Source organism: Pinus tabuliformis, chromosome 1_2 (genome assembly GCF_031772625.1).
Source record: "Pinus tabuliformis cultivar Carrire ecotype Pingquan chromosome 1_2, CPIR1, whole genome shotgun sequence".
Taxonomy (NCBI): domain Eukaryota; kingdom Viridiplantae; phylum Streptophyta; class Pinopsida; order Pinales; family Pinaceae; genus Pinus; species Pinus tabuliformis.
In genome coordinates this window covers 1,249,460,178-1,249,532,266 of record NC_142298.1, presented here as the reverse complement: position 1 = coordinate 1,249,532,266, position 72,089 = coordinate 1,249,460,178, and the positions used below count along the sequence as shown (strand labels likewise).

At 37.1% G+C, this 72,089-nt stretch overlaps 1 pseudogene; it reads left to right on the top strand.

The window, feature by feature from the left end:
• Positions 1-47,377: 47,377 nt before the first annotated feature.
• Positions 47,378-48,302, top strand: LOC149210776 (putative sugar phosphate/phosphate translocator At1g12500 pseudogene; annotated as a pseudogene).
• The last annotated feature ends 23,787 nt before the right edge of the window (positions 48,303-72,089 follow it).

The following is a 72,089-nucleotide window of genomic DNA, read 5'->3' as shown; positions in this document are numbered from 1 at the left end:
CGCCTCCTCGTGGGCTTGCTCCTTGCCCTTCGGGATTAATTGCTGGACCTGGATACATAGTCAGTTAAGCTGATTGGTTAGGGTTTGCATGGATTCTTCAGGTTTGTCCATCCTTTCATTGGCCATCGCTTGGGCTCTAGTTTCTACCATACACCAACCTGATGAACAATTGTGACCGCCGAAAAAATTTTCACTAATAATTGAATGGTACCCCTGTGCTCAGCTCATCGTCCTGATTCTGATGGGCTAGATCACTAATAAGTCGCCAAATCCTCAAAATTTCAATGCGGCCAAAAGTCCTGCGAAAATTATACCCCGGTATAGGAACTCTTCATAATAACTCCAATCTGGTGGATCTGAGAGATCTGAATGGCGGATCAGATAGCTCTGGGTTGCGGAACAGACTGCTGCTGCGGATCGGCTGGATCGAATAGATCGGAATGACTGATCTACGAACTCGAGACTGCGGGACTGATGTCTGCTGCTGCTACTGCACTCCTTTGCACAAGCGGATCTGATATAGATGATGTGCGATCCCCCGATAGAAAAGGGAACTATGGTCTTGAGGAGTGTCAGGTGCTACAGATCGTAATATACATAAGGGTCTGGCAGTAGTACTCGGCCCAATGTTTCAGGGCTCTAACTAAGGAGGATCTACCGTACCCTTAGCGATACAACCCGACTACCCTATCGTACGGGCGAGTAATCTCTCCGAGTGCTGTTCTCGGTGTACTGTAGCCACAAGACGGCCGACGGTTTATCGATGGCGAGGTTTCAAGGGAGCCTAGGGGGATTCCGATATACCCAGAGGGTACGTGGAAGACAGTCCATGCGCGGTTCTGTCTAATGCGCTACTACTCGAAGGGGTACCCACAGGGGTTACAAGGGAGTCCAACAGACGTGACCACCTATTGTATTTCCTGCGTGCATGCCTCCCCAAATCCGCAGGTTTATGCGCTCAACGACAGATCCCGTGGTTTAAAGACGTCGGAACACGTCTCTAGCCGAAATTTTTTTTGCTAAGAATTAGAGATCCCACTGGCCTTGGAAAGTGCTCTGATCCACTTGTTATGCTCTTAACCTGCAAAATGATACCCAAATATAGAATATGCGAAGAAAAGATACCCAGAACACAGAATAGCAATGATTTTATTATTCAGAGAGTAATGTTCACTTGCCTCTTCGAGGGGGCAACTTCCAATAGAGCAGAGCTCGACTACTAAAATAAGACACGATGCTCCTTGCAGGGAGTCTCTATCCTTTATATATGACTCATACATGCAATACCACGGGCCAATACCATGGGTTTTATTAATACCATCTATCTAATACTACGGCCCATTTGCAATTAACTGTGATCCCGTCATTAATAGCGGGTTAACCATTTACAAATATTAATATGGGCTTTATTAACTCTTGACTATGACGTGATCCCATGACATAAATAAGGGGGTTAGGGTGGGACCCTAACACCAAAGCCCGTCAACAATATTGAATGCTACAATGAGATTGTGATTGGAAGCGAGAGTAGCCCAGTGAAATTTTCCTTTACAGTAAATACCCTTTCCACAAGGCCAAATATGGTCGGGGACCATCATGGAAACATGAGTCTAGGCATTGGATCCTAAATCATAAATACACATGACTTTTAGAAATTCCCACCTATAGATCACCTGATAATGCGATATACTAAAGAAAAACACCTGAACTACTTCTACAAAAAAATTAGTGGAAGCTTAATGGAACATGAGCAACATCAATAAGAACACATATAACTGATAAGAAGGAATCAATCACACATAACATAGAAGATATAACCCGGGGAAAGCCTGAGCCTAAAACCCCAACTCTGTATTATCATACAAGTTGAAATATAACCAGTATTACAAAAAGAATCAACTCAAAAGATATCCTGCTCTCTCTGCAATACCTTTGCTTCTCATAGACAGTCAAAGGCCTCTATCTAACCTTTGGTCTGCCCTCCAAGCCTCCTATTTCTTTGCGCAATTCTGATTGGCGTCCAGTGCAGCCACTTGTGTGAATTAGCCTCTTCATAAACTCACTAACCTCCAATCGAACTACGCAGTCCTCAAGGAGATAAATCCTCATCATGGGTGAGCTTCCTTTATAGGAAAATATTCATCCAACTAATAGTACACTGTTGCTTCTCTGATCTCAACTGGGTCTCTGTCTGAACTGACATGCATGATTTATTAATGAGAATCTTCAATTATCTGAAGTGTAGCAGTTATATGCAAGCATACGTTAACTAACTGAACTTACCTAATTTAAACAAACTGTTTAAATCAATTATAACTGGGCTTGACTCAATTAACTGAGCCAACTAATTACTAGTCAAATTAGAACTCGTCCTTATCTCTGTAATTGATGGATAAATTCCTTAATTAATAGATAAACCGTTGCATGTCCTCACATAGACTTCATGTTTGATTTTTCACAACTAATTTTACTTCCTATTTTAGTCTAGGGACTCACTGAAAATAGGAATCCATCGTGAACCACTAAAAGTAGAATGTTTTTTTTAGCACCTCCATTTCTCATTCCCTGTTGCTCAATCCAAAATTGATACCCAAACTTCTATTTATAGCAGTGCTATTTTTAGCACTTCTATTTTTAGCATTTCTTGTCGCCATTTTCAACATCAAATTTGTTCTATTCCCATTGGAATATGAATATCCGAGTAGGAAAATGCAACGCCGTGTGGAGGCATTGAAATTCATTCCAATGAAAGTGAACGAGCTAGTAGGTATCGCAGGAGGACAAGGCAGCCGTCTCCAATTCTTGGTACCAGGAATATCCATCAAAGGATCCGACTGATCCTCTTTTATGTGACAGCAAAATATTCCCTTGCAAGTATCCACAATGATGTGGTTGAGCACAGGAACTTTGTAGATTGTCGAACCACCTCCTTCCACAGTCTAATATTTGATGTCACCTTGCAGATCATAGTGGATCTGAATCAGAAACCCCGAGATGGAAAGCAGCAACCAATTTGGAAGCTCTACTTGGAGGGCATCACGGGAAGACAACAGATCATTCCACTGTTTGCAGACCGACCTCATTTTGCCCAGAACCTTAATGGGCAGCCTCGCTAAAACACTATGCAGCACGTCTTCTGGGAGCCTTTCCCAAACTTTTGTTTCCATTGCTAAAATATCCGTAAATATCTTTCGGAGTTACTCCACACCCTTCTGCGCGGTCCGATCTGTTCTGACTCTCACCTTCACAAATTATATCATAAGAAATGAACATTAAAATATAAACCATTATAGATTTACTTTTAAATACGGATGGAATAAAATAGGAATTCAATTTTTTAACTGTAAATTTAGCCGACATTATTTAAAATATTTGAATAATTATTTAAGGTTTTTATTTTTTATAAATTTTTGTTTTATTTTTATTTTTAATAACTCATGATTTATATTATGGCCGTAGAATCAGTCTCTAGCCTCAATAATTAATTTTTTTCATCTTTATTTTTTATTTTTATAAATATTTGTTTTATTTTTATTCGCATAATTTATATTATGGGTGTAGAATCATCATTTAGCTCAATAATGAACCCTTTAACAAAATAAAGTACAATTTATATTATTTTAAAATGAATTTGGTGAGAGGCACCAATTTTTGTTGTCGAAGGTCTTCTTAGGTAAGGGTTTGTAGAAGGTCTTCTTAGGTAACGGTTTGGGGAAGTGGGTAGCCAAAATAGTCCAGGAGTACAAATGCAAGGAGAGAGGAAAGAGGGAATCAATGGTTTGAATTATCAAGGAGCAGGGGTAGTTTTGCAGAGGATTAAGGTCTGGTTAGCAGAGGAATGTGCTGAAATTGCTGAACAATATCTAACAGATCGTGAAGGATGGATGGAAGCCTCAGTCCAAGAGGTTTCAAATGGAGATCTTTTGGAGCAATATTGCAGTGATCTCACGTTTCGATCAGGAGATCATATCCTGGATAACCAAATGCATGTAATTCCAATGCGCTAGTCTAGAAGATTCTCTAGACGGGTGGAATTGGAGCAGAGAAACAAGATGAAGGAAGGGCCAGCAAGGGAACATGACAAGTTGGTGGTAGTCATTATAGAGTATATCTTGGCACTTTTTGTTCATAAAAGTGAGCTTCCTTTTGCTCATGGTAACTTGTATGTGGATCCCTATGTTGCATTTGTACACCCTCAGGCTCGAGAGTATATCTTGGCACTTTTTGTTCATAAAAGTGAGCTTCCTTTTGCTCATGGTAACTTGTATGTGGATCCCTATGTTGTGTTTGTACACCCTCAGGCTCGCAGATTTTTGTGGCCTTGTTTGTGTGTATTCAAGGTGGTTTTGTGCTCAGAGAAACCTAGAGAAGTGCATGATTTGGTCGTGCAACACGTTTTGAGAGGCACCACAATTTTTGGGGGCTGCATAATTTCTTATTCAATTGAGGACTGTGTCATGATGAGAATCATTGGAGAAGGCGATGAATTCCATGAATGTTATAAGGATTTGACTACAAATATCATGTGAAAACTTCTCACTGACAATTGGAGACCTATCCCTTGCCTTATCTGGAATGTTTGGAATCGGTGCGCAGCATTCCTGAATTTGTAAAGAAGTTCCCATTTCTCCCGCAGAAGGGGCACACTCAAAAATGGTCTCCATTTGAAGAAGGTAGGGCTACTGCTTCTTTTTCATCTCCTTTTCCACCATGTCGCCATGGAATTGTGAAGAATTGGAAAATGTTTCCGAGTATTATAACAGAAACTTCAAATTCTCAGTTGGAATTTTTTAATACTCAATGCTCTGGGATTGGTTATACTGGCAAACAACTTCCATAACACGAACTAGCATCTCATTTTCACACTCAGTTCCAGCTACTACTAGCTTAGGAAGTCTTGAAATTTATCACAGAAACTCTTCAAGAGTGTTCTTGGGTTTCAATGATGATAAAACCTTTTCATTTGAATTTTGCTTCTACGAATCCACAGAGAGGAGAGATATGGAAGGGTTAAAACCATAAGTACTCCCTCAACAACCCACAAGGTGGATGGAAACAAATAATCCAAACATGCTCTAAGCGCTGGAGAAGTCTAGGTTGAAGCCTTACGTTGTAAACGTCGAATTCATCACGCAAGTCCTTGGTCAAGTTCGGAACATAGCTGAGGATTTTTGGCTAAATTTCGAAATTAGATCAAGCTTTTCTACAGTGTTTGGTTACAGAATATCAGTGGAGCAAGAAGACATTTTTCAGAACAATAGGCTTGCTTAACAAAGGCCAAAAGTTGGGTTACTGGTTCGCAAGTAGATTGAAAGAATTGTGTGGAGTTGATGACACAAGGTTCATGCACGAGCTCCCTATCGATATGATCAATGATGGCACTACAAGGTACGTGGCTTCTCTGGTTATGGAGCATCTCTCAGGAATTTCTGATGTTTCTCGTTGCAACTATGGATTTCTTGATGCCATTGAAGAAGGCATGAATGGAAACGTCATAATTGGTCTGCCCATATTACTAAAAAGTTGGTAAGCGTCAAGAATTTCAACCGAAAGGGCCTCATTTCAGGAACAAAGGAAACCCAATATGGATCTTCCTATAGGGTTGTCATTGCATTGCTTGTTAGAGAGCAAACACTTGATTTGTGGCATCAGGTTGTAGGAAATGGGGGGTTGGATTTTGAATTGTTGAAGAAGAGAATATTGATTGAAATCACTGGGTTGTAGGATATGGAGTTGTTGAAGAAGAGGAGAGTGAATGAAATCAGTGGGATGGAGGATAATGAATTGTTAAATATGGGGAACACGAAAGGGGAGGGGAAGATTGAAGACGGAGAAGGAGATCAATGTGGGGAGAAATGGTAGAATTTATTGCCACGGGTGGATTTGGAAGGGGGGAGTGTCGATAGTGAAGGAGTACAAATGCAAAAGGGAGTGGAGAGAAAGGATGGGGGAATGAATAGTTTGGATTCTCCAGTTGAAGGGGTAGTTTTGCGGAGAATAAAGGTCAAGTTAGTTGACGAATGTGCTGAAACTATGGAACAATATCTTGCGGACTTCTAACTTTGGCAGTTTGAAATGTATCATGGAATCTCATCAAGAGTATTATGAGTGAATCAAATAATTAGGACGGAGGATAATGAATTGTTAAAGATGGGGAACATGAAAGGGGAGGGGAAGATTGAAGAGAGAGAAGGAGATCAATGTGGGGATAAATGGCAGAAGTTGTTGCCAATAGTGGATTAGGAAGGGAGGAGTGCTGATAATGAAGGAGTATGAATGCGAAAGGGAGTGGAGAGGAAGGATGGCAGAATGAATAGTTTGGATTCTTGAGTTTCAGGGACAGTTTTGTGGAGAAACAAGGTCAGGTTAGCTGACGAATGTGCTGAAACTATGGAACAATATCTTGTAGCCTACTAAAACTTTGGCAGTTTTGAAATGTATCATGGAATCTCATCAAGAGTAGTCTTTGGTTTTAGTGATCAGATCGAGAGTTACAACAATAGTAGTTATACGAGGGAATTGATTAATCACGGTGTTGACAATATGAAGTATATGAGGGAACAAAACTAGGGGAAGGTTGGTTTACATAACATGACTTGTGAAAAGGAAAAAATTGGAAAAGAAACTACAAGAAAAGGAGCGTTATCTACAGAAAGTGGTAGAAGTCTTAATATAGTAAATGAAGAAAAGAAAAATGCAGAGGAGAACAAATCTGACTTATCAAAAGCATTTCTAGAAAGGGGTAGGGCTTTGAAACAGGTGAAATTAGAGAAGAACTTGAAAATAAAACAAAGAGCAAACATTATTTGTTCTTTGCATGGAACTATCCAAGTTCTGCAAGAAAATTTAGGAAGTTTTGAGAAGAACCAGGAATTTGAAATGTTTGTCGAGAGGGAAGTTGAGAAAGTCAAAGAAACAACTCAAATTTGTTCCACTTTGACAACATTTCCTGGACTGAAACAAGAAGAGCATCTTGTGATTGGAACACAAAAGATGATTAAAGAGTTGAGGCAGCAATGGAAAGTAAAATATCAATCAAAACCTCATCAGTTTATGTTGATAATTATTTCAGATGTTCAACAGTTGACAGTGGAACGTTACCAGCAAATTAGTAAGAAGGGCACAAGTTCTTATATAGCTGGAGATGAGAGCACAATTGATAGAAGTCATATTATTCTGAGAAGTGATACTTAGGCTCTAAATTGTTCTATTTTCATGGAGTAGTGGACAACTACAGGGGATCACCGTATATGGTATGTGAAATAATGCCACTAATTTTTTGTTGTGTCAAAACTACTTTTTTTTTTGTCAAAACTATTAGAAAAGTTCAACAATGTCTTCTCTATCATTCCAAAGTATTTAACACTACTTTCTATCAGTAAATTAATGTATACAACATAAAATATTGATAATGGGGGAAATCTGGATTTGTGATGCTTTTCGGAAAGAAAATTACTGAAACTCTAATATAAGCTGGTTATGTGTAGAAGCCAAAACTTGTCTCTAGAAACATATAGAGGGCCACAGAAGTTAGAAAATTTTATCTTGTAAGGAATTTACATCTACGTTCTTTAAAATTTGATGCATATCTATAAGCATCTAAAAACATAGAGAGGTTCACAGGAGGTAGAAACTTTCAACTTGTAAGAAATTTACATCTATGTCCTTTACAATTTGATGCATATCTATAAGGAAATAAAAACAGAGATATCCACCTCTTTTTCATATCTAATTTAATAACCATTACCATTCAAAAACACCATAATCTCTATTAGAGAAAGCTAAATAATCTTTTGTTTTTTTGTTTTGCAATTGAAAATAGCTTTCTGTAATAAAAAAAACCATTATGTTACAACTCTTTTTTACATTAAAAAGAAGAGCCGCTGCAAAGACACAAAGGATTTAATTTTGTGCTAGTAAGGGGTAGGGTGTGTGAATTAGTTTGCAGTAGTCGCAGGAGGCAATACTAAGACAAGATAGGCATATCCCATGTTATTGTAACTAGTTTGAAGTGATCTAACTTGTGCCATGTTGATGAGTAAGTGCAGCGAAGGAGGCATGTTTGTGGACTGTTGTTCCAGAATACAGAAGTCAATGAGAATGATGACGAGAACGTGGGTAGGTGCCTAATAAGCATGCGTTATGTTCTACCCCTAATCATCATCAGCTCAAAATAAAAAACAAACACAACCATATAGTGGAAGGCCAATATGGTTGCAACACCATGAGCCTTTATGATAATGGGAGGTTCCTTTGCCAATTTGATATTATGTGTCCCTCAAAGGCATCCTACAATTGATCATAAGCCTTGGAAAACTTCTCTCGTGCAAACTTGTACAAAATTGTGATCAAATCCAGAGTTACAACAATAGTAGTTATACGAGGGAGTTAATTAATCAGGTTGTTCACAATATGAAGTATATGAGGGAACAAAATTAGGGGAAGGTTGATTTACATAACATGACTTGTGGAAAGGAAAAAATTGGAAAAGAAACTACAAGAAAAGGAGCGCTATCTACAAAAAGTGGTAGAAGTCTTAATATAGTAAATGAGGAAAAGAAATGCAGAGGAGAAAAACTCTAACTTATCAAAAGCATTTCTAGAAAGGGGTACAGCTTTGAAACATGTGAAATTAGAGAAGAGCTTGAAATAAAATAGAGAGCAAACATTATTTGTTCTTTGCGAGGAACTATCCAAGTTCTGCAAGAAAAGTTAGGAAGTTTCGAGAAGAACTAAGAATTTGAAATGTTTGTCGAGAGGGAAGTTGAGAAAGTCAAAGAAACAACTCAAATTCGTTCCACTTTGACAACATTTCTTGGACTGAAACAAGAATAGCATCTTGTGATTGGAACACAAAAGATGATTAAAGAGTCGAGGCAGCAATGGCAAGTAAAACATCAATCAAAACCTCATCAGTTTATGTTGATAATTAGTCTATATGTTCAATAGCCGATAGTGGAACCTTACCAGCAAATCAGTAAGAAGAGCACAAGTTCTCATATAGCTGGAGATGAGAGACAACTGATAGAAGTCATATTCTTTTGACAAGTGATACTAAGGCTCTGAATTGTTCTATTTGCATGGAGCAGTGGACAACTGCAAGGGATGACCGTATATGGTATGTGAAATAATGCTACTAATTTTTTGTTGTGTCAAAACTACTTTTTTGTTGTGTCAAAACTATTAGAAATGTTCAACAATGTTTTCTCTAGCATTCCAAAGGCTTTAACACTACCTTCTATCAGTAATTTAATGTATACAACATAAAATATTGATAATGGGTGAAATCTGGATTGTGATGCTTTTCGCAAAGAAAATTACTAAAACTTTAATATAAGCTGGTAATGTGTAGAAACCAAAACTTGTCTCTAAAAACATATAGAGGGCTAGAGAAGGTAGAAACTTTCAACTTGTAAGGAATTTACATCTACGTTCTTTAAAATTTGATGCATATCTGTAAGGATCTAAAAACATAGAGAGGTTCACAGGAGGTAGAAACTTTCAACTTGTAAGAAATTTACATCTACGTTCATAACTAATTTAATAACCATTACCATTCACGAACACCACAATCTCTAGTAGAGAAAGCTAAATAATCTTTTGCATTTTTGTTTTGCGATTGAAAATAGCTTTTTGTAATAAAAAAAGCCATTATGTTACAACTCTTTTTTACATTTAAAAGAAGATCCACTGCAAAAACTAGGAGGATTTAATTTTGTGCCAGTAAGGGATAGGCTGTGTGAAGTAGTTTGCAGTAGTCACAGGACGAAATACTAAGACAAGATAGGCATATCCCATGTTATTGTAACTGGTTTGAAGTGAGCTAACTTGTGCCATATTGGTGAGTAAGTGTAGCAAAGGAGGCATGTTTGTGGACTATTGTTCCAGAATACAAAAGTCAATGAGAATGATGATAAGAATGTTGGTAGGTGCCTAATAAGCATGCATTATGTTCTACCCCTAATCATCATCAACTCAAAATAAAAAACAAACACAGCCATATAGTGGAAGGCCAATATGGTTGCAGCAATATGAGCCATTATGATAATGGGATGTTCGTTTACTAATTTGATATTATGTGTCCCTCAAGGGCATCTTACAATTGATCATAAGCCTTGGAAAACTGCTCTCATGCAAACTTGTGCAAAATTCAAACACATATGAAAGTGTCATTGGAAATGCTTATGGTGTTTCCTTTGCAGGATCTAGTGAAAATGCTAGTATATTTTCCCCCATATATTAATTTATAGGAGTTGTCTTTAGTCCAACTTTTTGAACTTTTCGGTGTTGGAACTGTGGAAAATTTTGAGGTGAAATCTTAATATGTGTTATTTAGACTAGGTTGTTGATTCAATAAATTCCTATCGGATTTTAAAGAAATTAGGCCCGAAAGACCTATCGAAAATTTGAACCTTGATTTAATGGTATACATAATACATTATAGCATGGAAATTACCAATTAAACTACTCCTATGATCATTCTTGTTTCATTATTGATCAAATTTATTTGAATATATCAATATAAATTATTTTATATATTAATTTTCTTTTCACAATCTTACTAAATAATACTTTCTTAACTTATTATTAATTTGGACATACCATCAACACTTTTTTTGGGCTTATTTTCGACATTTTAAAATTTCTTTGGGCCTTTCATCTCCTCGATGTTGTGCTGCAACAATCCTTGTTGCCTTCCTCTCCTTGGCTAGCTGCTTCTTTTTGTGTCTTAATTCCTAAATTTTATATTTCTTATTCTTAGACTCAACTAATACATTTATATAGTATTCTAAGGTGAGTATCTTTGAACTTTGACCCAAGTGAAGACTACCCAATGGCCCTTGCTTTTTTTTCTTTGACACTCTCTCTACTAGTACCTTTAGGAACCGGCCAAATAACTTCTCCGCCCCTCCCACCTACATGTCATTTCTTGGCAACTGATTGAACTATATTGTCATCTTCACTTGATGCCTGATTATGTTCTTCATATTCTTCCACTGCTCTATTGTCCATAAAAAAAATGAATAATTTGTTGGCTGTGAAGTAATGTTCATTCTCTGTTCGTTGGTTCTTGAGACACTATGTTCGTTCAAATTAATCATGGCTTCTGTCATCCATGATGATGGGGTTGCTTGGCTTGGAAATGTCAATTCGTCGTTGTTGCTTCCTAGTGCAATATTAACAATGTCCTTTTCAAATACATCTTTATTGTCAACTGCATGTTCAATAATTTCATTAACAATATGAGCAACAGAAGTTCCATGTGCTTGAGTTGGTAGAAAAACCTCCATGTTACTATCAATTTCATCATGATTATATTGTGTTTCACATACATGTTCATCATCATCACCATATAAGTGTCGTCGAGAGAGGGAAATCATACTATCAGTTGCAACCACATCACCCTGTTCATTTACTTAACCTTGCACTTCAACTCTTGTTTCAACATGCCCTTCCTCCTCACCATCCACATGAAACACTTGGCTAAAACCAATATCATGCATAAGAGCATCATAATTCGTTTTCCAGATTCCTATCCTAAATCCAACCTTGATATTTAATGATGTGAGAACCATTTAAACTCTTTATTTGCAAGATCTACTAGCTCGAACCTTTTCACATCAACCCCCATTTTTTTTTGCTTCCATGCAACATGCTCTTACCTGAAATAGTTTTTGAAAGGGCCAAACACACTAATATCAAGGGGTTGTAACCTTTGAGTGGGATGAACAGGCAATGTTAACTGGTCGATGCCCAAAATTTTTGCTTCCTCAATTGTTTATATAATAATGTGACTTCCATGGCCATCTAATATTAATAGGTGGTTGTCATTAAATTTTTTAGCCTCATGTTCGCCAATATTGTTATTGCTAATCATCACAGCCTCATGGCATGGAAGAATTTGTTAGCAGCCTCCCTTCCATGTTAGAAACCGACCTGGACTCCACTAATTCAACCGTATGCCACCTATCCTTTGTAGGCTTCCACTTGTCATTGTTGGTGGGAGTTATAATGTTTTGCATTCAATGAGGGTCTAGGTTTTCTTCCAACCCATTTTATTCGATGTATTTCTGACCTTGTATTATCTTATCTAGTTTGGCTGTGTGGGAATTTTGATATTTTGGGAATTGTTCTGAGTTTGTCAAATTTATTGTAGGAATGTTTGTGACTTTGTCAATACTAGTATTCTAATAGATAAGATGTTGATCAGGTATTAAAATTTATTATGGGAATGGTTCTAAGTTTGTTAATACTCTTATTCCTCTTGATAACACTCTTCAGGCATGAAGGAAGCTCTTGGAGGAATTTCAACTAAAAAAAGTGACACCTATTTTATTTTCTAGTTAAGATGTTGATCTAGGTTAATTACACTTTTTTGAGTTGAATTAAATCTTTAAATATTGAAAACCATAAAGTATCGATTTGGAGTCAACAAGGTTGGAGACACTCACATCCATCCTACGCTTGGATTGGGAAGACAAGGTAATTTTGCAAGTTGTTTGGGCGTTGAGGGTAGCCTTAGTTGTGCTCTTGGACCTAGTTATAAAGTGCATTGCCTTAGTGTTATTTCAATTAAATTAAATCCTTAAATGTTCAAAACTGTAAACTCTCCATTTTCTGCTATATCATTGTCTCTTCGCTAGAGTTCTTTTTGTAAAACACTTTGCTTGACTATAATTTTGAATTAAATTAATTATAAAAGAAGATAAACATGTATACTAATTTATATGAATATAAGAGGTTTATGATATCTTCCTAACATCAATATAAAATTTTTATAATATCTTCTTAACATGGAGACACAAATAGAAAAAATGATACATTCATTAAAAAGGAAAATCAAATATCATTAAAATTTACTAATACAATTTAAAAAACAATCAAGATTTTCATAGAAATTTGATGATGTATAAATAATAACCTAAGGCCACCACACATTGGTAGTTTCCAAGGGTGATATAGATATGTAATATTGCCGCTGTCGTTGATAGGTATGAAGATCCAGTAGTACCATTTTCTAGAAGATTAATTACTGCTTGGAGTTAAATATGGAGATATTTATGGACATATTCATTCTACAGTGTACTACAATTATCAACCCACTTCTGTTGACCACAAAGGTAGGAGGAATGGTAGAATATAACGGAAAGTCGCCTTGCAGGTTAGCTTACACCACGTTTCATTTTTTTAAGCTTCATTCAATGTCCACATGTGAACGTCAACAAAATCACGTCTTTTAGTTGCACACAATTAAAGTAGCGCCACTTGCCCATGGTGTTCACATTAATTCCCCAGAGAAATCTTTGTTCATCCCTCTAGTGGTTCCATTTCTCTCCAAAGTCCATAAACAATATTGAATGCCATGATGAGATTACGATTGGAAGCGAGAGTAGCCCAGTGAAATTTTTCTTTACAGTAAATACGCTTTCCACAAGGCCGAATATGGTCGAGGACCATCGTTGAAACTTGAGTCTAGGAGTTGGATTTTGAATCATAAATACACATCACTGAAACTGGGACCATTGTTGAAACTGCTTGTGCAAGTATGGCTTGTTGTATGGTTGTATGGCTATACAAACTGTATGGAATGTCAAGAGGTATGCACAAATTTTCCATAGGAATATATGGATCCATCTAATAATAGGTTGTATGGAAGCACTCTCTCTTTTGTTGTCACTCAATCTAGCCAGTTGTTACTATGATGAAAGTCTTTCCTTTAAGTTGTCTTTATATTTTTATCTGGAGATCTATTTTCAAACCATTCCCATAAAAATGTGTGAAGTTTCATCTCTGAACTCTAATTCTTAGGCACCTAAACCTCACCTTTTGGATGTGGCTTGAATTTCTTTCTCATATGACTACTTGTTACAAGTGAGAAAAATGATATGCTTCATAGAACAATACAAGAATACAAATAATTTCGAACTGCACTTTAGTGATTATGCAGCAAAATAAATAAAGCTTAAAAATTGTGTCATGGTCATTCACTAAGTTCATCATCACATGCAACTTGAAGTAAGCCTTTGGGTGTTTTGAAGAGGAAATCAGTTAATCAAGTGTTAGTAAAGTTTAGGTCGTTGGATGATAGTGAGAGGAAAACATTATAATGCATGATTATACAAATGATTACGAAGAAAGAATGCATCTTATTTACTAGTTATGTGTTAATCTCTTGTTACCTATTTCATATGAATACATTTCTGAAGAGGGGCATCAATACTAAAGCATATTTGATATGCAAACCTAAAAGACATTGGTTGAAAGACCCCAAAGCAGGTACATAGTGTCTGAGTTTATTGCCTAGAACAATACAAGAATACAAATAATTTCAAATTGCACTTTAGTGATTATGCAGCAAAATAAATAAAGCTTAAAAATCGTGTCATGATCATTCACTAAGTTCGCCATCACATGCAACTTGAAGTAAGCTTTTGGGAGTTTTGAAGAGGAAATCACTTAATCAAGTGTTAGTGAAGTTTATGTCCTTGGATGATAGCGAGAGCAAAACATTATAATGCATGACTAAACAAATGATTACCAAGAAAGAATGAATCTTATTTACCAGTTATGGGTTCATCTTTTGTTACCTATTTGATATGAATACATTTCTGAAGGGTGGTATCATTCCTAAAACATATTTGATATGCAGACTGAAAATACATTTGTTGAAAGACCCCAAAGTAGGTACATAGTGTCTAAGTTTATTGTCTTCTTGTGATGTGCAACTACCACAGGAGGATTCAAGTAACAACTAGGTTGTTGAGCAAGTGGGAGTGATGACATCGAAGGGGACAAATGAATTATCGAAAGCCAAGCAAATACAACCATCATTTAAGCCAGATGTTAAGGGGAATTGTTGCACCACTAATTTTGATGGTAGTTGGACCAACATACCTCCATGCCTCTTCATGATAATGAAGTACCTTCAACTCCAAAGGGTGACAATTTTTCTTTTAAGGCCCAGACCGAGGTTAGGCTTGAACAATAAGTATTCATGTTATAGTTCTCCCTTCATCACTTCATTACAACCACATTTATAGTTCTCCCTTCATCATTTCATTACAACCGCATTTACAGTTCTCCTAGTAATTAATGAATACTAATGAAAAATTGATTTCGTACCACTTCAAAGCTAAAAGCAAGACCCAGAGCTACATGGAAAATGCCACGATGGCCTCCAAAACATTTGTGTTCTTAACCATAAGATATACACCATTTAATTCGAAGACCTGTATTCTTATTCCACGAACCCTCAAACCATAATGTTAGAGAAGAAAAAGAAACAAAAAAAGCCGGATGAAGTTGAAACCAACCATTATCAAAATTGAGTTTGCATAGGCTTGAACTCTTGCAATTTCTTGAATTTTACCCATGGCTTCACCCATACTTTGCCTCCACACATCTTGGTTTTGGAGTTGTGCTTGGTCTCTATTATGAGAAGGTATAGTAGGCACGAGACCACTTTCTCCTGGGATTTTACCACCATGGAAAACAAAATACTAACATTATGTTGTATGTTATATTCATCGATAGCAAGGCATCTCAGGTCTTGAATCTGTTTCTTGTGTTCAACATCCGGTATGTCTCATATGCCTCGAAGATGAGTGGAATCATCCATCATTATGCAGAGACATGCAAACAATGGTATCAACACCAACATTGTTATGATGTGCCTCAGCATTTTAATCAACATTTTCAAGTGCATCGACATCGTCCAAAAGCTAAGAATTATCAACATCATTTCTTGAATTACTCATCTATCCTAATCATCGTCGTCTTCTTCTTGCTCCCCCACTGGCTTGAGAAGTCTAGTATTCTTTATTGAGGCCATGGGACTCTTCTATTTCATAACCTTTGCAACGCAAGTACGATGAATGCGAAATGGGCACACTCTTTTGCTTTGTTACTACTGTTGTGAAGAAAAAGAAGAACATGTTGCTTCAGAAAACCGGTCCTATCCAAGTGCAGGTACGATACAGAAGTGGGGAATTTGTACTCTAAAGGTTGGTACCAGAGGATATTTATAACACTTGTTTCTGGCCTTTAGTGGCTTTGAGTAGGCCAAACTATAGCCTTGATGTAACATTAGGGCTTCTCACATTGAACCACAAAAATAAAAAACGGTGCATTCTCAGATCGTCATGTTCATGGTCACCATTCCGCAACTGACGAATTCTCTGATCATCATGTTCATGGGCCACAATTCCATTCGTAACTTAAATGATTTTTGATGTAACAAAAGAGACGTGTCAATTTAAGAGAAATGGAGACCAAAAAATGTAGTCTAATTCACTTAACAAACGTCCACATTTGTACTGAGGACTCCTGGGTTTTAGCCAAAATTGATCACTTCCATCATAGGAAGCTTAGGGAAGCTTTAGAAATTGAGAAACATGGTAACAACCTGAATAGGGATGAAGGTTGGAAAATTAGCAGCAACTTGTTCCCGACTCTCCATTCCTAGTTTTTTTTTTTAATAAATTATTTAATATAATAATAATAATTATTTTCTTTAAAAATAATAATAATAAAATTTAATTAATTTAATTTTATATTAATTTTTATTGATCCTAGTTTTTGATTTCCTTTATTTTGACTATAAAAAATAAAAATAAAAAATATTTAATTAATTTATTAAAAAAATAATTTTTGATATTTTAACGAATCATAAATTAATTAAATTTATTTATTTTTATATTTTAGTAATTTTATTGATCCTAATTTTTGAATTCCTTTATTTTCTCCATAAATTTAGCTTTTTAAACATTTTGTTTTACTTTCTTTGACTAAAAAAAAATAATAATTTATTTATTTATTTATTTTTGATTTTTGGACTTTCTAATGGATCATTTTGTTTTTTCTTATTCTCTTTGAAGCATCTACACCTATATATACAATGTTAAGGTTAGATCAGATACTTAACCTTTGCCTGATGATGAACCACCGTAGAGGGTTCAAAAAATTGGCTCCAAAAAATTATTCGATGTGATCATTCTGAAAGAATCTACTGTAAACATTATGGATCACAAAAGTCTAAACTCAGAAATATGTCCACAACTTAAAAAAAGTGTAGATGAAACTTATTACTGAACCGATTAAAAAAAACCATATGCCAGATGTAAATCAAAACCATATGCGATATGTCAATCAGAGAATGAAAATGTAGACTACTAAATTGGTTTAAAAGTAGGACTGTCATCCTAAATATAACATGTAATGTGCAAATGAGTTTTTAATATTTTATTAAATCAATTATAAATATATTAGTATTTGTATCGAGAGGTGCAAAGCAATGTCAATTGATATGTAAGCCTTAAGTTCATCCATGTTTTAGTAAAAGAGCGTTTATTAGGAAGTGACAAGTGGCAGACGAGGAGTTGTATCATAGGTATGCATATCAAAACTTTTAAAATGAGACCAGATGAAATACTTGCGATATTGAGTAGCTCTAAATAGTTGCTTTTAGCTTATAAAGTAGATGTGTCTCTTGATAAAATGGCTGGAGCATATGATCAGAGAATTTTCCAATACCAAAACTCTAATACATATAACATTGGCCCTTTATAATAATAGTAATTCAAGGGGTTTTGATCCAGGTGCATGGAAAATGGAAATTGCCTTTCCAAGTGCTCCATTTACAACACCTACTTCAACCCACAAGTTACATGTGATGAAAATATGTTGTTCGTTGTAAATAATAGCTTTTTGATCCAACTGTTCATCTTCTTTGTGTGTACAATAGGATGGTGGTCCCTTTTCTTTGCATCGCATCATCCAATTAACATGTTCAATTTTTTGAGCATTTGTTTGTTATGCAATGCAATAGCTAGGTTACATTAGAGAACTTTTGAGGTCTAAAATGGGCTTCCTAAGAAAAATGTACAACTAAAATAAACTCTATAAGAACCAATAGGATTCAAGATGATGATGTCAACCATATGGGATAATTCACTATTTTTGGGGTAAAAAAGTAAAAAGATTAAAAAACAATAAAATAATAAAACTACTTTTTCAACTTATATTTTCAAATTATCTCCCAAAGCTTTTACTCAATTTTCGAGTGAGAGTACTTGGATGAAAAATTTAATTCCTCATCCAATGAGCATCCATGTTGCATAATTTCGATGGACCCTACTACACGAAAAATGAAAAATACATAAAACAACATTATTGGAATCACCTTTTTCATGTATTTCTCACTTTTAGTATAGCGGGGTCCACAAAAAGTAGTTAACATTGGTATTCCTTCGATGACGAATCAAATTATGCATCCAATGAGTGTTCCCGATCGAAATTTGAGTAAACCCATAGGGAGATAAGTTGAAAATACGAGTTGAAAAAGTATTTTTTTCTTTTTTTCCTTGTAAAATTTGATGATGTAATACAATTTTATTTTATTATTTCCACTATTATTTTATAATTTCCTTAGGAAGCCCATTTTAGACCTAAAAATTCCCGTAATGGTTGGATATAGGTGGATTGCATTGTCGAATTCCTACTGCTCATCGTTTAAAAAAAAAGGAATTTTTCCTTGACATGAGAAGGTTCAAGTCTTCAATTGTTGGTGTTGCATTTCTCAGATTCATGAGCGATTGGAAGAATGAAATTTGAAGACGGTTGGTCCCTTGTTGATGAATGAAGGTAGATAGTGTGATGATCGTTTCGAAGCCACACTAAAGGGAATTGTCGCACGATGTGCCAACATACATGGGGTTGTCCTTCATAGGAGGTAGTTCACCAAGATCAACAACAAGTATGATAAATTGAATGCTGAAAGGCACATTTTGATACGAACGAAATACCTCCCTTAAATGATTGTCTATGAGTGAAAGAGGTTTAGGCCCAATAAAGCTCATTTCATTAATTAAAATGTATGTGACGTGACAAAGTTTTTCTTGGAGATGAATAAGTGGTTGGTGCTCAAGAGGATGCATTGACATTGAAGGAATCTAAATGGCATGATGGATTGCAAGTGCCTCTATGTTAAACACTACAACACCTATTGGAGCGAGTAGGAGCAATGGACTTGAATTGGGATAAGATTCAACAAGAAATGTATCTTTTTAGCAATCAATTAAACGGGAATTCCCCGTGCCAACAGTACCTTGGATGAGAATTCTAAGTGGAGGAATGGAGGAAGTGGTCCTAAGGTGGGTGAGGACAATGGTGAAGAAACTTGTTGGGTGGACAATAGTGAGGTGAGCGAGCTGGGAATTGGAGAGGGGCTAGAATGGATTTGGGTGGATGAACGACTGAAGTCTATGAAATGAATGTTTGTTTCTTGCAAAGGCCAATATGACATGGAAATGGTATGACGTGGCAACAACAATACGACGAAGCAAGGGAGATGGCGCGCACTATTACTATATCACAGCGACTGGCTCTGCAGCTGTGTGTGCAAAGGCCTAGAGTTGAGTCCGTAGTTGAGTGCATAGACCCCTGCGGCTGAGTGCACAGGGTTGTCTCAAGTCTATAAGTAAAACTGAAGTATCAATAAAGAGATTATTCTGGAAATATTTGTGTTTTTCCTATTTACTTATGTTATGAATGAATGCAACTATGTTATGATTAATATTGGGTTTATGATTTAATACTATATTGATGTGTGATTATGCATGGTTTACATTGTTATATGAACGCAAGTAATAATATCTATTTACATGAAGAATATATTAATACATGTTAAAGAGATCACACACTTAAGTTGATCTGGGTAATAACATACTTAGGTGTAATTACGGAGGCACGTAAGTGCTATATTTACCTATTTAGGGTCAACAAAAGATAGTCGTAGAGCTTCACGAAGGTCTAGATGTTGGTCAAAGGAAGTTATATAGATAAGACTTAAGGGTATATAGATTTGTGCAAAGGTAGATTAGGGGTATAAAATGACATCACAACCATATCTGGGTGTGGAAACTTAGTTCCAACATTTCCCCACACAACTTTGGGTGAGACTTCAGTCCGCACTCCACGAATTGATGTCGAAAGGGCCAGTAGTGTAAGGATTTGTTTGGAAAACTTAACTCTAAACCTGGGTTAGGACCCACTACGCCAATACAAACCAAAGCGGAAAGAAAACAAAAAACAATACAAACAAACATGCGAAGTAAGTAAGAAAACAAGCATGCAAGCAAACAACTCAAAAGAAAACACTACTCCTACTCCTATGCTAACAGTGTGTGGGACTCATCACGTGAATTTCTATTTTCGATGCAGCCATTGGCGCATTGGTAGAACCATGTTGGTGAAGGCATGGTTCACGAACCTCACAGTTGGGAAAACCAGCAAGTGTTATAGAAATATTTGGGCACATCAACCCCAAACTTATATGTCGATAAAATAGGGCTCATCAACCCCTAAAAGAGTTGTTTCATACCTGAAAGGAACATAGTCATCTAAATACATCAATCCCCAAAAGTTCCATATGAGAAACCATCCAGAAATGGCCTAAATTAAACCATACTGACTGCTCCACTAGCAAAGTACGATGCATACTGAGTGGTACATTGCTAGGGTGTGATGCATACTGATTAGGCTTTCTATAGGGTGCGATGGGCGACGATGGAAAAATGTCCGAGATAGTTTGCTAGGTGGTTGCTCATGGAATCTTCTAGAAACTTCTCTTATGCCACTTGCCTCTCCAAATTCGCCCAAGGATGAATAAGGGATCCAAGAAATCTCCAAATGGAACCAATTGTAACAAGTGGAATGACACTAATCAAACCCCATGGATGACTCACACCCTTGCACACATCTATAAATGGATCTCCAATTCAAGAGATTTAGAGGCTGGAATATTGTGAATTGCAAGGAGGTGTTGATAGTTTGTAATTGAGGGAGGAGCATTGTATTGTTGGTGTTATTTTGCTATTTCATGAGGTGAATAAGGATTGAAGCTAGGAGAATGATGCTGGATCAGACAACTGGGTTGTAATTCTCCCTTCTATTAATAAAGTTCTTCAAGTTTTTTTTTCCCACAGAAAAAATTCCAACCTTTTATTAATAAAAAGGGTTACATAAAGTATGTAAGGGTGACACCAAGCCGGAAACCGCCATCAAAAAGGCGCGACTCAGCAAACATAAAACCTCTCTGACAGAGATCCCATCACAGGAGGGGAGAGCCTCCCTAAACACTCAAAGCGTTTGAGCAACGTCCTAACGTCCACGCAGCTAAACAGTAAAGAGCCACCGCAAGGGGAAAGCACCATACCGTCAACAGCAATGAAACGAAGGACTGCGCGGATCCATAACATAAAACCATCCATATGGAGGAAAAGGAAGCCGCTTATGAAAAAACTAGAAACTCTGCCCGGGCATCCACATATTGGGAAAACAGCCCAAGAAAGACGGCAGAGAAGAAAATGAGAGAGTAGAGACATGGAGAAGAGAAACGAAAACACACACAAATATATACAGGAACAGAGGAAGTGAGGAGAGAGATTAAGCGAAGATAGGTTGTTCAACAGGCCGAACAGACCCGTTATCAACCTCCGAGACAGTCCACAGCCCCATCTCACTAGCTACTCCTTCTTTGGAAAGACGGTCCGCTTCAGAATTCCTTTCCCGGTATATATGACTTAGAGAAATCTCCATAAAACAGTTCCTGAGCCGAGAAAATTCTTTAAACAGTGGAAGCAGAGTAAGATTATGACAGCGAGGAGTCCCATTGAACCAATGGACCACATTCATGGAATCCCCAAAAAGCTGAACTTCTCGCACCTCACGGAGGATAAGCCAGCTGAGGAGGAGATGAAGGGCTTTCAATTCGGCAATATTGTTTGAACCCTGTCCCAGTCATACTGAGGCTTTAAGAATCTTTACTTCTGAAAAATGTATGATCAAGCCAGCCCCACACCAACCATTGATATCTGACGCCCCATCAAAATAAGCCCACAACATAGATTGTCTTATGACTTCTGGACAAACAACTCTGGAGGAGTTAGGAGCTTGAGGAATAGGAATACTTCCATAGATGGCCGCTCCCTCAGCTGCCAGTCTTCCAATAGGGAAAGCAGAGTCCTTGAAAATGGCTAGGTTCCTGGCCAGCCATGTCCCCCACGTAATGATTAAAGGAATGGATCGTTCCCTTTCATTTAATGAAGAATTCCACCAGCTCTGCCAGGCCTCTAAGAGTCCCTGTCCTTCCCATCTATGAGGAACGTTTATTAAGCGTAGCGTTGCTGCCCAGAGACTAGAATTGAAAGGGCAAAAGAGAAATAAATGCTGGGCAGTTTCAGCGCTGTCTTTACACAGAGGACATCTACCAGGACCAATTCTGCCTCGTCTTTGAAGGAAATCCCACGTAGGAACTTTCTGGGAAAGGACACACCAGAAGAAAAGTTTCGTTTTAGCAGGTCCTTTTAACTTCCATAAGGGTTTAGCCCACCAGCCCGGAATTTCCCACCCCTTTTGAGACATCATCCATTTATAACCTTCCTTTGGGGAATAAAAGCCATTCTGAGCAAAAACCCATTTTAACTCATCCGGAGAGTCTGAAAGCCGCACCGAAGAGTTAACGAGATTCCTTATGTACCTATCCCATTCCTCCAACCTGTCTTCAATCAAATCTAAGTCTCGTCCTTTAAGCCACCCTTGATTCCAAATAGAAGAGGCCCTGGGATCAGCAATCTGGTTTAAAGTGAATAATCCTCTGTCTTTTAAATCTGCCACCAAATCTTGTGATAGGTGAAAGCCCTCAGAGCAGCCAATCCAAGGGTCACGCCCCAAGCGGATCTGAGTTCCATCTCCAACATACCAAGCCAACCCCTTCTCAATGATGTTAACTGAAGCGATCACTGCTTTCCAGACCACCGAGGAATTTTTGGCCGACTTTTGCGGCATTCGGATCCAATCTAGCGTTGATAATGGAACTATATATTTCCTTTTCGTCACTGTAGTCCATAGATTCTCCGCTGTAATGATCCTCCAAGCCAACTTTGCTGCAAGGGATTGAGAGAAGCTGACAAGGTTTTTTATACCCCAGCCCCCCCACTCTTTAGGGCGGGTAATTTTGTCCCATGCGATCCACGGGGTAACTCTCTCAGACTTAGACCCTGCCCACAGAAAGCTACTGCAAATCTTCTCAATTGAGTTTATAATACCTTTAGGCACCCAAGTCAAGCTCGCCCAATAGACTGGAATAGCCAATAAAACAAATTTAATTAAAACAAGCCTACCTGCCCGGGAGAGCCACTTATGGCTCTAATGCTTCAGTTTCGATTCCAATTTTACAAGGATCCACTGCCAGTCTTTTATCCTATAATTATCTGGCTTCAGATAGAACCCCAGATATTTGAAAGAATCCTCAAGCGTTTTAACTTCAAAGTTCAGAACCAAGGACACCCGACGCACCTCCTCTCTAGCCAGACCTGAACAGGTAATAGTAGATTTTCTCTCATTTATACAGAGGCCAGTCGCTTTCAAAAATAGGTCCAAGATCCTCTTAAGCATCCTGCAATCATCAAGGCTACCATTGCTGAAGAGTATAATATCGTCCACAAATAGAAGATGAGTGACCCAAAAATTTGGAGCAACTTCAATTCCTTTCAATAAGCCTTGACTTTTTGCTTCATGGATCAAATGACTGATTCTGTCAGCTGCCAACAAAAACAAGAGGGGAGATAATGGGCAGCCTTGGCGCAGGCCATCAATTGTGAATGTTATCATTTGTGAATGCTATCATTTGTTCATTATGTATCTAACTTTGTAATGTTTATGTTGTAATAGATCACAATGCTTTGACGGTTCTTTGTTGCTGTACTTGTGCAGGTACTCTCCAAGCGTGCTAATTACGGGGAGGAGTTGTAGGCTCTGTCAAAGGGGAGAGAGATCAAGCAAGGGATTAAGTGGAAGTTCTAAGTTGGTTCCATTAACTTTATCTTATCTGTTACACATAGAAGAAATTATTGAATTGCTTAAAACTGTTGTTTCTAGGGTAGCTGCCAAACCCAGAGGGCTAGCATTCTTTAGGAATACTAGGAGAACATATGTTTGTTTGTTGCTATTTTTTGTTTTATAAACTATAGACAGAGTTTGAAGTCAGCCAAGTAGCCTTTGAACTTCTCTTGCCCTGCAATTGCAAAGTAGATGAATGTTGCTTCAGTCAATCTCTGGTTTAGTTTATCAACTAAAAATTTGATTTACAAGCACATATAGATGCTCTTTTGGTAGATCAGTTACCTCCCAAGACATTCCTTCATACTTTTCTCTTTACTGCTCATCAAAACTCAGCTTAACTCATTGAAAACAGTTGCACATCTGAGCCAAAACCCATTTCAGTTGCGCTCCCTGGACCATCGCACAGTCTTCCACTATAACTCAGTATGCATCGAACCTCCTGAGTGTAGTAAGTGCGATGCATTTCTATTTCTATGAAGCCTAGCTGCGATGACTGACTGAACTCTTTTTCCATTCTAGAAATTGAGGGTTTTTTGACCTTGTTTTCAGTTTTGTTTAATTGTTTTGTTGCACATGAACAATGCCTCCTTACTGAAGCCTACTTGCATCACATAGATCAGCCTCAATTACATTAGGATTAGTTAATGTTTTTTGTGTGTTTGTTCATCATTTACAATCCCTTGTCAAAAAATTGTTTAAATCGACTTGTTGCTTTGATAAAAAAGTGTCGTAATTGTCGTTTTGTGTCAAAAACAGAAGTGTCATGAATTATTCCTTCCCTTGATAATCGATTAAACTTTTCTTCATGTATTTAGTTTGATTTGTTTACATTCAAAGTGTCAAAAGAATTTTTTATTTAGAATTGAAAAGTTTCATTGAGTCTTCCTTTCTCTTTCGAAGAATAAATTGTCAAAATTGTCATTTTGAATGAAATATTTCAAATCTTTGTTGCATTTAGTTTTCCTTTTTGCCATTTTTCACATTAAAGAGAATGCAAACAAATACATGCATTTGCATTTATCAGTTGTAGATTTGTGTGAAAAAATATAATTTATGCAAATGCACTAGGGTGTGCTCTTTGCTCTTTGCACTGTTATCTTCTTTCCCTAGTAGCTAGGATTTTCGTTGCTCAAAATAAACAAAAATTGTTTATCATTGTAGACTGCATTTTAGGAATTTCAAATCATCATCACACGGTGAACCATTGAAAGGAAAACTCTAAACAAGATCAACTTTAAAATAAATTTCAATGAACCTAACAACGCTTTGGAACTTAACGCAACATATCTAGAGGTTTAGGCTAGAGACGTGTTCCATAGTCCTTAAAACTAGTGGCTATCGTTTTCATTGAAGGTTGGGTGATTCCTCCTCCTTGATAAGACAAGTGCTAGCATGGACATGTGCTCCCCGTACTATCACATATATATTGGGAGACCATAATAGGCTTATATACTTTATCCATAGGAAGCCGAGTATGCCACCTTATTGATTGCAATGCACTAAACAAAGCATTCGGGAAATTGACTGCCATACATAAGTCCTTGGTAATTTCTTTTTAATTTATCACCAAGGTGTATATTGCAATTTTACGATTGGTTTGGTAATCGCTCTATCTAGATATTCTAGAGTAGTCATTTTCGTTCCTTTTCGACTCTCTAAAAGAAAAGGTCCATCTGAGCACTTGTCCTTTCAGGCTCATTAAAAATCGAAGGAGACTAGAGTCATCTTTAGCTTTTTCTCAACTATTAAAAACTAAAAAAGCAAAGTTGCGTCCAAGCATCATTAAAATTAATTGAATTCAGAAAAACATCATTTTCCCCTTAATTTTGAGTTGATCAAATAATCCACAATATTGGAAGAGAGTCAATAAAAACCTCGTCGTTTGCAGAGACTAGCAAGTCAACCGTCTTTGAATCCGGAAGTGAAGCCAATCCAGAAAAAGTGGTCTTGTTTAACTAAGTCCAATTCATCTGGTTTATTTGAAACTTTTGTTTCAACATCGTTAGAGACTACAGTTACTCCGATTATTTCTGATACATCTTCCTTAAGAGTAGAAATTCCACAGTTACAAGAGGACATTAGGACTGATCCTACTGTAACACTAGACACTTCTATACCTGAAACAACTCCATCTAGAGTTGATCTAGAAACCATCCCAGTTCAAATGGAGGCCACATTTGAACCAATAGTTGTTCAAGAACCTCCCTTTGAGACTGAAGTTCACTTACCTGAACATCTCTAAGTTGAGTTTCAGTATTCAGAAGGTATCACCCCTCTAGTATCTGTCACTGTAGAAGCTATACCTTCTTCGGCTCTAGAAATATTTTATGGACCTGACGGTCTACCTCTTCCACCTGGTCTGATTGCTATAGAGAATATAGTGGAGGATCGCCCATCTAATACCACGTTACATTTTGGAATTGGGATTCATTTGTGTCCTTCTACTCTTGAGTTTGGTTCTTTTAATCCTCTTTTGTCACAAGTTCTTGTCGAATCGCTTGGAAATATTTTGGATAGACTAAACATGTTTGAGAAACCATCAACATCTAGGAATGTGTCATCTAATGCAGCTACATCATAACCTCATGTTGCTATTCCTCCAATGTTTGTTGGTATACCATTTGTTCCAGCCGGTTATTAATCACTAGCTGGAGTCCACTCAGGGGATACTTCAACACCATGGTCTGATCCTATTTATTTGTCTGGAATCCCATATGGTATTTCTTATGTAGAAACTTAGCAATTTGATCCTGCATGCCAGTATCAATTTGGGAAAACAAGTTTTCAAAGACCAATATATCCATTAAACACTGGACTGTCACCATATTGAGGGCAGTATGCCTTTTCACTATTTCCTCCTGGGGAACAACCGTATGAGAGTTTCCAACAAAATTCAGGTCAAACTAGAATTACATCTAGTGGTTGGATACCAATACTACCAGAACAACCAAGGGTTGTATATCCTATGCAACCGATCCAACCTGTGTCAAATATTCGCACTACACTTGCTATTACGACTGTGCCACAACCACAAGCACAACCTATTTTGTCTCAACCTCAGCCTACCCCTTCTTCCTCGCAACCTCAAGTTTCAAGGCAGAAGGCTCAATTCTCTCAAGTTGTGATGCAACAGCCACTTGTCTCTATAGCTCAACCGCAACCTCAGGTCAGTGCTCCTTTGTGGAATGACTCAGGTACAACCGTGTATTTTCAATCCGCAACTTGGTCAATCCTACGGTATTGGGCAACATCAAATGGTCCAACAACCATGGTGGCCACAATACCAACAACCACAATTCCAGCAAACCCAACCTCAGTTTGGGCTTGGTCTACAAGCTTAGACTAGATTTGGTCAATATCAAGTGATCTGAGGATACGGCTCTTAGGCTCTGGTCTGACTTACAAGAACCTCTCCCACTTCCAAAGCTTCTAATTTTCCCAAAGTCTTAATGATTAACCAATGTTGAAAGAAGAAATGCTTGAAAATATGGGTGTGTGCTAGTATTTATTTTCAGCTCGTTATTTACTTTGTTATATGTTGTTTGTGTTGATATCGGAAGGTACTTAAACTAATATACAAATGCATATAATAGTAGTTAAAATAGAAATAAAAACAAAAACATAAGGCAGCAGTATACTATGGAGTTCACCCTGATATCTTGGGCTACATCTCCTTGAGTTCTTTTACAAGTGCCTACACTTAACTCCAATGTTTTATACAAGAACATTGGGCTCAGAACACCATCCTATCCCTTGGCTCTTGGAGCTCTTTGGCCTTCTAGCTCTGGTTCTGGCTCGCAGCTCTCGCTTCTGGCACCCGCATTAGCTCTTGGTTTTGGCTTCTCTCAGCTCTTTCTCAGGCCTTTTACCTACCTCTGTGAGTTGCTCAACTTCCAAGCAACTCCAACAACAATATGCTACTATCAATTGAGCTCTCTGGCTTTTCCACTCGACCTCTGAGTGACTCCCCAGACTCTATTTGCATTCAGCATCTTCTCACTGTTCGCTTTTTTTTCTCCTCTTCTACTCTCTATCTGTTCATGGCTCTTAGAACCATTCCATTCCTCAACTATTCATTTCCTCTCCTGGCTCTTCGGATCGCCTGCCTCTATGCTGGAATTCCCTACTTTGCGTCATCATCATGGTAACGCTTCACGGAGAGGTGCCCGCTTGTCTCCTCATGATCCGAGCCATCTCTTCCTCAACAGTTTGCTACTTCGGTTACTCTGTGAAATGATTCATCTACCAACTCAACGTTCCAATCGGACTTCAACCTTTATTTTTTCGAACCTTACTTTCTCTGTTGAATCTGGTTTCCCATCGGGTGCAATCTCTGTCATTAGATTTGGAGCCTCTAGATCCTATGGTTATCACTCTTATCATGCGATTGACTTGCTCGGACGTTAGCCCGTGATGAGAGAGGTTTTCTCTCTCATCCGCCAAACATAAGTCAATCATTGTATGGAATTGCTCGTTCTCCTAACAATTCTGCTTACTGCTCAAAACACCTCTGATATTCCACCAGTTTTGGAGCACGAGACCTGCCTGTAACTTTAGCGCTTTCCACATGGTTCTCTGGCGTCCCTTGTGACTGAGAGCTTGGGGCTTTTCCATTTCAAAGAGTTTTTCCTAGTGTTGTGTGATTAGTGCTTGGTGCTAATCGCGTATCAGAGACAACCTCTGTTTTCTGGTCTGAGCCTCCTAATTGCCATTTTGCACCATGCACAGTCCCCATGGGCTAATGGTTGATTTGCTTTGACCGAAGGTCCTCGTTGTTCTGTGCTGGCTGCAAATTGTTGTTATTAAGAGTTTGTTTCCGATAGGCTTCAACATCCATAAGACTTTAAACTTTGGTACAAGCTTTTACAGAGTTCGGGTAGCTATAAAAGAGTTTAAGGATCCAATTTCAGATCACTTCTTCCCACTAAAAGAACTTTTGGTCCACCAAAAGACTGATATACTAATCTAAGTAGTAAATGAGAGTAAAAACACCCTCTTCTTTCAACCTCCCTACACTTGCCTTTGCATAGTGCCTCTGAGCCTAAATCTTCAACCACTTCCCTTCTTGGATGGGTTGGTTGTCTTGGAAAGAATGATTTTCATCCTTGGCATCATGTAGAACTTTTACTGTGAAGTTTACGGAAGGTAGTTTGAGATTCTTTGCCTTGATACTTGATCCAAGGTGGCTCAAACAAATGTGAAGTACATCTTATCCACAAAACTTTCATTTGTACATGTTTGAAAAGCTGCCAACAACAATTGTTAACAACATCAGGCATACAAACAACAACTACATGCACTAACTCCTACTCGATCAAAGAAACGGATTTCACATCTTGTGAATGCTTCCATGTCTTACATCTGCATACAAATGACAAGCCAATAAAACATGTCTTTACAGCAAACGACCCTTCAAGTTGAGCATGTAGGAAAAAGACCTTTCAGACTCTTTTCCAAAAGATGAAACACCTCATCCTTATCTCCATTTTAGGAGCCAAGTTAACTTCTCCCAAGCCAGCATTACATGCATCTCATGCTCAGGCATGCATTCCATATTTCAACTTTTGCTTAAGTACATTGTACTTTTGAAGCTGAAATGAACATACTGTTGCAACAATAAAGTGAGTTTCCTACTCAACTTATTTCTATTTACCATTTTGGTAAGATTCTGCAACTTGCATTTACTCCACAAAGAAATGCAAACAGATGCATCACTAGACATGCAACCTTAATTGGATAAGAATTCTAACCATTTCTTACCATTCCATTTCAAAGGTCCCTCCTTTGTTTTCACATCAGAGTCAACATGTGTGTCATCCTGAACCACATCAATCATGGAATCTTCATTTCCATTCCTACCATTTTCTTTTTCCACCTAAATCTCCTTCAGCTTTGGTGGAAGCAGTGCTGGATTCAAATTCCAATACCTTTCAGCAAGATGTTGCTGCTTATGGCAGTAAGTGCAACACATGTGCATCCTTTTGACAACATGATTTGCCTTGTCCTGTGGAACTTTGGCTACTTGCTTCTTTTCCTTCAAAAGTTTGTCTTATGTGGCCATCCTCTTCCAACATCTAGAAACGTAATGGTTATCCAAACTACAAAAGGAAAATGAAATTCCTTTTCCATGCTTTATGAAATCAAAAGGAATGTGTTTAGAACCAGATTTATACCTGCCTCTTTCACATTTATTGCCTTCATGAGGAGGTGAGACAAATGAAGAAGTAGCTCCCTTTGGAACATTATCACTTTCTTCAAGGCTGTTAGAGTTTGCACAACTCTCTGGTTCAAGTATGTGCTTCTGAACACCTGCATCATGAAAATGATGTTTTGAGCTATTACATTCCTCCTAAACACAATCCTCACACTTCTGAGGTAGAGGACCTGCAATGAAAATCCTTTTTGGGACTATTTCAATGGCCTTCATGACAGCTTTTGAACACTCCCCATAAGACTGTCCATAGCCAAGAACCAAATACTTAGGCCTTTCGTCAACCATTATTGGCTCAATAGTACCTTGTGCATGTTTGCCCAATCCTTTTCCTTCATAGCCCATCTTGGACATTAGCTTGGAACCTATGCCTCTGGTATGTTTTTCAAAAGAACCAATATAAGCATTCTTAGAAGAATTTGAAGATAAACATGAATGGTTTACCTCTTCTTCAAGTTGATGCTTGGCCAAGGCTTCTTTGGCAACAAAGAGTTGTGACTCCAACTCATGCATCCTTTTCAGGTTCATACTTGCAATATGAAGTTGCCTCTCCATTTCCTGCAATTTTTCAGAAAGCATTTGCTTCTCTTCCTCCACAGAATTCAACTTCTCACTAAGTATGTTGCTCTTCCTTCCATCCTCATACATTTCTCTCACCATATCCACCATGGTGAACAAGTCTTGCTTCATGTCTCCATTAAAGGAATTTCGGGAGAAAGAAGAATTTAAGAACTCACTTGTAGAAGTTGTCATTTCCAAAATGCATAAAAGAACTTCAAACAAGATTAATAAAGAGCTTATTCAGCAACCTTTTGCAACAAACCACTTGTGCTTCAAAGATTTCCCTGAGGTCCTTTGGGATAGAAGAATGCCTTCAGCTCTTCTTCCTTCTTGTCCTCCCTGGACTAAGCTATCATTAGCTTTCCCTTCACCTCTACAAACTCAAACAATAGTCAGTCTGCAACCAAGCATACAATCGATGAGGCAATCAATCCTTGACTATCCAAACACCTTTCAAACAAGCAATCTTTGCCTTATCATTCAAGCATTCCGATACAACCTTCTTTGAAGGTGGGGTTAATCAATCTTAAGCTCTGATACCACCTGATCTGAAAATGGGGCTCTTAGGCTCTGGTCTGACTTACAAGAACCTCTTCCACTTCCAAAGCTTCTAGTTTTCCCAAAGTCTTAATGATTAACCAATGCAGAAATAAGAAATGCTTGAAAATATGGGTGTATGCTAGTATTTGTTTTCAGCTGGTTATTTACTTTGAAATCTATTGTTTGTGCTGATATGGCAAAGGACTGAAACTGATATACAAATGCATATAACAGTAGTTAAAATAGCAATAAAAACAAACACATAAGGCAGCAGTATAATATGGAGTTCACCCTGATATCTTGGGCTACTTCTCCTTGAGCTCTAATTAACTCAATTAGGCTCTCTAGGATTATGGCAATAGTTCTTTTACAAGTGCCTACACTTAACTCTAATGTTTTATACAGGAACATTGGGCTCAGAACACCATCCTATCCCTTGGCTCTTGGATCTCTTCGGCTTTCTAGCTCTGACTTTGGCTCTTGCACTGGCTATGGCTCTGACTCTGGCTATGGTTCTATGGCTCTAGCTCTGGTTCTGGCTCTCAGCTCTCACTTCTAGCACTCACTCTGGCTCTTGGCTCTGGCTTATCTAAGCTCCTTCTCCCGACCTTTTACCTACCTCTGTGAGTCGCTCAACTTCCAAGAAACACCAGAAATAGTATCTTGCTGTGAATTGAGCTCTCTGGTTTTTCCACTTGACCTCCAAGTGATTCCCTAGACTCTCTACACATTCATCGTCTTCTCGTTGTTTGCTTTTTTTTTCTCCTCTTTTATTCTTGGTCTGTTCATGGGTCTTAGAACCATTCCATTCCCCGACTTTTCGTTTCCTCTCCCGGCTCTTCAGATCACCTACCTCTATGTTAGAATTCCCTGCTCTGCATCATCATCACTATAATGCTTCACAGAAAGGTGGCCACTTGTCTCCTCATGAGCTGAGCCAACTCTTCCTCAACAATTTGCTACTTCGGTTCCTCTGTGAAATGATTCATTTGCCAACTCAGCGGTCCAATTGGACTTCGACCTTTATGTACCGAAAATTACTTTCTCTGTTGAATCTAGTTTCCCATCGGGTGCAATCTCTGTCGTTAGATATGGGGCCTCGAGATCCTACGGTTATCACTCTTATCACACGGTTGACTTGCTTGGATGTTAGCCCACGATGAGAGCAGTTTTCTCTCTCATCTGTTGGACACACGTCAATCACTATATGGCATCACTCATTCTCCTGACAATTCCTTTTACCACCCAAAATTCCTCTGACATTCCACTAGTTTTGGAGCGCGGGACTTGCCTGTCACTTTAGCACTTTCCCCACGGTTCTCTGGCTTCCCTTGTGACCGAGCACTTGGGGCTTTTCCATTTCGAGGGGTTTTGCCCAGCGATGTGAGATTTGTGCTTTACACTAATCGTGCATCAGAAATAGCCTCCATTTTCTTGTCTGAGCCTCCTAACTTCCATTTTTGCACCATGCACAGTCCCCATGGGCCAACGGTTAATGCACTTTGACTGAAGGTCCTCGTTGTTCTGTGAGGCTGCAAATTGTCATTGTTCAGAGATTATTTCTGATAGGCTTCAACATCCATAAGACTTTAAACTTTGGTATGAGCTTTTATAGAGTTCAAGTAGCTTTAAAAGAGTTCAAGGATCCAATTTCGGATCATCAAGCCTACCAAGGACCTGAGCAACAAGGCTTTGTAGGTTATGGACAACCGCATTTTCAAACCGGTTATCAACAACCACACTATATTGGTTATGTCCAACAACCTTATCAGAGTTACTAGTGATAGATACATTATGGTGGTATGCAAATACCTACTACTTAGGCGATTCTATCTTATCCTAGGTATGCTCCACCCAACCTGAATCAGTAGTTTCCTTTTGTAGCAACTCTAGAATTACTAGATTTGAACCGGCTGACAAATGATCCAATTGCATATGCCACTTAGTGGCCAGTGATTCCTCATAAACTCCCCTCTGATATTCCTATGTTCAATGGAAATCCTGGTGAAGATCCATCGAATCACATAATCACTTTTGATTTGTGGTTCTCATCTAACACTCTGAATGATGATTTGATTAGACTTCGCCTTTTTTAGAGAACGCTTACTGGTCTAGCAGCAAAATGGTGTACTGAATTAACTAGAGCTTCGTTTGATAACTTCACCTTCCTTGCCACTACTTTTCTAACCCACTTTTAGTTACCCATTAGGTACGAAACAGGAACATAACTCCTTACCAATTTTAAACAGACCATGTCCACTCACATATCTGATCACATTCATGAGTGGCGGCGTCGTCGTCAAATGGTAAAGACGTATGTTACTTATCAGCTGTTAGATGAGTGGTTTATTAAGTCCTTATTGCCATATATCACTGAGGACATGGCGAAAGGAGGAGTTTTAATTGAAGACCAAGTCATTGCTCATGCCCAATATTTAGATTTGATCTATACTCAGTTCGGCACACTCTACCAAAAAATTCATGATGCTCCTAGACCAACGTTTTCCATTCCACCCCCCGTAAATTGAGTATAGACTATCATGCCGGTGATAGTGTGATTTGTGCCACAAGCACGCAAACCGCAAGAGGTCAATTTGGTTAAGCTCTTATTGTTTCTAGTCAGAATGCAAATGACAAACCTCTTGCCTTGGAGATTAATGCCGTGTCATCTGACAAAGGAAAAAATCGAAAGCAACCAGGCGGCAAGAAGAAACAGAAAAATAACAAGAAGAAACAGGAGAATTCCACTCCTGAAAAATAATCTAAGAACCCCACTGGAGCAAAGAAACCTCCATGTTATCCATGTTTGATATGTAATGACGAACATTTTACAAGAGATTGTCCACATCGAACTGAGATTTCAAAACTTTTGAAGGCTTCGCATACCTTAGCGGTGTTGACTGATCTGTTTCCAAACCCAAAAACCATTCTGGTTGCTATCGATAAAGCTTCCACATCCCAAGTGCGTATCCTATCCATTGCAAACAAGAAAAATGATTTTTTGATATCGACAAGGAACAAAGATTATGTGAATACATCATCGTCGAACAACCATGCTACTGATCAACCTAGTGGTTCGACAACAACTTTGCCAAAAGTTGTTCCACCCATTATTCCTGAATTAACTATAAAGCCACCAAAAGGAGTCATACATAAATCAACATTTAATCCTCATGCTCAAGCTACTCAGAATTATAATATAGTGGAGGATATGGCTCAATCGCCATCCGCTATGTCGACACTTGAGGTATTGCAAAATTGTCCGTCCCAAAAGCAGGCTTTGTTATCAGCAATAGGCGGGATCGATCCAATGAATTCGAATCTTATGGCCTTTAATCATAAAGGATATACACCTTAGTTATCGGCCCAACTCACTTTCCTTATACAGGTAAAAGCCCTCAACGAACATGTTCGTCAAACCGTCATTGATGAGGGGGCATCTACCTGTATTATGTCAATTAGTTGCTAGAAAACTCTTGGTTCACCACCCTTGTCACGATCACCAACAACATTAAAAGCATTCGATTGAAGAATGTACACTCCATATGGGATCTTAAGTAACTTGCAAGTTGAACTAGGGGGAAAAACAGTAGAAATTGAAGTTGAGGTCATTGATGGAAACCTTGTTCACAATATTTTACTAGGAATGCCCTAGATTTATGCTATGGCTACCGTTGTGTCTACATATTTAAGAAATGTTGCATTTCCCTTCCAAGGTGGAATCACAATCGTTGACTAACTAACCATTTTGGCTAATAGTTCACACGCTACTAGAAGCATTCCATTGATCCATGGAAGCTCACAATCACTTCAAAATATTCGAGTAGGTCCCCTAAAAGACCCTTCCTTAATGGGTACTTTTTCCCTCCCGCCTCCATCTAGTTTCGTGGAAGTGGCCACAGTTGAAACCCGTCAAATGATCTCTTCTACATAATCTGAGTTTAAGAAGATTTCTGACTATTTTGATAGTGAGGATCATTGCAAGGCGTTGCCACCAAGCCTCATCAAATTTTTGTAGCAATCAGTTTCCTGGGCTTGGGCGACAAACCCGAATCAGCACTTGATGAGTGTTTGGGTAGATAGGTCTTTAGAATATGGTACCTCTTCTGATCCTTAGTCTCGTATACATTCTATAGACGAAGGAATCATCCAATCAATGATGATAGAAGAAACATCGTGGGAAGATTACCACCATCGTTCCCACCTTCGAGATGACAATGAAGATTATTCAAACGACCTCAATCATCCTTAAATTTTTGTTTTTTTATTAAATTCTGTAAATACAGTAGATTCCGAGTGAAATCTGTCCAAAATTGAAGAAACTATCGCCATTAATATTTCGACCAAACCTAATATTGTAGAGAATATTCACATTGGAAAATCTTGTTCTCCATCAGAACTAGAGATTTACTGCGCTCATTTTCGCGAATTCAGAGACGTATTTGCATGGTCATATGAAGAAATGCCAGGAATTGACTTGAGAATTGTTGAACCAATGTCAAACCAATACGACAATGGCTTCAACCTAACCACCAAAGAAAGCTGCTGCCATTAAAGTAGAGGTTGAAATTTTTTTGCGTGCTAGCTTCATTTACCCTATTCGTCTCACTGACTGGGTATCAAATATTGTGCTTGTGATGAAAAAACAAGGAACGATTAGAGTGTGCATCGATTATAGTGATGTAAATCAAGCATGTCCAAAGGACAACTATCCTACACCCTTTATTGACCAGATTATTGATGAATGTTCCAGATGCGAAATCATTTCATTCATGGATGGATTTTCTGGATACAATCAAATCAATATCTGCCATTACCATTCACAAACACCATAATCTCTAGTAGAGAAAGCTAAATAATCTTTCACTTATTTGTTTTGCAACTGAAAATAGCTTTTTGTAATAAAAAAAACCATTATGTTACAACTCTTTTTTACATTAAAAAGAAGAGCCACTGCAAAGACTAGGAGGATTTAATTTTGTGCCATTAAGGGGTAGGCTGTGTGAAGCAGTTTGCAGTAGTAATAGGAGGTAATACTAAGACAAGGCATGCATATCCCATGTTATTGTAACTGGTTTGAAGAAAGCTAACCTATGCCATATTGATGAGTAAGTGTAGCGAAGGAGGCATGTTTGTGGAATGTTGTTCGAGAATACAAAATTCAATGAGAATGATGATGAGAATGTGGGTAGGTGCCTAATAAGCATGCGTTATGTTTTACCCCTGATCATCATCAGTTCAAAATAAAAAACAAACATAGCCATATAGTGGAAGGTCAATATGGTTGCAGCATTACGAGCCTTCATGATAATGGGAGGTTCCTTTGCCAATTTGATATTATGTGTTCCTCAAAGGCATCCTAAAATTAATCATAAGCCTTGGAAAGCTGCTCTTGCGCAAACTTGTGCAAAATTCAAACACATATGAAAGTGTCATTGGAAATACTTATGGAATTTCCTTTGCAGCATCTGGTGCAAATGCTAGTATATTTTCCCCTGTATATTAATTTATAGGAGTTGTCTTTAGTGCAACTTTTTGGACTTTTCGGTGCTGGAACTGCGGAAAATTTTGAGGTGAAATCTTAATGTGTGCTATTTAAACTAGGTTTTTGATTCAATAAATTCTCATTGGATGCTAAAGAAATTAGGCCCTAGAAACCTATCGAAAATTTGAACCTTGATTTTATGGTTTACATAATGCATTATACCATGGAAATCACCAATTAAACTACTCCTATGATCATTCTTATTTCATTATTGATCAAATTTATTTGAATATATCAATATAAATTCTTAGATATTAATCTTCTTTTCACAATCTTCCTAAATAATACTTTTTTAACTTATTATTAATTTTGACATGACATCAACCCTTTTCTTGGGGCTTAATTTCGATATTTTTAAAATTTCTTTAGGTCTTTCATCTCCTCGATGTTGTGCTACAACAATCATTGCCGCCTTCTTCTCCTTGGCTAGATTCTTCTTTTTGTGTTTTAATTCTTGAATTTCAAATTTCTTATTCTGAGACACAACTAATAAGTTTATATAATCTTCTAAGGTGAGTATTGTTGAACTTCGACCCAAGTGAAGACTACCTGGTGGTCCTTGTTTTTTTTTCATTGACACTCTCTCTACTAATAGCTTTAGGAACCAGCCAAATAACTTCTACACCCCTCCCACCTACATGTCATTTCTTGGCACTTTAATTTTAGTATCTGAGGCAACTGATTGAACTATATTGTTATCTTCGCCTGATGCCTCATTACGTTCTTCATCTTATTCCATTGATCTAATGTCCACAAGAAAATGAACAATTTGTTCAATTTTTTTGGTTGTGAAGGAATGTTCATTGTTTGTTCATTGGTTGTTGAGACACTATGTTCGTTCAAATTAATCATGGCTTCTGTCAGCCATGATGGTGGGGTTACCTGGCTTGGAAATGTCAATTCGTCACTGTTGCTTCCTAGTTCAATATCAACAATGTCATTTTCAAATACATCTTCATTGTCAACTGCATGTTCAATAATGTCATTAACAATATGAGCAACAGAAGTTCCATGTGCTTGAGTTGGTAGAACAACCTCCATGTTACTATTGATTTCATCATGATTATATTGTTTCACATACATGTTCATCATCATCACCATATAAGTGTCCTCGAGAGAGGGAAATCATATTATCAGTTGCAACCATATCACCCTGTTCATCTACTTAATATTACACTTCAACACCTGTTTCGACAGGCCCTTCTTCCTCACCATCCACATCAAACCCTTGGCTAAAACCAATATCATCCATAAGAGAGTCATAATTCATTTTCCATATTCCTATCCTAAAGCCGACCTTGATATTTGACGATGTGAGAGCCATTTTAAACTCTTTAATTGCAAGATCTAATAGCTCGAAACTTTTCACCTCAACCCCTAGTTTTTTTGCCTTCCATGTAACACACTCTTACCTGAAATAGTTCTTGAAAGGGCCAAACACACTAACATCAAGGGGTTGTAACCTTTGAGTGGCATGAACATGAAATGTTAATAGGTCGATGCCCAGATTTTTTTCTTCCTCAATTGTTTATATAACAATGTGACTTCCATGACCATCTAATATTAATAAGTGTATGTCATTAAATTGTTTAGCCTCATGTTTGCCAATATTGTTATTGCTAATCATCACAACCTCTTGGCATGGAAGTATTTGTTAGCACCCTCCATTCCATGATAGAAACCCACCTGGCCTCCACTAATTAAACTCTATGCCACCTATCTTTCATGGGCTACCACCTATCACTGTTGGTGGGAGTTATAATGTTTTGCATTCAATGAGGGTCTAGGTTTTCTTTTGACGAATTTTATTCAATGTATTTCCAACCCTCTATTACCTTATCTGGGTTGGGTGTGTGGGAATTCTGATATTTTGGGAATCATTCTAAATTTTTCAAATAAATTGTAGGAATGGTTGTGACTTTGTTAATACTAGTATTCCTATAGATAAGATGTTGATAAGGTATAGTTACTATTATTTTTCATTAAATTGTTTAGCCTCATGTTTGTCAACATTGTTATTGTCAATCATCACAACCTCCACACATGGAGGAAGTTGTAGGCTTGCCTTGCTACATCAACTAAATAAAAGATTTATGCTTGCATAGTAGTGGTTTGTGATTCTCCTATTGTGGGAATGGTTTTGAGTTTGTCAAATTTATTGTGGGAATGGTTCTAAGTTTGTCAATACTCTTATTCCACTAGATAACACTCTTTAGGCATGAAGGAAGCTCTTGGAGGAATTTCAGCTAAAAATGTGACACCTATTTTATTTTCTATTTAAGATGTTGATCTAGGTTAATTACGCATTTTTGAGTTGAATTAAATCTTTAAATATTGAAAACCATAAAGTCTTGATTTGAAGTCAACAATGTTGGAGACAATCACATACATCCTAGGTTTGGATTGGGAAGACAAGGTAATTTTGCAAGTTGTTTGGGTGTTGAGGGTAGCCTCAGTTGTGTTCTTGGACTTGGTTATAAAGTGCATTGCCTTAGTGTTTTTGACATAAATTAAATCCTTAAATTTTCAAACTGTAAACTCTCCATTTTCTACTATATCATTGTCTCTTCGCTAGAGTTCTTTTTGTAAAACACTTTGCTTACCTATAATTTTGAATTATATTAATTATAAAAGAAGATAAACTTGTATACTGATTTTTATGAATATAAGAGGTTTATGATATCTTGCTAACATGAATATAAGAAGTTTATAATATCTTCTTAACATGGAGACACAAATAGAAAAAATGATACATTCATTAAAAAGGCAAATCAAATATCATTAAAATTTACAAATACAATTTAAAAAGCAATCAAAATTTACATAGGAACTTGATGATGTATAAATAATAACCTAAGGCCACCACACATTGGTAGTTTCCAAGGGTGATACAGATATATAAGATTGCCACTATCGTTGATAGGTATGAAAGTCCAGTAATCCCATTTTCCGGAAGATTAATTTCCCCTTGGAGTTAAATATGCAGATATTTATGGACATATTCATTCTCCAGTCTACTACGATTATCGACCACAAAGTTAGGACGAAGAATAGAATATAATGGAAAGTGGCCTTTTGGGGTCAGCTTACACCACATTTCATTTTTTTGAGCTTCATTCAACGTCCACATGTGAACGTCATCAGAATCATGTCTGTGAGATGCACACAATTGAAGTAGTGCCACTTGCCCACGGTGTTAACATCAATTCCTTGGAGAGATCTTTGCGGATCCCTCTGGTGGTGCCATTTCTATCCAAAGTCCATCAACAATATTGAACACTACGATGAGATTGCGATTGGAAGCGAGAGTGGCCCAGTGAAATTTTCCTTTACAGTAAATACCCTTTCCACAAGGTCGAATATGGTCGAGCGACCATCGTGGAAACTGGAGTCTAAGAGATGGATTCTAAATCATAAATACACATCACATTTGTTCTATCCTCATATGAATACAAATATGCAAGTGTAAATTTTTAACAATTTACATTATTTACATATTTTGAATAATTATTTAATTTTTTTATTTTTAAATTTTTTAAAACTTTTAATTTTATTTTTATTTTTAATAGAAGGTAACAAAATTATACATCAAATTAAAATAGACACTAGAATTTCCACTTAATAACAACCTTTTCCAAAACCAAATTTGGTCAAACTGGGTCAAAAAAATTTGGTGAGTGACACCAACTTTTGCGGTCGAGGGTCCTCTGATCAACATCACCTCAAAATAAAAAACAAACACCGCCATGGAGTGGAAGGCCAATATTGTTGCAGCACTATGAGCCTTTATGAAAATGGGAGGTTCCTTCGCCAATTTGATATTATGTGTCCCTCAAAGGCATCCTGCAATTGATCATAAGCCTTGGAAAACTGCTCTCGTGCAAACTTGTGAAACATTCAAACACATATGAATGTGTCATTGGAAATACTAACGACCTTTCCTTTGCAGCATCTGTTGCAAATGCTAGTATATTTTCCACCTTATATTAATTTATATGAGTTGTATTTAGTGCGACTTTTTGGACTTTTCGGTGCTGGAACTGTGGAAAATTTTGAGGTGAAACCTTAATATGTGTTATTTAAACTGGATTCTTGATTCAATAAATTCCTCTCAGATTTTAAAGAAATTAGGCCTGAAAAATCTATCGAAAATTAGAACCTTAATTTTATGGTTTATATAATACATTATAGCATGGAAATCACCAATTAAACTACTCCTATGATCATTCTTATTTCATTATTGTAATATTGACCAAATTTATTTGAATATATCTATAAATTATTTTATATATTAATTTTCTTTTCAGAATCTTCCTAAATAATACTTTCTTAACTTATAATTAATTTTGACATCACAACTGATGAGCCCCAAAAATGGACAATTATTTGGGCTCATTCAACCCCCTAATTTGACTTAATCCACCATTCTCATTAGTTTATTGCATGTTTTTTATTATATTTATGGTAATAGAGTGAATTTGGTTAGTCATTATGCCAACAAGTCTAATGGGTGCTTTGTGTAGCCTTTTTGGTCAACTTGGAGACAAAATTGAAGGTCTTAATGAGCACTTGGCAGCCAAATTCGTGGGAGAACACGCTAGAGGATTTGTAGGAAGGTGTCCCCTTCATTTATGGGCCCTTACCTCGAATTCTCCACCATCAGCTCGGAGTTCAAGGGCCACCGAATCAATCAGCACAAGGGCAGCCAAGCAAGCCAAGTAGGACTGCTGTTAACTCCAAGTTTTGAGCAGCCGAGTCCCTAAAGTTTAGGAGGACTGTTGGGTCCTCAAATTGTATAAATAAGAAGGCTTAGGGCCTCATTTTGGTTAGCCAGTGGATGTTAGCTAGTTAGCCAGTAGATAGTAGCTAGTAGTTAGTCATTTCATAGCCTTGTTGTAGTCATTTTGTAATTCGATTTGTAGGCAATAGATTAGCTTTGCTTTCAGCTCATTCTCAAGCTCTCCTTGTGGACAGTTTTGATGTAACTCTTCATTCTTGATTAATAAAGATGAATCCAGCTTTGCACCAGATCTAAATCTCTCTTGGGAGGCTATAGCTCTTGGGGTTGGGCCCATCTCAAGCGCCCAGTACCTCCCTTGTTTATCTTTATCTGTGTTCGCTGCATTCTTAAAATAAAGTCTGCTCTTGAGATTTAATTCGTGCTTTGTTACTTAGGTTGCTTTTGATGGTTGAAGTAACTTTTTATGTTTAGGATGGATTGGTAGGAGTTATTCATGCGTTTATATCTCTTTGATGATGTTTTTTTCACATGATGTACATGATTCTTGTCATGAATAAGGTTGCTGTTCACTGATCTCATTAAACTGTTAGATAGATCATCTAATATTTTGATTGTATGCAAGACGTAGTTGGTTTGATCAGGTAAACACTATGCAGGGCACCTTCATCACCTCCTCGTTCATCTGAGCCTCGTCCAGATCAGCTCCTCTGTCACCAAGTCTGTTTCCTCATCTCCCATCTGCTCTTTTGCCACGTAACCCTACCTTCTTGCCTTTCCATTGCCTAAACCTTCTTTGATGCAAGCTAGACTTCCACACCCTCTCATCACCTCATCCCTTAGTCAGTGGGTCATTCCAAGCCCCTACCCTACCTCCCTACCCATTCATGCATTCTCTCCCACTCACCTATCAGTCAAAAACCCAATCACGAAACATCCTGTAGAAGAATCATAGAACTTCCTGTAGAAACCCCTGCAGACTTCCTGTAGAAGTTCATAAACACGGTTGCATGGAATCCTGACTTTGTGAAACTCTCTTAAAGGATGATAGGGATCCCTTAGACCCTCTCCGAGTCTTCCCAACCTTTTCCAAGCATTTCTCCTCCTTGATCCACCCCTGCACAGTGAAAAGCCAGTTAAAAGCACATGCATGATAATTCTAATAACTTAATCAAAAATACAAAAAGATGTTTTCTTCAGATAGTGATAACTTAGACACATGCATTTTACCTTCCTAGAAGTAATGTCATCTCTTCTCGTAGTTTGCATTCTCATTTTTGCATCAGTAGGACTAGTTGGTAGAATTAGGGTTTGTTAGGGTTTGCTACGGTTTGTATTTCTTTTTGGCTTTCAATTTCTTTCCGCAAGTAGATTAGCTTCCTTTGAGTTAGCTTTCGTCCATCAGTTAAAAAGCTTCTTCTAAGAGCTCATAGAAGTTGGCTTGAGCCTCTAGCGGACTTGTGCCAGCTAACCAAGTGACAGCTGCGGCAAGAGCTAGTACTTGTGCATACAACACCGTCGCTTCCAAGTTTGTTACGAACTACCGGGTTGATAAAATTAAAGAAGGGAGTTCCAGGAGTTGTAGCATTATTGCTACAATACTGGGGCCCACCATCTTTTTGGCGTCGTTGCCAGGGAAGCGTCAAAGTATTGGTGATTGCCGCTTTTCTTCTATTTTCCACTACAATCTTCTGCTAAGTAGTTTATTTCATTTCCATTATGCAATTTCGTTTATGCAAAAGTAGATTAGCATTTCCCGCTTTCATAGATTAGCATTTCAATTCTGCAATTTCATTTCTGCAAGCGTAGATTAGCATTTCAATTCTGCAAGCGTAGCCTAGCATTTCATTCCTGCAATTTCATTTGAGCAAAATAGATTAGTCATTTCCTGATTCCATTTCAATTCCGCATTTTCATTTCAGCAAGATAGTTAGTTGCAGTTCAATCTATTTTAGTTTTGCAGGTACAAGAAGAAAAATACAAAAATCAATCAAAAAGATTTCCTTTCATGCCTTGTAGGAGTAGAGATAAGTTAGAAAAATGATTTCACAACACCCCCCATTGCTTCACATGGCCAACCTTCTCTCTTCTTCGATGGTTGTGACTAAGAAGAACCCTTGGATGGACATCAAGGCATATTTAAAGAACCTATAGGGGAGAAGAAGAAGAAAACATTCCTCTGGAGCAAATGGCTACAAGCAGAAATGTTGGGAGCAGTCCCTTGTCCAAAGACGAATTTGAAGATCAGATAGAAGATTTCAAGAGTGATATGAAGCAATTTCTTGCCTTGCAATTAGATACCCTGTGGATCCAAAAGAAGCAATAGGAGGCCAAGAGGGCTTTGGTCATCTTTTGTCCTAGGTGCACTAGAAAGCATCCTAGGAACGAATGTCCAATGCACTCTCTAGAAGTGTGTTTCATCTGTGAAGAATACCATCCTACGAATCAGTGCCCTTCCTTGCCTGGACTTAAAGTTGCATATCAAAGAGTTAAAGGAGCCACTGAACCACTCTATCATATGAACCAAAGGAGGCCACATGGACCTAGATCTTACCAGCAGGAACTGCAAGGGGCATCCGAGATCTATTATGACCCCTATCAAGCCACTTTCATGCCTTCTTGGGGTCCCCCTTCTCATCCTTCCTGGTTCACACCTCCTCCTTGTTCCTTCACAGATCCATATTATGCCCAACCAGCTACTCATTCGTTTCACTCTCATGCTCAGCCACAGCCTCAGTGGAATGCACCTCATCAGGGGTGGAGGCCCCAGTACAACCCTCATCCCGCTCATTTTCCTCCACCACCTGCTCATCCACAACCATCGCCTCCTCCTCCACCAAGGCAACCCCAAATTCCTACCCAACCACAATGCCATCCATCTCCATCACAATTTCACACCTCCACTCAACTACCCGTACCATTTCCACAGCCATATAATGGAGTAGCTCAACCCAATTGCAAAGCTGAGGCACAACATGTGCAAATGACTCCTCTTGAGCTCAATGATGTTCACCAAAGCTCAGGAAGAGTGTTGCAAAACAGAGATTATATTGACAACATTGAAGGACGAAAGGAAAAAGAAGATTCCAAAGAGGAGATCAAAGAACCATGGGCTACACTTGATGAAGAGAAGAGATCAAAATCAGAGATCGAGAGAATTCTCTCATGCTTACCATCAAATCCTCCATGTACTCAAGAGAAGGATCAGAAAAAAGAGGAATATGAGAAAGTCATGTTAAAAGGTGACATGAAGAATGATCCAGATCAGCAAAAGGAGGAAGATGAGAAAGTCATGATAGAAGGTGACATGAAGAATGATCCAGATCCGCAAAAGAACCAAGGATATCAAAGCTATATTGAGATATGGTTTCAGAAGGTCACTAAGTTGCAGCGGTACTTTCTTCCTCGGCTATGTTTGATCCCTTCAAAGTCAAATCGTTTGGTCTCTGAGATCTGGATACCTATCCAAGCATTTATTTCGAGCCTCCACATCATTTTGTCTCTAATCTCGATGTGCACATGGCTCCATTGGAAGTATTCTTATACTTGAGAACGATTTTGTTTTTCAAGTAGGGTAAGGTAGAAAAAAGAAAAAAAAAAAAAAAAAGAGAAAAAAAGAAAAAGAAAAAAAATGAAAAAAGAAGAAAATAGAAATCTAAGGTGAAAACCTCCTCGGAGGCGCCTTAGATTGGCTCATTGATTGAAAACCTCCATGAGGCGGTCAATGGGTTGGAAAAAAGAGAAAAGAGAATAAGATCTTTGGGTGAAAACCTCCCTTCGAGGCGCCCAAGGCAGGCAATTAGGGTGAAAACCTCCATGAGGCGCCCTAGTTGTTTTTTCAAAAAAAAAAAAAAAAAAAAAAAAGGAAAAGAAAAATAAAGCTAATCTCCATTGAATAATTTCATGTTGCAGCAATGACATTGCAGGTTGCAAGAAGGACGTTTCATGACAAGAGGAGCACTAGGTTAAAGGAATATTTTTTGTGCCTTCTACAGGAAGCTCTATATTTCTACAGGAAACATCCTGTAGAACCTTTGGACGAGCCAAATCCAATTTCAAAAGTGAATCTAATGGTGGGAATCTGTTGATTAGACCTGCAAGCACTTGTGTGGCAATCCCTCGCCTTTCTCCATCATTTTTTCCACCTCATTGTGCTTCTCATTGTGCTTCTACATGAACTTCCTGTAGAAATTGTGGGAAACTAGACATGGATTTCAAAAAGCGGTTTGGTGAACATGGTAGCTTCCTCAAGGGTTCAGAAGTCCTCATGCAATCTTCCAACTCCTCCTCCATCATCTCCATACCTGCATCACAGCCCAAGCTCAGTTTTTCCTTCCATGCAAACATTTGCAAAAAGCCTTGAGGCAAAAATCCATAGAACAAAATTTGTTTTTTCCATAACTTGAAAACCATACATCCATTTGACAAACCGTTTTATGGGGAATTGTACAAGGGTGCACGGTTTCCAAGGAATCAATCTCCATCACCATCAGCCATTTTTGCATTTTCTCCATAACCGTGCATCTGTTTCAAAACCTGTTTCATGGGGATATGCATATGAGTGATGGTAACCTACCCAAGCAGTTTCAGCTAATTCTGATGCACGGCTTCCGAGAAATCGATCTCTGAAATCTTCAGCCATTTTCCATTTTTCTCGAAATCTGTGCATCCATTGATCACGATTTTGCTATGGGAAATGCATCATGATGATAGAAACATGCTCAGTAAGTTTCAGATCAATCCGCTTTACCGTTTGGGAGAAATGGCGAAAACAAGTTCTGGTTTTGTGACATTGCAGCAGCAGCAGCTTGAAGGTGCAGATTTGAACGTGGAAACAAATGCATGCAGCTTAGATCTAGTCAGAGGACACCTGCACAAGGAAAAGCAATCAAAAATCATCAGCCAAGCCCTCATGCAACCAAAGGATCCAAGCATGCAGCAGCAGAACATGAGCATGCAGCAGCAAAAAGCTTCACAAGCAGCTGTTTGACTTCAGGTACGTAACTAAACCTTGTTCATCTATTGCATGAATCTAGTCTAAGCATTGCATGAACGAATGGAATGGTGAAATTAAGCCATGAATGTAGCAAGACACTCAGTTCTCTAGCACTCACGAGAAAATCACGCAGCATGCGTGGATAGTCACTCACGTGGAAGATGAGAAACACAAGCAATGGAAGATTTGTTGAACTTCAGTGCACAGGGCATCAATTGATTAACAAATAGAAGAAGACATGCAGTTCATGATAGCACAGCAGTTCATATGGGCCAGCACACGTTTTTGCCACCTCACTCCACCAAAAATCACGTAGAATTAATGAGCGCTCAGCCAAAACTCATAGACCGCTGTTAACTTGCACTTGCATCATGTTCAACTGAAGTATACATCCTCTGCTTCCTCAAAATGATTAACCTATCATCCTTCGCTGATTGTTTTGGCCTGTTCAAAATTCTCCAGCATACCAAGATCATGCAGAGGCGCAGAGACATCCTATGGAATCTGGCTAGCTTTCTACAGGAAGACGTTTTACAGGAAAATACAGCAGAGTCTTCCAGGGCAGAGTAAGCTGCTTGGTTTTCAGGCGGAACTGGGGTGGAGCTCTCTAATGAGATTTGTGTTTGCGCTCGCTTCTCATACACCTCAATCTCAATCTGAAGCTGTTCCCAATAGGAACTGATCTCTATTTCATCTCTCAGCTCGAGGAGGCTAAAAAGATCACCAAGTTGCAGAGTTGGGGGAGGCTTAGAATAACGAGACATCCACATCTGTTATGGGTCCATCTGAGTCCTACACAGGATAGACAAGTACCCAGACGGTGCTCAGGTCTGGAAACCAATTGGGTCTTCCGAATATTGATCAGATCTGATTTTGCAAGCCCTCTTCAGCTATGGCCGAAACACAAACATGGACGAGGCGGGGCAGTAATCCAAAGCTTGAACAAGAAGTTATTGACATACCTCCAACTCCAACAGGAGAAGGAAAATATGGTGCATTTCCTGTGTCCCAGACTATTACAACAGCTCTCATTATTGCAGCTTGGTACTCTTCCAATATTGGTGTGCTATTGCTTAACAAATGCCTACTTAGTTTTTTGGATGTAGATACCCAATATTCCTCACAATGTTGCACATGTGTGCCTGTTCATTTTATGGTTTTCTGGCAATTTCATGGTTAGAGATTGTACCAATGCAGTTCATCGTCTCCAGGAGACAGTTTCTTGAGATATTGGCACTGAGCTTCATTTTCTCCTTCTCGATTGTTTGTGGCAATATTTCTCTGCGCTATTTGCCAGTATCCTTCAATCAAGCTATTGGGGCAAAAACTCCCTTCTTCACAGCAATATTTTGCATTTATAATAACATGTAAGAGGGAGCCCTCTGTGGTTTATATGGCCTTGGTGCCTGTGGTATTTGGCATTGTTATTGCAAACAACAGTGAGCCATTATTCCACCTTTTTGGATTTTTGGTTTGCCTAGGATCAACTGCTGCCAGAGCATTGAAATCAGTTGTTCAAGGGCTCCTGCTTACCTTTGAGGCAGAGAAGCTTCACTCTATGAATTTGCTCATGTACATGGCACCAATTGCTGCGCTGTTATTACTTCCTATTACTCTTTTTGTGGAGGGTAATGTATTAGCTATTGCTATTGAAAAATCCAGAGAAAACACCTTTATCATATTCCTGTTGCTTGGAAACATGACCATGGCTTATCTTGTGAATTTAACCAACTTCCTTGTTACAAAACATACGAGTGCCCTCACGTTGCAGGTTTTAGGAAATGCCAAGGCCACCATTTCTTCCATATGATTGCATATACTTGCACACTCATAACAAGGCTGAGAATTCACTAGGAAAAGCAGCAGGCAACAGAAAGTTAGCAGACTGTTTCTACAGGAAGACAGAGAACTGTTTCTACAGGAAGTTTGGAGAAAGGGCAGCAGAAGGAGAAATCGGCCGAGATTTTAGCCAAGGAGGCCACCAGGGCCGTCAAAGATGAGGAGAGAGATTGGTTGCTCAGAGGATGAGCAACACTTTCAGTAGGGGGGTGATGATGAGCCCCAAAAATGGACAATTATTTGGGCTCATTCAACCTCCTAATTTGACTTAATCCACAATTCTCATTAGTTTATTGCATGTTTTTTATTATATTTATGGTAATAGAGTGAATTTGGTTAGTCATTATGCCAACAAGTCTAATGGGTGCTTTGTGTAGCCTTTTTGGTCAACTTGGAGACAAAATTGAAGGTCTTAATGAGCACTTGGCAGCCAAATTCGTGGGAGAACACGCTAGAGAATTTGTAGGAAGGTGTCCCCTTCATTTATGGGCCCTTACCTCGAATTCTCCACCATCAGCTCGGAGTTCAAGGGCCACCGAATCAATCAGCACAAGGGCAGCCAAGCAAGTCAAGTAGGACTGCTGTTAACTCCAAGTTTTGAGCAGCCGAGTCCCTAAAGTTTAGGAGGACTGTTGGGTCCTCAAATTGTATAAATAAGAAGGCTTAGGGCCTCATTTTGGTTAGCCAGTGGATGTTAGCTAGTTAGCCAGTAGATAGTAGCTAGTAGTTAGTCATTTCATAGCCTTGTTGTAGTCATTTTGTAATTCGATTTGTAGGCAATAGATTAGCTTTGCTTTCAGCTCATTCTCAAGCTCTCCTTGTGGAAAGTTTTGATGTAACTCTTCATTCTTGATTAATAAAGATGAATCCAGCTTTGCACCAGCTCTAAATCTCTCTTGGGAGGCTATAGCTCTTGGGGTTGGGCCCATCTCAAGCGCCCAGTACCTCCCTTGTTTATCTTTATGTGTGTTCGCTTCATTCTTAAAATAAAGTCTGCTCTTTGAGATTTAATTCGTGCTTTGTTACTTAGGTTGCTTTTGATAGTTGAAGTAACTTTTTATGTTTAGGATGGATTGGTAGGAGTTATTCATGCGTTTGTATCTCTTTGATGATGTTTTGTTCACATGCTGTACGTGATTCTTGTCATGAATAAGGTTGTTGTTCACTGATCTCATTAAACTGTTAGATAGATCATCTAATATTTTGATTGTATGCAAGACGTAGTTGGTTTGATCAGGTAAACACTATGCTGGGCACCTTCATCACCTCCTCGTTCATCTGAGCCTCGTCCAGATCAGCTCCTCCATCACCAAGTCTGTTTCCTCATCTCCAATCTGCTCTTTTGCCACGTAACCCTACCTTCTTGCCTTTCCATTGCCTAAACCTTCTTTGATGCAAGCTAGACTTCCACACCCTCTCATCACCTCATACCTCAGTCATTGGGTCATTCCAGGCCCCTACCCTACCTCCCTACCCATTCATGCATTCTCTCCCACTCACCTATCAGTCAAAAACCCAATCACGAAACATCCTGTAGAAGAATCACAGAACTTCCTGTAGAAACCCCTGCAGACTTCCTGTAGAAGTTCATAAACACAGTTGCATGGCATCCTGACTTTGTGAAACTCTCTGAAAGGATGATAGGGATCCCTTAGACCCTCTCCGAGTCTTCCCAACCTTTTCCAAGCATTTCTTCTCCTTGATCCACCCCTGCACAGTGAAAAGCCAGTTAAAATCACATGCATGATAATTCTAATAACTTAATCAAAAATACAAAAAGATGTTTTCTTCAGATAGTGATAACTTAGAAACATGCATTTTACCTTCCTAGAAGTAATGGCATCTCTTCTCGTAGTTTGCATTCTCATTTTTGCATCAGTAGGACTAGTTGGTAGAATTAGGGTTTGCTAGGGTTTTCTAGGGTTTGCTAGGGTTTGTATTTCTTTTTGGCTTTCAGTTTCTTTCCGCAAGTAGATTAGCTTCCTTTGAGTTAGCTTTCGTCCATCAGTTAAAAATCTTCTTCTAAGATCTCATAGAAGTTGGCTTGAGCCCCTAGTGGACTTGTGCCAGCTGACCAAGTGACAGATGCGGCAAGAGATAGTACTTGTGCATACAGCACCGTCGCGTCCAAGTTTGTTACGAACTACCGGGTTGATAAAATTAAAGAAGGGAGTTCCAGGAGTTGTAGCATTATTGCTACAATATTGGGGCCCACCAACAACATCCCTTTTTTTGGGCTTATTTTTGACATTTTAAAAATTTCTTTGTGCCTTTCATCTCCTCGAAATTGTACTGCAACAATCCTTGTTGCCTTCTTCTCCTTGGCTAGATGCTCCTTTTTTGCTTCAGTTCCTGAATTTCAAATTTCTTATTTTCAAACTCAACTAATTCGTTTATATAGTCTTCTAAGGTGAGTACCTTTGAACTTCGACCCAAGTGAATACTACCTGGTGGTCCTTGCTTTTTTTCCATTGACACTCTCTCTACTAGTAGCTTTAGGAACCGCCCAAATAACTTCTCCACCCCTCCCACCTACATGTCATTTCTTGGCACTTCCATTTCAGCATCCGAGGCAACTGATTGAACTATATTATTATATTCACTTGATGCCTCATTATGTTCTTCATCTTCTTCCATTGATCTATTGTCCACAAAAAAATGAATCATGGCTTCTGTCATCCATGATGGTGGGTTTACCTGGCTTGCAAATTTCAATTCGTCATTGTTGCTTCTGCAGTATCAACAATGTCATTTTCAAATACATCTTCATTGTCAACTGCATGTTCAATAATGGCATTAACAATATGACAAGCAGAAGTTCCATGTGCTTGAGTTGGTAGAAGAACCTCCATGTTACTATCAATTTCATCATGATTATATTGTGTTTCACATACATGTTCATAATCATCGCCATATAAGTGTCCTCGAGAGAGGGAAATCATATTATTAGTTGCAACCACATCACCCTGTTCATCTACTTAATATTGCACTTCAACACCTATTTCGACATGCCCTTCTTCCTCACCATCCACATGAAACCCTTGGCTAAACCCAATATCATGCATAAGAGCATCATAATTCATTTTCCAGATTCTTGTCCTAAAGCCAACTTTGATATTTGATGATCTGAGAGATATTTTAAATTCTTTAATTGCAAGATCTACTAGCTCGAACCTTTTCACCTCAACCCCCAGTTTTTTTTCCTTCCATGAAACACGCTCTTACCTGAAATAGTTCTTGAAAGGGCCTAACACACTAACATCAAGGGGTTTTAATCTTTGAGTGGCATGAACAGGCAATGTTAACAGGTCGATGCCCAACTTTTTTGTTTCCTCAATTGTTTATATAACAATGTGACTTCCATGGCCATGTAATATTAATAGGTGTTTGTCATTAAATTGTTTAGCATCATGTTTACCAATATATTTATTGCTAATTATCACAACCTCGTAGCATGGAAGAATTTGTTAGCACCCTCCCTTCCATGCTAGAAACCAACGTGGAGTCCACTAATTCAATTGTATGACCACTATCCTTCGTAGGCTGCCACTTGTCATTGTTGGTGGGAGTTATAATATTTTTCACTCAATGAGGGTCTAGGTTTTCTTCTAACCCATTTTATTTGATGTATTTCTGACCCTATATTATCTTATCCGGGATGGGTGTGTGGGAATTTTGATATTTCGGGAATGGTTCTGAATTTGTCTAATTTATTGTAGGAATGGTTGGGACTTTTTCAATAGTAGTATTCCTATAGAAAAGATGTTGATCGGGTATAGTTACTATTGTTTGTCATTAAATTGTTTAGCCTCATGTTTGTCAAAATTGTTATTGTCAATCATCACAACCTTCACACATGGAGGAAGTTGTAGGCTTGCCTTTCTACATCAGCTAAATAAAAGCTCTATGCTTGCCTTAGTAATGGTTTGTGATTCTCCTATTGTGGTAATGGTTAAGAGTTTGTCAAATTTATTGTGGGAATTGTTCTAAGTCTTTCAATACTCTTATTCCTCTAGATAACACTCTTCAGGCATGAAGGAAGCTTTTGGAGGAATTTCCACTAAAAAAGGTGACACCTATTTTATTTTCTAATTAAGATGTTGATCTATGTTAATTACACTTTTTTGAGTTGAATTAAAACTTTAAATATTGAGAACCATAAAGTCTTGATTTGAAATCAACAAGGTTGGAGACACTCACATATATCCTAGGTTTGGATTAGGAAGACAACGTAATTTTGCAAGTTGTTTGGGTGTTGAGGGTAGCCTTAGTTGTGTTCTTGGACCTGGTTATAAAGTGCATTTCATTAGTGTTATTTCACTTAAATTAAATCCTTAAATCTTGAAAATTGTAAACTCTCCATTTTCTGCTATACCATTGTCTCTTCACTAGAGTTCTGTTTGTAAAAGACTTTACTTACCTATAACTTTGAATTAAATTAATTATAAAAGAAGATAAACGTGTATACTGATTTTTATGAATATAAGAGGTTTATGATATCTTCCTAAAATGAATATAAAATGTTTATAATATCTTCTTAACATGGAGACACAAATAGAAAAAATGATACATTCATTAAAAAGGCAAATCAAATATCATTAAAATTTACAAATACAATTTAAAAAACCATCAAAATTTTCATAGAAACTTGATGATGTACAAATAATAACGTAAGGCCACCACACGTTGGTAGTTTCTAAGGGTGATACAGATATATAAGATTATGGTTGTCGTTGAGATGCATGAAGATCTGGTAATCCCATTTTCCAAAAGATTAATTTCCCCTTGGAGTTAAATATGGAGATATTTATGGACATATTCATTCTCCAGTCTACTACAATTATCAACCCGCTTCTGTTTATCGTAAACGTAGGATGAACGACAGAATATAACGGAAAGTGGCCTTTTGGGGTTAGCTTACACCATGTTCCATTTTTTCAGCTTCATTCAATGTCCACATGTGTACGTCAACAAAATCACGTCTATTAGTTGGACACAATTGAAGTGGCATCACTTGCCCATGGTGTTCACATAAATTCCCCGGAGAAATAGTTGCGCATCCCTCTAGTGGTGCCATTTCTATCCAAAGCCCATCAACAATATTGAATGCTACGATGATATTGTGATTGGAAGCGATAGTAGCCCAGTGAAATGTTCCTTTACAGTAAATACCCTTTCCACAAGGCCAAATATGGTTGGGGACCATCGTGGAAACATCAGTCCAGGCGTTGGATTTTGAATCATAAATACACATCACGTGTAGAAATTCCCACCTGTAGATCACCTGATAATGCAATATACTAAAGAAAAACACTTGATCTACTTCTATAAACAATTTAGTAGAAGTAGATCAATCTATTCTTGCAAATTAACATTGATAAAATTATACTTGCAACTAGGATTTATAGACACAACGATCTTCTCCTTCTGAATCAATCTATGAACCTACAATAAGGAAACACCAGTAGAAAATAACCCCTTACATGTCTCATTCTTGTTTCTAGCACAAGACCATTTGTCCATAAGGAGTTTTTCAAATTCTTCATTCAAAAATTTGGACAACTGTTTGATGCCAAGTGAGTTCCACCATTTGGCAGCCTCATCTTGAAACTAATTGGTACTATAGCCCCCAAAAATTCCCCATATTTGAACTTTAGTCTTTGTATGAATTCTTCAATAGTAGTGCTATCATCTTTTCCTGTAAAATTTAGCATCTCCATGAAGAGGGTTTGGGAAAAATTCACTTGGCAAAAATTTGAAATTGTCATAGTTTAGTCAATATTGCTCAGAATCCCTATTATGACCTGTTTTTAGAAATGGAAAATCCATTCTACATCTGCCCATGTGAAAGAAATCCCAATCCAGGCAATGGAATTTCAGATCTGCGCTGCAACTCTCTTGTCGTCACCAAAAATTCGTAAAAAAGAGCAGATTTTAAATTAGTGATATCACCCTCATTCGGACTCCGATTCGACTCATTTTTTTTTTTGAAATCCGGTATTCTTTCACAATGAATCCAGATTTGCAATTAGATTTTGCAGATTTTGCCCCAAAACGTATAGATCTACACCGCAAACTCCCTGCACTAAAAAATGTCTACAACACCATTGATTTTAGGTCAACGATATCTCTTTCATCTAGACTCCGCTTTTGCCGATTTTTTTTTGAAATTGGGTATTTTCTCACAAAGAATTTAGATCTGCAATTAAATTTTGTAGATTTTTCCTTAAAACATAGAGATATTTTATGCAAACTTGTTGCCCCAGAAAGTTCCTGCAAAAAAAAAAAAAATTCTCCACTTTTGCCCAAGAAATTGCTCTGATACCACTTGTTATAGCTCTAATACCACTTGCTATAGATCTAACCCAAAAGTATAAAATAATAGAGATAAAATCAAGAATAAGAAGATCTGAATATAGATAGAATGCTTCTCTTACCATTGTTCCATCAATACCATCTATCTAAAACCAAGGGCCCATTACATTATTACTAACTGCTTGTGGTCCCTTACATGATATGGGTTAACCACCTTATTTATTACTATGGTCCATCCCATTATTACATTATTCCCTTAGTTACCTCCCTTTGTACCCCATATTATCCCCCCTAGGTATATAACAATTGATTAATCAGGGTGTTGACAATATGAAGTATATGAGGGAATAGAATTAGGCAAAGGTTGATTTACATAACATGACTTGTGAAAGAAAAAATTTGGAAAAGAAACTACAAGAAAATGAGCGCTATCTACAAAAAGTGGTAGAATTATTAATATAGTAAATGAAGAAAAGAAAAATGCAGAGGATAAAATCTCTGACTTATCAAAAGCATTTCTAGAAATGGGTAGGGCTTTGAAACAAGTGAAATTAGAGAAGAACTTGGAAATAAAATAGAGAGCAAACATTATTTTTTCTTTGGGGGGAACTATCCAAGCTCTGCAAGAAAAGTTAGGCAGTTTTGAGAAGAACCAAGAATTCCAAATGTTTGTCGAGAGGGAAGTTGAGAAAGTCAAAGAAACAACTCAAATTCGTTCCACTTTGACAACATTTCCTAGACTGAAACAAGAAGAGAATCTTGTGATTAGAACACAAAATATGATTAAAGAGTCAAGGCGGCAATGGCAAGTAAAAAATCAATCAAAACGTCATCAGTTTATGTTGATAATTATTCTAGATGTTCAACAATCGACAATGTAACCTTACCAGCAAATCGGTAAGAAGAGCACAAGTTCTCATATAGCTAGAGATGAGAGCACAATTGATAGAAGTCATATTCTTTTGACCAGTGATAATGAGGCTCTAAATTGTTCTATTTGCATGGATCAGTGGACAACTACAGGGGATGACCGTATATGGTATGTGCAATAATGCCACTAAGTTTTTGTTGTGTCCAAACTACTTTTTCTTGCGTCAAAACTATTAGAAAAGTTCGAAAATGTTTTCTATAGCATTTCAAAGTATTTAACACTACTTTCTATTAGTAAATTAATGCATAAAACATAAAATATTGATAATGGGTGAAATCTAGATTTGTGATGCTTTTCGGAAAGAAAATTACTGAAACTCTAATATAAGTTGGTTATGCGTAGAAGCCAAAACTTGTCTCTAGAAACATATAGAGGGCCACATAAGGTAGAAAATTTTATCTTGTAATGAATTTACATCTACGTACTTTACAATTTGATGCATATCTATAAGGATCTAAGAACGTAGAGAAGTTCACATGAGGTAGAAACTTTCAACTTGTAAGAAATTTACGTCTACGTTCTTTACAATTTGATGCATATCTATAAGGAAATACAAACAAAGATTATCCACCTCTTTTTGACATCTAATTTAATAATCATTACCATTCACAAACACCATAATCTCTAGTAGAGAAACCTAAATAATCTTTTGCTTTTTTGTTTTGGAATTGAAAATACCTTTCTATAATAAAAAAAACCATTATGTTACAACTCTTTTTTAGATTAAAAAGAAGAGTTGTTGCAAAGACTAGGAGGATTTAATTCTGTGCCAGTAAGGGGCAGGGTGTGTGAAGTAGTTTGCAGTAATCACAAGAGGTAATACTAAGACAAGACAAGAAAATCCCATGTTATCGTAACTAGTTTGAAGCGAGCTAACATGTGCCATATTGATGAGTAAGTGTACAAAAGGAGGCATATTTGTGGACTGTTGTTCTAGAATACAAAAGTCAATGAGAATGATGATGAGAATGTGGGTAGGTGCCTAATAAGTGTGCGTTATGTTCTACCCTTAATCATCATCATCTCAAAATAAAAAACAAACAAAGCCATACAGTGGAAGGCCAATATGTTTGCAACACTATGAGCCTTTATGATAATGGGAGGCTCCTTTGCCAATTTGATATTATGTGTCCCTCAAAGGCATCCTACAATTGGAAAACGGCTCTTGCGCAGACTTGTGAAAAATTAAAACATATATGAAAGTGTCATCGGAAATATTTATGGCGTTTCCTTTGCAGCATCTTGTGCAAATGCTACTATATTTTCGCCTGTATATTAATTTATAGGAGTTGTCTTTAGTGCAAATTTTTGGACTTTTCAGTGCTGGAACTGTGGAAAAGATTGAGGTGAAATCTTAATGTGTGCTATTTAAACTAGGTTTTTGATTCAATAAATTCCCATCGGATTTTAAAGAAATTATGCCCAAAAAACCTATGGAAAATTTGAACCTTGATTTTATGGTTTACATAATACATTATAGCATGGAAACCATCAATTAAACTACTCCTATGATCATTCTTATTTCATTATTGATCAAATTTATTTGAATATATCAATATAAATTCTTTTATATATTAATTTTATTTTCATAATCTTCCTAAGTAATACTTTTTTAACATATTATTAATTTTGACACGACATCAACCGTTTTTTGGGGCTTATTTTTTATATTTTTTAAATTTCTTTGGTCCTTTCATCTCCTCGATGTTGTGCTACAACAATCATTGCTACCTTCTTCTCCTTGGCTAGATGCTTCTTTTTCTGTTTTAATTCCTGAATTTCAAATTTTTTATTCTTAGACTCAACTAATAAGTTTTTATAATCTTCTAAGGTGAGTATCATTGAACTTCGACCCATGTGAAGACTACCTGTTGGTCCTTGCTTTTTTTTCATTGACACTCTCTCTACTAGTGGCTTTCGGAACCGGCCAAATAACTTCTCCACCCCTCCCACCTACATGTCATTTCTTTGCACTTTCATTTTAGTATCCAACGAAACTGATTGAACTATATTGTTATCTTCGCCTGATGCCTCATTATGTTCTTCATCTTCTTCCATTGATCTATTGTCCACAAAAAAATGAACAATTTGTTCAATTTTGTTGGTTGTGAAGGAATTTTCATTGTTTGTTGATTGGTTCTTGAGACACTATGTTCGTTCAAATTAATCATGACTTCTGTTACCCATGATGGTGGGATTAATTGGCTTGGGTTACTTGGGTTACAAAGAAAAGTTAATTTTTCATTTTTCCTGATACTATTCAAACTATTCCGATTAAAAATGTGTGAAGTTTCATGTCTAAACTCTAATTCTTAGGCACCTAAACCTCACCTTTTCGATGTGGCTTGAGTTTATTTCTCATATGACTACTTGTTACAAGAGAGAAAAATGATATGCTGCATAGAACAGTACAAGAATACAAATAATTTCAAATTGCACTTTAGTGATTATGCAGTAAAATAAATAAAACTTAAAAATTGTGTCATGGTCATTCACTAAGTTCATCATCACATGCAACTTGAAGTAAGCCTTTAGGAGTTTTTAAGATGAAATCAGTTAATCAAGCGTTAGTGAAGTTTAGGTCCTTGGATGATAGTGACAACAAAACATTATAATGCATGATTATACAAATGATTACGAAAAAGGAATGAATCTTATTTACCAGTTATGTGTTAATCTCTTGTTACCTATTTCATATGAATACATTCCTAAAGCATATTTGATATGCAGATTGAAAAGACATTGGTTGAAAGACCCAAAATCAAGCACATAGTGTCTGAGTTTATTGCCTTCATGTGATGTGAAACTACTACAGGAGGATCCAAGCAAGCAGCTAGGCAGTGGAGCAAGTGGGAGTGATGACATCAAAGGTGTTGGAACTACTACACACCTACATGCGGAATCTTAGTTAGAGCATGGGACTACATGCAAGATCCCTTTTGCATGATTTACTCCTTGATTTGCTCATTCTTTAACTCCGCAACTGGTTAGTTCTTCTGCATGATTTACTCCCTGATTTGGTCCTTTTTTCACTCTGTAATTGGCTAGTTATCTCCGAAACTTGTTGTAGGTGTTGAGTCTTCTCATTGATCACCACTATGGTGCATTACCTTGGGATCTTCACCTAGTAATGCTATATCATGAGCATTGTAACCTATTTTCTAATGAACCATTCTTTTCTTCTTTCGATTTTCTTTTAGTGCTTTTGCTCTGCAAAGTTGTGTATTCAATGTTTACTAGCTAGATTCATCTGTGCAGGTTTTCTAACACATTTACATGGTATCGAAGCCCACAGGTTGCTAGATAAAAGGCACACTAGTAATTTATTTTGGAGGTATTACAGCTTGGAGATTGAGGATCCATAGAAAAATGGAGTTTCCCAAAGCATCGATCCTCACACCATACAGCTACCACGAATGGAAGGACCAAATGGCTTGATACCCTCGTCATAAAGGGTTGTACAGGATTACCATGGCTACAGAAGTGGAACCCACTTCAACCATAGAGAAATCCAAGTGCCTCAACTGTATGGATGAGGCCCATGGATCCATATGCATGTGCATCTCTTCATAGTTGCAGTTTCATCTATCTACCTGCAATACTCCCAATGAGATTTGGAAAAAGGTTGAAGATCTCTACGGGAAACATGATGAGATGAAAGGACATCTGCGCGAGGTGGAGCTACTCTCATTGGATCCATGGAACTATGACAGGGTTCAAGACTTCTTCACCAAATATAATGATCTATTGCTGCAACTCAAGGGTTGTGGAATTGAAAAATCCAAGGAGGATAGTCACCGCGTTCTCTCTATTATGTCAAACCTTAGACTGGAATACTCTGTCTTTGTGTCTACATTTCATTCAGTAAGGCTCACAACAGGTAAATCCTACACAATCCTTTCTCTCAAAGAATTTATGGAGTCCCTTATTTTTGAGAAAGATAAACTCATTAGCATGGGGAAAATCAAACCTCCAAAAGTGCATGCACTTGCTGTGCATGATGGCAGCCACAATAAAAATCACAGATCGGATTCAAATCAGATAAATCAGCAGCAAAAGGACACGGGAAAAGTGCATTCCCATCCAAAGAAGGAAGGGTACACCAAGCCCTTCAATGACTCCTTTGGCTCGAGAAATGAGAAAGGGAAGAAAGGAAACAGATGCACCCAGTATCAAAGAGGATTCCATCCAGAATCCTCTTCTATGAAGAAACAAATTCATCAAATGGAAAAAATCCTTCAGAAGCAAAACCTTGGGGACCACATCCCTCAGGGTGCCAACAAGAAAACTGAGGATCTGCCACATGAGAAAGATAACAATTTTCACGCGTTAGTTGCAATTAATTCTTCTCCTGATGCATGTATTATAGATTTTGGTGCTTCACATCATATGGCTGTCGCAAAGGAATTCTATTCCTCTTTGGATGCATGCAAAGGACCTCCCATCCTCATGGGAGATGAATCAACTATTGAGGTCACCGGAGAAGGTAGAGTGGAACTTTTACACGGAAGCTTTGAAGATGTGCTTCATGTTCCAAAACTTTCGGTAAACCTGCTTTTAGTTTATCAGATCACTCATTTCGGCACTGGAAAGAGAGTGGAATTCACTCTAGATGCAGTGAACATATATGATCTACATAATAGCTCAAAAATTGCAACTGGTGAGGTAAACAATCGAACTAGTCTGTAGACATTTTCTGAATTTATTGAATCTGAATCCTCCTTATTGCTTACACATGCTGATGATAGTAGTAGGCTTTTGCACGAGAGGTTTGGTCACTTAAATTACAGGTATATGCAACAGATAAGCAAGAATGAGATGGTGGAAGGCTTGCCAAATATCAGTTGCTTCAAAGGAGTTTGTGAAGGGTGTGTTCTTGGCAAACATCCTAAAGAAAAGTTTGACACCGACAAGACTCACAGAGCATCCTCTCCTATAGATCTGATCCATAGTGATCTCATGGGGCCTTTTCCTCATCCTTCCATCAACAAATCAAAGTATGTGCTTACATTTATTGATGATTTCTCACGGTATACTTGGGTGTATCTTCTCAGGGCCAAATCTGAAATTTTTGCGCACTTTGAAGATTTCAAAGCACTAGTTGAGACACAGTCAGAGAGAAAGATCAAAGCCCTCCATACAGACAATGGGGGGGAATATGTTAACACAACACTTCAGAACCTTTGCCTTCAATTCAGCATATAGTTGCAGTACACAGTTCCATACACTCTACAGCAGAACGGAGTTGTTGTGAGAAAGAACTGATCTCTCAAAGAGATGGCTTCCTGCATGTTGCATGCTATGTCATTGACTCATAAGCTATGGACTGAAGCACTTAATTGTGCTAATTACATCCAGAACAGATCTCCTCATAGGTCTGTCAAGGATCATACCCCCTTTGAAGCTTGGAGCAGCACTAAACTAGAGGTCAACCACTTCCGTGTTGTCGGCTCCCGAGGATGGGCTAGGATCCCCTCTGAAAAGAGGAAAGCTCTTGATCCACAGAGCATTGAGTGCATCTTTGTCGGATACCCTGATGGTGTGAAGGGATACTGACTCCTGATTCCCTCTACGGACAAGCTCATTATTGAGAGAAGTGTCTTCCTAAGTAATACTTTCTTAATTTATTATTAATTTTGACATGCCATCAACCCTTTTTTCAGGCTTATTTTCGACATTTTAAAAATTTCTTTGGGCCTTTCATCTCCTCAATGTTGTGCTGCAACAATCCTTGCTGCCTACTTCAACTTGGCTAGATGCTTCCTTTTGTGTCTTAATTCCTAAATTTCATATTTATTATTCTTAGACTCAACCAATATGTTTATATAGTATTCTAAGGTGAGTATCTTTGAACTTAAACCCAAGTGAAGACTACCCAGTGGCCCTTTCTTTTTTCTCATTGACATTCTCTCTACTAGTAACTTTAGGAACTGGCCAAATAACTTCTCCACCCCTCCCACCTACATGTCATTTCTTGGCAACTGATTGAACTATATTGTTATCTTCACTTGATGCCTGATTATGTTCTTCATATTCTTCCACTGCTCTATTGTCCATGAAAAAAATGAACAATTTGTTCAATTTTGTTGGACGTGAAGTAATGTTCATTCTTTGTTCGTTGGTTCTTGAGACACTATGTTCGTTCAAATTAATTATGGCTTCTGTCATCCATGATGGTGGGGTTGCTTGGCTTGGAAATGTCAGTTTGTCACTGTTGCTTCCTAGTGCAATATCAACAATGTCCTTTTCAAATACATCTTCATTTTCAACTTCATGTTCAATAATGTCATTAACAATATGAGCTTCAGAAGTTCCATGTGCTTGAGTTGGTAGAACAACCTCCATGTTACTATCAATTTAATCATGATTATATTGTGTTTCACATACATGTTCATCATCATCACCATATAAGTGTCCTCGAGAGAGGGAAATCATATTATCAATTGCAACCACATCACCTTGTTCATTTACTTAACATTGCACTTCAACTCCTGTTTCGACATGACCTTCCTCCTCACCATCCACATGAAACTCTTGGCTAAAACCAATATCATGCATAAGAGCGTCATAATTCATTTTCTAGATTCTTGTCCTGAAGCCAAACTTGATATTTGATGATGTAATAACCATTTAAAATCTTTAATTGCAAGATCTACTAGCTCGAAACTTTTCACCTCAACCCCCAATTTTTTTGCCTTCCATGCAACATGCTCTTACCTGAAATAGTTTTTGAAAGGGCCAAACACACTAACATCAAGGGGTTGTAATCTTTGAATGGGATGAACAAGAAATGTTAACAGGTCGATGCCCAAAATTTTTGCTTCCTCAATTATTTATATAGCAATGTGAGTTCCATGGCCATCTAATATTAATAGGTGTCTACCATTAAATTGTTTAGCCACATGTTTGCCAATATTTTTATTGTTAATCATCACAGCCTCATGGCATGGAAGAATTTGTTAGAAGCCTCCCTTCCATGATAGAAACCGAACTGGACTCCACTAATTCAACCGTATGCCACCTATCCTTCATAGGCTGCCACTTGGACCTGGTTATAAACCGTATGCCTTAATTGTGTTCTTGGACCTGGTTATAAAGTGCATTGCCTTAGTGTTATTTCAATTAAATTAAATCCTTAAATTTTCAAAACTGTAAACTCTCCATTTTCTGCTATATCATTGTCTCTTCGCTAGAGTTCTTTTTGTAAAACACTTTGCTTAAATATAATGTTGAATTAAATTAATTACAAAAGAAGATAAACGTGTATACTAATTTTCATGAATATAAGAAGTTTATGATATCTTCCTAACATGAATATAAAAAGTTTATAATATCTTCTTAACATGGAGACACAAATAGAAAAATGATATATACATTAAAAAGGAAAATCAAATATCATTAAAATTTACAAATACAATTTAAAAAACCATCAAAATTTTCATAGAAATTTGATGATGTATAAATAATAACCTAAGGCCACCACACATTGGTAGTTTCCAAGGGTGGTATAGATATGTAATATTGCTGCTTTCGTTGATAGGTATGAAGATCCAGTAATACCATTTTCCAGAAGATTAATTACCACTTGGAGTTAAATATGGAGATATTTATGGAATAGTAGAATAAATGGAAAGTGGCCTTTTGGGGTTAGCTTACACCATGTTTCATTTTTTCAGCGTCATTCAATGTCCACATGTGAACGTCAACATAATCACATCTTTTAGTTGCACACAATTGAAGTAGCGCCACTTGCCCATGGTGTTCACATCAATTCCCTGGAGAAATATTTGTGCATCCCTCTAGTGGTTCCATTTCTGTCCAAAGTCCATCAACAATATTGAACACCATGATGAGATTACGATTGGAAGCGAGAGTAGCCCAGTGAAATTTTTCTTTACAGTAAATACCCTTTCCACAAGGCCGAATATGGTCAGGGACCATCATGGAAACTTGAGTCGAGGAATTGGATCATAAAAGCAAACTAATCCACTAGTGTTTCTCACAAGAGAAAGTATTTTAGTTATTTTTTTTTATGGTGTAAATGTGAAGTTAGCTTTGTAAATCTGGCTTTATTTGGGTGGAGTAAGTATTTAAGATAAATTTATATGGCTATATTTTTATTTTTATATTTTAAATATCAACTTAGTGTTATTCATATTTATTATTAGCAACTGTCCCAAAAGGTGCAGAGAGATGTTGATAAGATTTTGAAATTGAAAAAGTTGTACTTTGATTACAATTTTGGAGAAAATAAGTTTTGCCACATCACCTAAATTTAGTTTATCTGTAAGTTTGTCCAACTTGTTAGGATCCTCAGATTGAGAAGAAGTTAGTTTGTGCTTCACAATCATGCTCTTGAAACATAAATTATAATATAACATATTGTAGTCTCAAAAAACTAGAAAATTTAGTTTATCTTTAAGTTTGTTCATTTTGTAACAATTCTCAAATTGAGAGGAAGTTATAGTTTGTGTTCCACAATCATCCTCTTGAAACATTAATTATAATATGAAATATTGTCGCTCCAAAAACTAGAAAAATGATTTTATGTCATTGTGAAAAAATAATGAGTAGAAATATTAAAAAGATTTATGAATAATTAAGTAAATGAAATATTAAAATTATATCTTACTTGGGACAATCACTCATAGATTTGATACAAACTGCTCCTTTTTAAATAAATTCAAAACATATTAAAAATATATATTTATATATAAATAATAATTCTCAACCTTTCTTTAAAAAATGTTCATTATCGTTAATAAACTATTTCTTATTAAATAAAACAAACTATTCCTTACAAAATAAAATTAAAAATAAACAAAATCTGTATTTCTCTTTTTTTTCTCTTCTTTAATATTAATGTAGCTTACAAAATTATTCTTTATTAGAATATGAAATCATATTTTCAAATACTCCAATAATTGTATCTTTTTAAAGTTTCTTTTTTAAATTAATTTTATTAAAAAGCCTTTTATCTATAATTAAATAGAACTTATGTAGATTTTAATTTTATAAAATAGATAAAGAATATTAACTAGGTGTGAAAGTCACATTGTGAACCAGTTTGTAATGGGTCATAACAAAATGGTTTCCACATTGTTTCCCTACTCTCCAGAGAAGATGTGCCCTCTAGGTAACCAACTGAAAAACAACTCTTTCGTGTTGTGAATTGGGCTATATCTTGAAGATATTTTGAAGATTAGAGAATCTCTTCTTGTGATTAGGTCTTATAAGAGGGATTGGTGAAAATTTCCAAGCCTAAGTGATTAATTCTTTATAATATCAATAAATCAACTAATTGTTGAATTTAATCAATATAAAAATAAATATTAATAGCCGAAAATTAATCACTCAAGTATAAAAAACAATTTCACACAAACTACTCATTCAAGATTAAAATAAATTTCAAACATAAGTAATTACTAATTCAAGATTCTCTTTTCATCCCTTATTAAAAAATCTTACAAAGAAACCTCTGCACGCTACCAAAAACAACACGACACAGTCACCGAAACAACCCTGCGGTTGAAACTGCTTGTGAAACTATGGCTTGTTGTATTGGTTGTATGGCTATACAAACTGTATGGAATGTCAAGAGGTATGCACAAATTTTCCATAGGAATGTATGGATCCATGTAATAATAGGTTGTATGGAAACACTCTCTCTTTTTTTGTCACTCAATCTAGTCAGTTGTTACCATGATGAAAGTCTTTCCTTTAAGTTGTCTTTATATTTTTATCTGGAGATCTATTTTTAAAATTAGTAATGTATGAGATATGAAATAAATTTTTAGATGTGTTTTATTTTAACAAGTAAATTACAAAGTAAAGTTAATTTTTTATTTTTCCAAATACTATTCAAACTATTCCCATAAAAATGTGTGAAGTTTCATCTTTGAACTCTAATTCTTAGGAACCTAAACCTTACCTTTTGGACGTGGCTTGACTTTCTTTCTCATATGACTACTTTTTACAATAAAGAAAAATGATATGCTGCATAGAACAATACAAGCATACAAATAATTTCAAATTGCACTTTAGTGATTATACAACAAAAAAAATAAAGCTGAAAAAATTGTGTCATGGTCATTCACTAAGTTCGTCATCACATGCAACTTGAAGTAAGCCTTTGGGAGTTTTGAAGAGGAAATCACTTAATCAAGTGTTAGTGAAGTTTATGTCCTTGGATGATAGTGAGAGCAAAACATTATAATGCATGACTAAACAAATGATTACCAAGAAAGAATGAATCTTATTTACCAGTTATGGGTTAATCTTTTGTTACCTATTTGATATGAATACATTTCTGAAGAGGGGTATCATTCCTAAAACATATTTGATATGCAGACTGAAAAGACATTTGTTGAAAGACCCCAAAGCAGGTACATAGTGTCTAAGTTTATTGCCTTCATGTGATGTGCAACTACCACAGGAGGATCCAAGTAAGCAGCTAGGCAGTTGATCAAGTGGGAGTGATGACATCAAAGGGGACAAATCAATTAACGAAATCCAAGCAAATACAACCATCATTTAAGCCAGATGTTAAGAGGAATTGTTGCACCACTAATTTTGATGGTTGTTGGACCAACATATCTCCATGCCTCATCATGATAATGAAGTACCTTCAATTCCAAAGGTTGACATTTTTTTTAAGGCCCAAACCGAAGTTAGGCTTGAACAATAAGTATTCATGTTATAGTTCTCCCTTCATCACTTCATTACAACCACATTTACAGTTCTCCCTACATCATTTCATTACAGCCACATTTACAGTTCTCCCTTCATCATTTCATTACAACCACATTTACAGCTCTCCTGGCAATTAATGAATACTAATGCACATTTGATTTCATACCACTTCAAAGCTAAAAACCTGACCCATAGCTACATGGAAAATGCCATGATTGCCTCCAAAAAATTTGTGTTCTTAACCATGAGATATACACCATTTAATTCGAAGACTTGTATTCTTATTCCACGAACCCTCAAACCATAATGTTATAGAAGAAAAAGAAACAAAAAAAGCCAGATGAATATGAAACCAACTATTATCAAAATTGAGTTTGCATAGGTTTGAACTCTTGCAACTGCTTGAATTTTACCCGTGGCTTCACCCATACTTTGCCCCCACACATCTTGGTTTTGGAGCGGTGCTTGGTCTCTATTATGAGAAGGTATAGCAGGCCTGAGACCACTTTCTCCTGGGCTTTTACCACCATGGAAAACAAAATACTAACATTATGTTGTATGTTTTATTCATCGATAGAAAGGCATCTCAGGTCTTGAATCTGTTTCTTGTGTTCAACATCCGGTATGTCTCAGATACCCCCAAGATGAGTGGAATCATCCATCATTATGCAAAGACATGCAAACAATGGTATCAACACCAACATTGTTCTGTTGTGCCTCAGCATTTTAATCAACATTTTCATGGTCATCGACATCGTCCAAAAGCTAACAGTTATCAACATCATTTCTCGAATTACTCATCTATCCTAATCATCCTCGTCTTCTTCTTGCTCCCCCACTCGCTTGAGAAGTCTAGTATTCTTTATTGAGGCCATGGGACTCTTCTATTTCATAACCATTGCAACGCAAGTACAATGGATGCGAAATGGGAACACTCTTTTTCTTTGTTACTACTGTTGTGAAGAAGAAGAAGAACATGTTGCTTCAGATCCAAGTGCGAGAATGATACAGAAGTGGGGAATTTGTACTCTAAAGGTTGGTACTAGAGGATATTTCGAGTAGTTGTTTCTAGCCTTTAGTGGGTTTGAGTAGGCCAAACTATAGCCTTGATGTAACATTGGGGCTTCCCGCATTGAACCACAAAAATAAAAAACCGTCGATTTCCAGATCGTCATGTTCACGGCCACCATTCCACAACTGACAAATTCTGTGATCAGCATGTTCATGGGCCACCGTTCCATTCATAACTTAAATGCTTTTTGATGTAATAAAAGAGACGTGTCAATTTAAAAGAAAATGGAGACCAAACAAATGTAGTCTAATTCACTTAACAAATGTCCACATTTGTATTGAGGACTCCCGGGTTTTAGCCAAAATTGATCACTTCCATCATAGGAAGCTTAGGGAAGCTTTATAAATTGAGAAACATGGTTACATCCTGAATAGGGATGAAGGTTGGAAAATTAGCAGCAACTGGTTCCCGACTCTCCATTCCTAGTTTTTTTTTAATAAATTAATTAATTATTTAATATAATAATAATAATTATTTTCTTTAACATTCTGCAAGAAAAGTTAGGAAGTTTTGAGAAGAACCAGGAATTTCAAATGTTTGTTGAGAGGGAAGTTGAGAAAGTCAAAGAAACAACTCAAATTCGTTCCACTTTGACAACATTTCCTGGACTGAAACAAGAAGAGCATCTTGTGATTAGAACACAAAATATGATTAAAGAGTCAAGGCAGCAATGGCAAGTAAAACATCAATCAAAACGTCATCAATTTATGTTGATAATTATTCTAGATGTTCAACAGTCGACAGTGTAACCTTACCAACAAATCAGTAAGAAGAGCACAATTTCTCATATAGCTGGAGACGAGAGCACAATTGATAGAAGTCATATTCTTCTGACAAGTGATATTGAGGCTCTAAATTGTTATATTTTCATGGAGCAGTGGACAACTGCAGGGGATGACTGTATATGGTATGTGCAATAATGCCACTAAGTTTTTGTTGTGTCAAAACTACTTTATTTTTGCATCAAAACTATTAGAAAAGTTCAACAATGTTTCTATAGCATTCCAAAGTATTTAACACTACTTTCTATTAGTAAATTAATGCATACAACATAAAATATTGATAATGGGTGAAATCTAGATTTGTGATGCTTCTCAGAAAGAAAATTACCGAAACTCTAATATAAGCTGGTTATGTGTAGAATCGAAAACTTGTCTCTAGAAACATATAGAGGGCCACAGAAGGTAGAAACATTTAGCTTGTAAGGAATTTACATCTACGTACTTTACAATTTGATGCATATTTGTAAGGATCTAAGAACATAGAGAGGTTCACACGAGGTAAAAACTTTCAACTTGTAAAAAATTTACGTCTACGCACCTCTTTTTCACATCTAATTTAATAATCATTACCATTCACAAACACCATAATCTCTAGTAGAGAAAGATAAATAATCTTTCGCTTTTTTGTTTTTCAATTGAAAATAGCTTTCTGTAATAAAAAAAAACCATTATGTTACAACTCTTTTTTACATTAAAAAGAAGAGTCGTTGCAAATACTAGTAGGAATTAATTCTGTGCCAGTAAGGGGCAGGGTGTGTGAAGTAGTTTGCAGTAATCACAGGAGGTAATACTAAGACATGACAGACATATCCCATGTTATTGTAACTGGTTTGAAGCGAGCAACCTCTACCATATTGATGAGTAAGTGTAGCAAAGGAGGCATGTTTGTGGAATGTTGTTCTAGAATACAAAAGTCAATGAGAATGATGATGAGAATGTCGGTAGGTGCCTAATAAACGTGTGTTATGTTCTACCCTTGATCATCATCAGCTCAAAATAAAAAACAAACAGAGCCATACAGTGGAAGGCCAATATGGTTGCAGCACTATGAGCCCTTATGATAATGGGAGGTTCCTTTGCCAATTTGATATTATATGTCCCTTAACGGCATCCTACAATTGATCATAAGCCTTGGAAAAGTACTCTTGCGTAGACTTGTGCAAATTTTAAACATATATGAAAGTGTCATTGGAAATACTTATGGTGTTTCGTTTGCAGCATCTGGTGCACATGCTACTATATTTTCCCCCGTATATTAATTTATAGGAGTTGTCTTTAGCGCAAATTTTTGGACTTTTTGGTGCTGGAACTGCGGAAAATTTTGAGGTGAAATCTTAATGTGTGCTATTTAAACTAGGTTTTTGATTCAATAAATTCCCATCGGATTTTAAAGAAATTAGGCCCGAAAAACCTATGGAAAATTTGAACCTTGATTTTATGGTTTACATAATACATTATAGCATGGAAATCACCAATTAAACTATGCCTATGATCATTTTTATTTCATTATTGATCAAATTTATTTGAATATATCAATATAAATTATTTTATATATTAATTTTCTTTTCATAGTCTTCCCAAATAATACTTTTTTAAAATATTATTAATTTTGACATGACATCAACTGTTTTTGGGGGCTTATTTTTGATATTTTTAAAATTTCTTTGGGCCTTTCATCTCCTTGATGTTGTGCTACAACAATGATTGCTACCTTCTTCTCCTTGGCTAGATGCTTCCTTTTCTGTTTTAATTCCTGAATTTCAAATTTCTTATTCTCAGACTCAACTAATAAGTTTATATAATCTTCTAAGGTGAGTATTGTTGAACTTCAACCCAAGTGAAGACTACCCGGTGGTCCTTGCTTTTTTTTCATTGACACTCTCTCTACTAGTGGCTTTCAGAACTGACCAAATAACTTCTCCACCCCTCCCACCTACATGTCATTTCTTGGCACTTTCATTTTAGTATCCGAGGCAACTGATTGAACTATATTGTTATCTTCGTCTGATGCCTCATTACGTTCTTCATCTTCTTCCATTGATATATTGTCCACAAAAAAATGAACAATTTGTTCAATTTTGTTGGTTGTGAAGGAATGTTCATTCTTTGTTCTTTGGTTCTTGAGACACTATGTTCGTTCAAATTAATCATGGCTTCTATTAGCCATGATGGTGGGGTTACTTGGCTTCGAAATGTCAATTTGTCACTATTGCTTCCTAGTGCAATATCAACAATGTCATTTTGAAATATATCTTCATTGTCAACTGCATGTTCAATAATGTCATTAACAATATGAGCAACAAAAGTTCCATGTGCTTGAGTTGGTAAAACAACCTCCATGTTACTATCAATTTCATCATGATTATATTGTGTTTCACATACATGTTCATCATCATCACCATATAAGTGTCCTCGAGAGAGGGAAATCATATTATCAGTTGCAACCACATCACCCTTTTCATCTACTTAATATTGCACTTCAACACCTATTTCGACATGCCCTTCTTCCTCACCATTCACATGAAACCCTTGGCTAAAACTAATGTCATGCATAAGATCATCAGAATCCATTTTCCATATTCATGTCTTAAAGCCAACCTTGACATTTGACAATGTGAAAGCCAATTTAAACTCTTTAATTAGAAGATCTACTAGCTCGAAACTTTTCACCTCAACCCCCAGTTTTTTTGCCTTCCATGCAACACGCTCTTACCGGAAATAGTTCTTGAAAGGGCCAAACGCACTAGCATCAAGGGGTTGTAACCTTTGATTAGCATAAACATGTGATGTTAATAGGTCGATGCCAAGATTTTTTGCTTCCTCAATTGTTTATATAACAATGTGACTTCCATGAGCATCTAATATTAATAGGTTCCTGTCATTAAATTGTTTAGCCTCAAGTTTGCCAATATTGTTATTGCTAATCATCACAGCCCCCTGGCATGGAATAATTTGTTAGCACCCTCCCTTCAATGATAGAAACCGACCTGGACTCCACTAATTCAATCGTATGCCACCTATCCTTCGTAGGCTGCCACTTGTCATTGTTGGTGGGAGTTATAATGTTTTGCATTCAATGAGGGTCTAGGTTTTCTTTTGACGCATTTTATTCGATGTATTTTCGACCATGTATTACCTTATCTGGGTTGGGTGTGTGGGAAGTTTGATATTTTGGGAATCATTCCGAATTTGTCAAATTTATAGTAGGAATGGTTGTGACTTTGTCAATACTAGTATTCTGATAGATAAGATGTTGATCGGGTATAGTTACTATTGTTTTTCATTAAATTTTTCAGCCTCATGTTTGTCAACATTGTTATTGTCAATCATCACAACCTCCACACATGGAGGAAGTTGTAAGCTGGCGTTGCTACATCAACTAAATAAAATCTCTATGCTTGCTTAGTAATGGTTCGTGATTCTCCTATTGTGGGAGTGGTTCTGAGTTTGTCAAATTTATTGTGGGAATGGTTCTAAGTTTGTCAATACTCTTATTCCTCTAGATAACACTCATGAGGCATGAAGGAAACTCCTAGAGGAATTTCAACTAAAAATGTGACACCTATTTTATTTTCTATTTAAGATGTTGATCTAGGTTAATTACATGTTTTTGAGTTGAATTAAATCTTTAAATATTGAAAACCATAAATTCTTGATTTGAAGTCAACAAGGTTGGAGACACTCACATACATCCTAGGTTTGGATTGGGAAGACAACGCAATTTTGCAAGTTGTTTGGGTGTTGAGGGTAGCCTTAGTTGTGTTCTTTGACCTGGTTATAAATTTCATTGCCTTACTGTTCTTTGAATTAAACTAAATCCTTAAATGTTCAAAATTGTAAACTCTCCATTTTCTGATATATCATTGTCTCTTCACTAGAGTTATTTTTATAAAACACTTTTCTTACCTATAATTTTGAATTAAATTAATTATAAAACAAGATAAACATGTATACTAATTTTTATGA